A 72,089-nucleotide genomic window follows, 5' to 3' on the forward strand; every position below is an offset into this window, starting at 1 on the left:
TCTTACCAGTAGCGTACCTAGTGGGGGGGGGGGGGGGGGGGGCGGTCTGCACCGGGTGCCGCTCATCAGGGGGGTGCCAACTTGCCGGCACCTGGCACCCCTCCAGAGACGGACAGTAATGTCCGCCGCTGGAGGAGCAGGCTCGCAAGAGAGCGATATCGGAGGTCTTTAACAGACCTCCGGCTCCCTTGAGTGATTTTAAGCCGGTTCCACAGTGCCCTCTGACCCGGAAGAAGACAGAAGAAGAGGAGCGTAGAGGAAGACTGCTGTAAGAAGAAAAGAGGTAGAAAAGAAGGTAGGAAATCATTCAGTAAGACTGAGTGACAGTGAGAGTGGATTGGTATGTGTGGAATCTGTGGATTGGTATATGTGTGGATTGGTATGTGTGGATTGTTATGTGTGGAATCTGTGCATTGTTATTTGTGGAATCTGTGGATTGGTATATGTGTGGATTGGTATGTGTGGATTGATATGTGTGGAATCTGTGGATTGGTATATGTGTGGATTGGTATATGTGTGGAATCTGTGGACTGGTATGTGTGGAATCTGTGGATTGGTATGTGTGGAATCTGTGGATTGGTATGTGTGGAATCTGTGGATTGGTATATGTGTGGAATCTGTGGATTGGTATATGTGTGGATTGGTATGTGTGGATTGATATGTGTGGAATCTGTGGATTGGTATATGTGTGGATTGGTATATGTGTGGAATCTGTGGACTGGTATGTGTGGAATCTGTGGATTGGTATGTGTGGAATCTGTGGATTGGTATATGTGTGGAATCTGTGGATTGGTATATGTGTGGATTAGTATATGTGTGGATTGGTATGTGTGGATTGTTATGTGTGGAATCTGTGCATTGTTATGTGTGGAATCTGTGGATTGGTATATGTGTGGATTGGTATGTGTGGATTGATATGTGTGGAATCTGTGGATTGGTATATGTGTGGATTGGTATATGTGTGGAATCTGTGGACTGGTATGTGTGGAATCTGTGGATTGGTATGTGTGGAATCTGTGGATTGGTATGTGTGGAATCTGTGGATTGGTATATGTGTGGAATCTGTGGATTGGTATATGTGTGGATTAGTATATGTGTGGATTGGTAAATGTGTGAGAGTGATGGGTGTTATGCTGTACTATTTCCAATGTCTTTTTCATTATAATTATGCTCTAAAGTACATCATAACTCCCATCACTCTATACTGTTCCATACAGTTGCAGAGCTGGGAGACAGAGGCCTTGCACCCCCACCGCAGGACTCCTGAAAGGTAAGTGAACTTCAAAGGGGGCAGAGGGTAGATAGTTAGGAGGGGGTAGATAGGGAGAAGGGAGTGAGACGGGGGGATAGGGGGTAGATAGGGAGAAGGGAGTGAGACGGGGTAGATAGGGCAGAAAGGGGGTGATAATGGGTAGGTAGGGAGAAAGGAGGGTAGCAAGAATATTGAAATAAAGAGTCAGAATGAGAGAGCGAAAATCAATGGATTAATGTGTGGATGAATTGTGTGAATGAGTGAGAGAATTAATGAATTTGTGAGAATGCATCAATAAATATGTGTAAATAATTTGTGTGAAAGAATAAATGATTGTGTGAATGAAAGTGAATTAGTGAGTGACTGTAAAAGTGTTTGTGTTAATCATAGGTGTATAGCTGATTTGTCAAAAAGGCAAAGATGGTATAAGCAGGGTGTTTATGGGACAAAAATGGCACAGGCAGGGTGTTTATGGGACAAAGATGGCACAGGTAGCGTGTTTATGGGACAAAGATGGCGTACACTCGGCTGTTTGGGAACAATGCTGACTCATGCTGGGCTGTTTGGGGCCAAGACGGCACATCCTATGTGTGTGTAATTTGGGTGCTGGTCAGGTTCTATGTGGGCAATGTGGACGCTGGGTTTTTTGGAGGGTTATTAAAGAAAGCACTATTAATTTATTTTATTTATTAAATTTATTTTTTTCAGATTTCTTGTTGTTTACAGTTGACATACAGTTTACTAATTGGTGCAATAAAAAAAAGCCACGGGTAAAAAAAGCCACGGGTAAAAACACGGGTAAAAACACGGGTAAAAAAACCACAGGTAAAAAAAGCCACGGGTAAAAAAAGCCACGGGTAAAAAAAAGCCACAGGTAAAAAATCACGGGCAAAAAAAAGCCACGGGTAAAAAAAGCCACGGGTAAAAAAAGCCACGGGTAAAAAAAGCCACGGGTAAAAAAAGCGGGTAAAAATACCACGGGTAAAAAAGAAATCGGTTAAAAAAACAACGGGTAAAAAAAACCACGGGTAAAAAACAACGGGTAAAAATACCACGGGTAAAAAAACCACGGGTAAAAAAAACCACGGGTAAAAAAAAGCCACGGGTTCAAATACCACGGGTAAAAAAACCACGGGTAAAAAAAACCGGGTAAAAAACCGGGGGGGGAAAACGGGTAAAAAAACACGGGGGAAAAAAACACGGGGAAAAAAGCCACGGGTAAAAAAAAGCCACGGGTAAAAAAAGCAGGTAAAAAACACGGGTAAAAAACGGGTTAAAAAAAACACGGGTAAAAAAACGGGGGGGAAAAACACGGGTAAAAAAACGGGTAAAAAAAGCCACAGGTAAAAAAAAAAGCCACGGGTAAAAATACCACGGGTAAAAAAAACACGGGTAAAAAAAGCCACGGGTAAAAAAGCGGGTAAAAAAAACGGGTAAAAAAACGGGGGGGGGAAACACGGGTAAAAAAACACGGGTAAAAAAACCACGGGAAAAATACCACGGGGGAAAAAGCCACGGGTAAAAAAGCCACGGGTAAAAAAGCCACGGGTAAAACAAAAGCCACGGGTAAAAATACCACGGGTAAAAAAAGCGGGTAAAAAAAAGCGGGTAAAAAAACACGGGTAAAAAAACCATGGGTAAAAAAAAACACGGGTAAAAATACCACGGGGGAAAAAAACACGGGGGAAAAAACACGGATAAAAATACCACGGGTAAAAAAAACACGGGTAAAACAAAACCAGGAGAATGTTTTTTCAATATGTTCTTAGGGTGACTTTAAACATCTTAAGGAATCCATGTAGTTAAAACTGCGGACTCCTTGCTGACTATATACATATATACCATCTGTGGAAGTCTGATATTTCTGATTTATGGTCGAATGGGACAGAACTCTTACATAAGGACCAGTGGGTCTCTAAATAGACAGCATCCGATAAAGCGAGCAGCGGGTCGATTTGGTTTTAAAGGCATGGTGTCTGTTAACAATAATTTGCTCTCATCAGTGTTTCCCAAAGGCAACAGAAATAGCACCGAATCGCCACTTAAAGCATGAGAGAGAAATGCTTTACGCCAGAAGCTGATAAGGTATCCGTAATAATGGTTCTTACATAGTCTGTTCGCAACTTTCACTTCCAACCACCTGAGTTTACCACGGGTAAAAAAAAACAGGTAAAAAAAGCCACAGGTAAAAAAAAAGCCACGGGTAAAAATACCACGGGTAAAAAAAACACGGGTAAAAAAAGCCACGGGTAAAAAAAGCCACGGGTAAAAAAAGCCACGGGTAAAAAAAACCACAGGTAAAAAAATGCCACGGGTAAAAAAAACCACGGGTAAAAAAAAGCCACGGGTAAAAAAAGCCACAGGTAAAAAAAAGCCACGGGTAAAAATACCACGGGTAAAAATACCACGGGTAAAAAAACACGGGTAAAAAAACACGGGTAAAAAAAGCCACAGGTAAAAAAAAAGCCACGGGTAAAAATACCACGGGTAAAAAAAACACGGGTAAAAAAAACACGGGTAAAAAAAACAGGTAAAAAAACACGGGTAAAAAACGGGTTAAAAAAAACACGGGTAAAAAAACGGGGGGGAAAAACACGGGTAAAAAAACGGGTAAAAAAGCCACAGGTAAAAAAAAAAGCCACGGGTAAAAATACCACGGGTAAAAAAAACACGGGTAAAAAATGCCACGGGTAAAAAAGCGGGAAAAAAAAACGGGTAAAAAAACGGGGGGGGGGAAACACGGGTAAAAAAACACGGGTAAAAAAACCACGGGAAAAATACCACGGGGAAAAAAGCCACGGGTAAAAAAGCCACGGGTAAAAAAGCCACGGGTAAAACAAAAGCCACGGGTAAAAATACCACGGGTAAAAAAAGCGGGTAAAAAAAAGCGGGTAAAAAAACACGGGTAAAAAAACCATGGGTAAAAAAAAACACGGGTAAAAATACCACGGGGGAAAAAAACACGGGGGAAAAAACACGGATAAAAATACCACGGGTAAAAAAAACACGGGTAAAACAAAACCAGGAGAATGTTTTTTCAATATGTTCTTAGGGTGACTTTAAACATCTTAAGGAATCCATGTAGTTAAAACTGCGGACTCCTTGCTGACTATATACATATATACCATCTGTGGAAGTCTGATATTTCTGATTTATGGTCGAATGGGACAGAACTCTTACATAAGGACCAGTGGGTCTCTAAATAGACAGCATCCGATAAAGCGAGCAGCGGGTCGATTTGGTTTTAAAGGCATGGTGTCTGTTAACAATAATTTGCTCTCATCAGTGTTTCCCAAAGGCAACAGAAATAGCACCGAATCGCCACTTAAAGCATGAGAGAGAAATGCTTTACGCCAGAAGCTGATAAGGTATCCGTAATAATGGTTCTTACATAGTCTGTTCGCAACTTTCACTTCCAACCACCTGAGTGTCCGACACGAGTGTTAATAACAGACGGGGCATTCCTAATACAAAACAAATATTTCGTTTTGCCTTTGCGGATCTTCCAAAAATAAAACGTTTAGTACAAAATAAAAATTCATGGTACTTGTTTTCCTACAATTAAAATACAGACCATTGTATCAATTGGATAAAAACCATCCAGCCCGCTTAGTCTGACGAGGTGTCTACCTGCTGTAACGCTTCGACCTTTACTTAGTCCTTCACCTTATGTTATACTTTAACTACACGTTAACATTTCTAAAACACTGAACGCAGCCGTTCCTATACCTTGGATGTTGGAAAAAATGGTAAAAAAAGTTTTGATTACACAAAATATACATATAGAGCGTGACTGATATTGGCTGCTCTACTGTTTAGTACAGAGCAGTAAAGCAATAAAGTCTAGATATTCACATTATTCGGTAACAATAATCGGTAATAATAATAATTATTCGGTAACAATAATATAAGGTTTTGGGACGGAGAACTTTGTTGAAGTCGAGGCATCCGCCGTGGTCCTGCTCTCGTAACCGATCACCGACAAGCGATGGAAAAGCCTTTCAGTCCCAACCACAATGATCCGAGAAGCGGCCCTCCCTGCATATTATATCGGGGAATGTATGAATAAGTAAAGAACACAGAGTGTACGAGGGGGTCTGACAAGGTCTGTGATGTTTTATTACTCGCTCTCCGGCACAATTTCTACTGAAAGGCTTTGCCTCTAAGGTGAAATGTTCTCCTTCCTGAGTGTTTAACTCCATGTGTGCCAGAGACGCTATAACATAACACGCCGAGTACAAGGGGGTAAACCATGATTTATGCCCCTCTCCAGTTCTCAAGCGGTTAACAGCATTCAGTATTAAAGGCAACAAGTGCCTCAAATCCTTTGTGGATTCTGAACGGTACCCACACGCAGTTCTCTCTCTGGCGTGGAGAGCATGCAATCCCTTTAGCAGGACGCTCCATTATTCCACAATAACCATTTTCAACCAAAGTGTTCACATTTTCACTTACGCCGGACACTTCAGGCTCAGAATTTCATATTGTGCTACGGAACTTTACTCTCTTTCATATCTGAACATCCCTACCAGACTAAGCGCATGGCGTATCACACAAGGGACTCGAAGCACAAGCGGTAGAGCGACCTTAAAACGTGCCGATCAGTAAAGCACTCCCAAAAATAGAATTCTGAAGACGCGGCCTGATAGCATTACCTGTAAAGATATTTTCCAATCAGAAAACGCAGAATTCTACCTATTGCTCAACTGAGAATAGTCACGCTGGCCTTCTAGACACGTGGGGAAAAGTCAACGGTAACCAATGCATTATTTCAAATCTTAACATTTAGTTGGGGAAATAGATAGTTAATGTTCTCAAGACAGGGTGCCAATGGATGAGGGCGCAGTGCAATACCACAAATAAACCCTTCAAGATATCTGCCATGATGTGAGGAGAATCCCTCCCCTGTTCAGGAGGTCCTGATGACCTCTCCAATGGCTCAAATTTGCCCAGTAAGTACTATGGATTATTGCCTTAACTGGGAACTTGTGGGTTCTGGCTAACTGGAGCCTACCCTTGCGGGACACTGCCAGGATTGCCCACTGACGTCAGCGGGCGTTCTCCACTGCTAAAACAGACACAGTCCAATTACAGCCTGTATGTGTTAAAATAAAAAGTAATATAAAAAGCTAAATCGTTGAAGGAATCCCCTACTTGGCACCAATAATTCATTAAGCAAGCATCGATGATGTTGGTTACCGAACGTTAAAACCATTTTGCCCTTGTAAACCCAACCAAAAATACTGAACGATTACTCCTATAGTTCACTGCAATAAACAGATTTTAAAACACCTACCACTGACATTCATTCCAGTTAAATGGCACCGCTTCAATCTGGCAAGAAAGCGAAAGGCATGAAATATCCTGCTAAGGGCAAAGTTCATTGGCTGTTGGGTTCTATTGCCCTGGTGCATAGCTACTTATGTTCACAGTAATTGAACCATTTAACAAAATTCCAACTCCGTGCCATGTTAATTAAGGAAGAGAAATCGGAACGCTATGTATCGCATTCTACTGTGGATTTGCAGCAACAAAATAACGGACATCTACTTAAATTCAAGCTGTAAGAAGGACTTAATGCATGTTCCCGGGCCCCATCTCCTACCATGCCTGCCTTATGGCAAAAAATACTGTATTTGCTTGATTATTGTAATCAACGTCATCTTTTATTCAGACCTCAGATCCGCAGCACTGTAGCTCAGCCGACTAAAGCCAGGGGCTTGTCACTCACCCTCACTCATGCTCTCAAGACTCCTTCATCCCTCACATCCAGTCCCTCACCAAATCCTGTCGCCTTCACCCGAAAAATCTCTCCTGAATTCGCCCGTTTCTCACTCAAGAAACAACCAAAATACCAATCCCCTTCCTAGTGATATCCCTTCTGGATTATTGCAACTTCCTACTAAGCAGTCCCCTCCTCGGCCGCCTTTCACCGCTCCAATCCATCCTCCGCACCGCAGCACTTATATTATATAATAATAATAATAATAATTATATATATATATATACTGCACTAATGACACCCTATGCATCCGCACGCCCATATATTCTATTTACAGTTTAATAACGTTATATATATATATATATATATATATATACTTATACTTTATATAAATATATATCTATAATACAAATACAACATTATTCAACCGACTAGAAAGAAAAGAAAGAAGTGCTGTTTAGCGTTCATTAGCGGAGCCCCCTGAGGGTGGTGCTGAAAGGGGGGTTGTTACTGAATTAAGTATTTAAACGGAGGGCTTGTAAACAGATTGCAGAGTTTTACCAAAAGGTGCGTTTACATTGGGAGTGAGAGCGTTCTTGGCCTTTTGAACGTTGTCATCAAAGAGGCTACGGGTGGGGGGTGAGGGGAGATCACAAAGACCTCCTCTGTTTAGCTGTTTTCAGGGCTGTGGCGGGATTTCTAATTTCTGCTCGGAGTCCTCGCTGCTTCGGCTCCCGCGTATAAAAGATGCTCTGTGCTGTGCAGCGGCGGGCTGAATAAACAGCGTTCACACAGAGCCTCTGTACGTCTCGTTCCTCGCTCGCCTGCTGCAAGACGTTTACCTCATAGCAGGAACACATTGAGCGGCGCTTCTCTAGCACCCGTACGCTTTAATGCATCAAAAATACATGCACATTTAACCCCTTCCGCCAGCCACATACAGTGTACTAGCATGGAAAAGATGGCTCCCAGAAATCACTTATTAAGGGCCGATCCCTGTGATCTTCTTCTGCAGAAGGGCTGAGTTGGGCCAGCACTATGTGTGGTTAACGTGGACACCAAAAGGACACTCCGGTCATGTGACGCATTCATCACCAATCAAGCAGCCACTTACTGGAGAGAAATGGACCACGGAGTAGGCTCTCTGTTCTGGAGCCGCAGGGGGGGGGTTAAAGATTGCATTTGAAAGTACATACAAAGTAATTATTTAATTCAAGGCTGCCAACAAAAGTTGGTTTTGCCGATCTAAGAAAAAACCCCTGTTTGAGGGCTGAGGAATCACCAGTCAGTCCCTCATACGGATCGCACTCAGCTATCCACGGATCATCCAGACCACCATTCGTAGCAAACCAAGAAGAACTCTCTTTATTACAAACACACAGAATTTATATACAATCTCAATAAAATGTGTAACGAACCCAACCCCCAATCTCATCAGCCACATCCCATCACAAATCCCATCAGTATACAGGGGATGTATCAGGTGAGGGGATTACAGAATACAATGGGTTCCCCCACCTGTGTTATCCCCCCTGTAGTGCGGGTGCCGTCTGGGCAGACAGGGCTGTGTTGGCTGATTAAGAGCCCCAGCCAGATTATAGGATCGTCTCTTTGAAGGCTGGGGCTGAATCCACATCGGTCTCTGGGCCGGTTTCACAATAAACACAATATAATATATTACCGGGTCACGGTATACAGAACCGGACACAAAAGTGCTCCGTGACCCGGCTAAGCTTCATATGACACATGAGCCAGCTAGCCTGGCCCTGTCACAGCAACTCATGGAGAAGAGGAGAAGAACATGAAAGCTACCAGGTTTCTTAGACTTCAAGTCATCCTGATCGACTCACTGAGGCATGCCGAAGTAGGAAACACACCTCTGCTAACATATGTCTAAGGAACATAAACGTCTGAAAAGGAGAACGCATACTTTATAGGGTTTTCATTTAGGAACAGAACACTCCTTTTACCCCATATGTCAGTCTGATGGAACTCAGGAGATGGAAAGCTGCATTTTCTGAAACTTTGCTTATGGAAATAGAGAACAAGGAGAACAAACAGCCCTGAATCTTCAGATCCCGGGTTGTCCCCCATAGTGCGCCGGCAGCGTTCTGTTCAAATATTAAAAGTGATTAAAAAAAAAAAAAAGAGCATCAAGGCTCCTGTGGGGACCATTAGCACCCACTAGAGTGTGTTTTACGTTTAACTCTTCCATAAGTAAGACGGGAAACGTGACTTGGAGGAAAACAGTATTAAGAGGATAAATATACTCAAACAATTGCTGAAAACGATGAGATACGTCAGCTTGGCCGAGTTTAGCCAGGACCTCACATCAAGAGACATATTTTTCCATTATTATTATTTAAAGCATAAATTTAGCATGAACTGTTTTCGTTGAAAAGTAATATTGATACAATTTATACGATATATATATTTACATAAATAACGCAACATATTAACTATGTGAATGTGATAAACGGAATCTGGTTACGTGCTTACAATTACAATAACATAATCTTATCATTGCTTGACCGTGCTTTTTCCCCTTAACATCTCTTTGGTCACAGGGGGACCATCAAGAAACTCATGGGGGGGGGACAAGAAAAAAAGAAAAGAAAAATCTCCATGCATCCTTGAAACGTCAGCCCTGAGATGTGATCAGACATTTGTCATTAAGAATGTGTGCTGGCATATGAACAAATAACCAGTTTTCAGCTCAACCAGTAATGTAAATATGTATTTGTACGTACTGGTATGGTACTATTATATATAGATATAGATATATAGATATAGATATATATAATACTTTCCTTGTCTTGCAGCAAGCTGTCCCAAATTATGTGCATCAGACAAGCTGCAGACAGATAATGAGAAATCTGCTTGACAGGAGTTGTTGAGATCTGCAAGTTAGTAAAACCATCATGCTGCCATGATTCAATGTGAAATTTAACCTAATATAACCCTCTTCATTCAATTATTTGCATTACTGATTCAAGACCCTGATCCCACCAGAAAAAAAAAAGGATGAATCACAGCAAGCCTGGTGATAATTACAACAGTCGCATGAACTCCAAGGGTAGATTATATTTTACTTTTTAAACGGATAGAGGGTTTTAAGTATCTTTGTGGGAACCTCTACATGAGTTGTGCTGTTTCATAGGCTGTGCGTTGCAGTGCATGTTTACAGCTCATATATCATAGAAACAGAAAGTGACGGCAGATAAGAACCATTCGGCCCATCCAGTCTGCCCAACCTCTGAATCCTTTCCTTAGTTTTAGCCTTATATTTTATCCAGCTTAGCCTTATACCTATCTCATGCTTGCTGAAACTCTTTCACTGTGTTAACTTCTACCACTTCAACTGGAATGCTATCCCATCTATCTGGTTCTTCTGCACCCTCTCTATCTTTTAGTGTTTTTAGTGTTGCAAAAGACATTTATACACGATGAATACACTCTCTCTCTCATGACCGGACAAACAATGTATCCCCTATGAAGCGAGATCTCTAACAGACTAATTTCCGTCTTGATCTCCAATCTCGACTATTCAATATTTGGCTGGCACACCCATGCATGTAAAATCAAAATACCTGCCCCTACCCTTTACGCGATACGATCCACGTCCACCCAGCACACCTGCAGCGGAGGAAATCGCCTCTGAAAAAAACACAATGGTTTCGGTTTACAAAAAAAGCTGAGAAAGTTGTGGATTAAACACAGGCCCACGAGTCCTCAAAATGCAGATTGTATTCAATTTAACTGGAGAGGTGAATCTCATCATTGGAGTACTAAAAATTGGAAACTAAACAGAAACATGTTAACTTGGGCAATTCAGTCTAAAATAAACTGCTGCCTTCTACTAATATTGAAATGTCTTATGGTTTCTTGGAAGAAGACCTCCAGTTGCTTGATGTAACCAAGACCACAAGAAAACAAACACCTTGAGGACCATGAGATCCCCAGAACCACGGGAAGCAAAACAAGCAGCTTTTATGACTTTCCAAAAAAAAAAACCAACCAACCTTAAGCACATTCATGAGCATTTGTAACAACCATAAAACAGAATACACCCCAGAATACACCCCAGAATACTCTGTAGCAACTGCTTGGTTGGATTTTGTCCTTTAGAGTACATTTGAGGGTTAACTCTTTCACCTCATGGAGAGAAGGCTGAACATTTTAGTGAAGGAAGCTTTGAAGATATTAGACTTGATGATTTAAGATTTAAATAGAAGAGCATTCAAAAGGTAAAATTTGAAGCAAGGCATTATGGGACAGAGATGAGACACAAATTTCCAAGTCATCTTCTGGAATTGTTTTTGTTGATTTTATTTTCTACCATTTGATTATTGGATATTAAATGGGTTTACATTCGACTCTATCAGAGGTCACTGTTGCTCACAAGGCTGTCTTTCTTGCTAATATTTACCTGCTTTAGAGCAGATGTTTACATGCCCCAAGGCGGCTTACATACAAGCATTCGTTTAAAAAAAAAAAAAAAAAGTCTCCCTCTTCTTCCGTAACCAAACAGAAATGTTTTGCCTCAGTAAACTGTCCAAGAGTTGCTAAAGCATCCTGTATATAGTGGACCTTCTGTGTAAAGAGCTTCCATCAGATCCCACGAAGGAAAAGCGGTCAAAGACTTGGCGCAAAATGAAACGGGATCTCTTGACTACCGAGTTGTACTTCAAAATGCGTGTGGTTTGCGGCATTCATTGGGTTGTCTTTTAATTCTTTTGATTGCTAAACACATCATAAGACCGGGTTTTAGATGGAGATATCCCGGAGGAACGGGAATTCATCACTGTACGAGTCAATATTTGGATCCAGCACTTTTGTAATTGAATTACAGGAACAGTAAATTCTGTACCTTTTACCAGTCCTTGGCCAGCATAGCTGTGTTATTAAACTTACACAACTTACTTTACGTAGCCTTAAACGCCATAAAGTACCTTAAACTTCCATAAGTGGTTTAAATAAATTAAACGCGTTCATTTTCACCATTTTCGATTGATGTTGCGTAAGACTCATTTTAACAGCTCATTTTTGTTCTTCAAGACCAACGGACTTTAAATCACCCACAGAGTCTAAATCCAAAAACAAAATGTACGTAAAAACAAAAAAGAACAACAATTCCATTAAAATTGCTCAAATGGAACAAAACAAAAACAAAACGTGAGTGCAGACCCCAAATTCCCAAATCTACCACGTCCATGATACAATAATACAACGTCAGACCCAGGCGACTGCTGCTACCCATCATCCCAACACTGGAGTACCAAGGTCCTGCTATAAAGTACGACACGATGGTAGTGTGATGATTAATGCTGCTTTTAATAAGCGTCTGATGAGGTTACATATCTGTGAGGCGAAACAGGAGAGAAACCAATAGCAAATATGGCTGCTTAACCTCTTCATCACCGCATCAATGCCAAGGAACAGGTCATAGAGATGATGCATTTCACCCACACAACAGCTACATAACACTTAATAACACTCAATAAGCGCGTAATAATGGTGGGGCAGGGATATTATAATGTGGACCCGCACAACACCCGCACACGAGGTCCTGGATCCTTCTACCCTTTGCCTGAAAACAAGCAGGTTAATGGATTTTTAATGGAGATGCCTGCGCTCACACTCGGCCTCGGGGTCTGTTATAATATCTGTATACCTGCTCTCCTACACAGAAATGTCAAACGAGTACACTCGTTAAATAAAAATATGTATATGATGAAATAGAAAATGGAACCCTTTCACTGCCAGCCAAGAGTATGCAACCCTGACTTGTTTGGCTACAGTGGATAACAACTGCAATACGATCATTCAGTAATTTCATTGATGATGCAGTAAAGATGAAGAGATGACATTTGCTATAATCCCAATATAACCTAGATTCCGATACGTGTCCTTTCTTGATGTCATAATTAATTCTATAACATGGCTCAGACAGGAAAACAAAAAGAAAATTCCTACATGGAAATGTTCCATGGTGATATATTTGACAGTTCTGCTGCAAACACATAGAACAACTCCTACCGAGATGATAATATACGACTCGAGTCCAATAAAAAATAGCGAATCGCTTCTTTGCTTGTTTTATTGATAACAAAGTGCATCATTTGAGAAACCTTCAGAGTGAATAATAAGCCGTCTATAAATGAGGGACTTATTTGACAGGCTGGAAATGAGATGATGAACGGCACAAACAAAATAAGAATAAAAAAACCTCATTGATAGGTAAAAAGCATAGTCCCGGGAACCAAAAGCATTGCAATTTTTCAGTTCTAGTCAAAAACCCGAGAGTCCCTAATCATTCTCGTCACAATTGCAGCCGGAGCAATTACAAGCGGGCATTGAGAAACGGATGCCCGTTTTCTTTTCATATTCCGACTTTCTCTTAGAAATCTCACAACTGCATCCATTACGCTCTGTACTGCGATCTTTCACATAAATGAGCCCAATGTGGTTTGCTTCATCGATGCCAAAATAAGCATGGCTGCCTCTTTAATTAAACCTAACAACTAAAGCAGTCATTAAAAGCGATTGGAGTGCTTTCTCGGGAAATGTTTGGCCGTGGGTACCTGTGTGAGGCATCGGCATCTCCTGAAAGGCTCCCCAACCTTTTTTAGGTCTTCTTCAAACTCGGCACAGTGATAAGTTACAATCATGTGCGTTTTAGATACTATAATAGTATAATAGTACATTTGATGGAGTGTTCAACATGACTTACACAACGGAATACATTTATATTAGGAAATAACCAAAAGGCTGAGCTACCTCCTATCTCTCTGCCAAGCCACCCTTAAACATAGCTCTATGGAATTGTGAAATGTTGGGTGAAATGGATGAACTCAAGCAATTCATCCCATATTACCGAAAGCGAATCGGATTAAGAAACCACTTTTTCACCTCCAAAGAATAACCTCAAACGTTTGGCTGGGACGCAACACCCCGAACCTGCGTAGGAAGATCCACGCATCCAGGTATGGAGAGTCTTACAAATATTCCCTTCAAGGATGTGGCCAACAACTGCCTTCTTTGATGATATGCTCAAGGTTCAAGATACCAGATTCCCTTTTCAGTCTGGCCTGCCCAGTAATCTTTATCCATATAGTTTTCATAGCTGAAAAACTTTGCGTTCCTTGAGGGGAATGAGGCCGGGCTGTCCATGTCACAGCGGTACCTTTAATCGTTACCACAATCTGCTTCTTTCATTAACCCTGCCGCTGGCAGATGTTTCAGGACCCTGTTTACTAATCTCTAGGACTAAGAAATAAGATTGGGATTAGAATTTCAAAAGCTGTGCATTCTACAAATAATCAGCACATTAATAAATAAATATATATTCATCTAACATTACGTCTTTCCGCACAGGTAAAAAATAATAATACTATAGATCACTTTTTTCTAACAGGTACAGAAGTTAAAGTCGATATTTCTGTGTCAGCGGTTCTTCTTATTTGAAACATAATTGACAAACTCTGCCAATCCCAGAGTAACCGAGGGTGAAAAAAAGTAACACAAAGCTAGAACTATTCTCTTCTAGAAGTTCTCACTGTTATTGCTGGGATGCTGTATGCGAGAGATATGAAATCATATTGTCATGACCCTGGTAAGCAGGTCGGGTAGGAGCCCAGTCGCAGGGGATACAAGGGGTTCTGTCTGTACCCCACGATGCATGACGGCTATTGGGACGGTACAGACAGGCGCAATGAAACACAGCACAGGCAGAATGCTTTGAAAGGTACTGTATTAACGAAGGTAACAGGAACAGCAAGTACAGGCAGTAAGTCTCTAGGGAGGATGAACACTGGCAGGGCGGACGGCAGGAAGCCCAATAGCAGGGCAGACGGCAGGACGCCCACCGGCAGGGCAGACGGCAGGATCAACACAGGGTCAGGTACAGGGCCAAAGCAGAGCGGTCCAAACACTTTAATGCAAAGGCCCTGCCTGAAGGGCAGGGCGGGTCTTTTAAAGGCAGGGCTTCAATCAGGTAATGAGGTGCAGCTGTACCTGGTTATCCGATTCTGAGCACTCCAGAGGGAGGAGGGTGGCCACTAGTGGTAGCAGATGGACATGACAGCGAAATAATTATGCATGGTCTGGGCTAGCAGGGTGGAATCATGACACATATTAACGAAACAAATTGTATTCCAAACTGTTTTAAATGGAATATTTTCTAATATCACAATTAGAATTAGGATTGTTTTGCCTTCTTTTGGATCAAGAGTAGGAAGGTTAGGTAGAAAGGTTGAACTTGATGGACTTAGGTCGTCTTTCAACCTTATGTACTATGTAACTATGATGTCATATTATTATTATTATTATTATCCTTTATTTATATAGCGCCAGCAGTTTACACAGCGCTTAATACAATACATAAATTCAAGGCATATGACAAGACAAGAATTGACAGACTAAGACAAACCGATACATTTGGTGGAGAGAGCCCTGCTCGCAAGCTTACAATCTAGAGATTGGTGACTAGATTGAAGGCTGGGGCTTTCTATGAGCATGTTTCTTGCACTTTGGTACTTTCCTTGATATTTTTTTTTTTCTTGATTTTTTTGCCCATCTCATTATATCGTAAGACCAAGGACTGATTAAGGTCAAAGTCCTTACCGCCGGAAAAAATCTAAAGACTCGATGGGCCAAAGGGTTCTTATCTGCCATCTGTTTCAATGCTGCTATAAGAAAAGAAAGAGACTGACGCTGCCGTATGTAGTAATATTACATCATCTCAAAGTGCAATATAATGTCGCTACGGACCTCAGTTATATCACACATGCAGTATGTCTTTGCTGTTGGCAGGTAATGCTTATTGCTTTTATATTTAACTTGTTAGGAGACATTTCTGCAGATCTAGGTTTCTCTGCATTAGGTTCTTTTCTGTTGAAAGTCAGGATTTTTTTTCCCATTAAAGATGTCAATTTTATTTGTTTACTAGAAAAACATCAATCTAGGACTCGATATACTGGAACTTGGACTTACATATCATTTATTTCCAGAAATAATACTACTCCTATGTGTGTTTTTCCCCAATTCTGGTCCAACATGTTCACCAAGCTTTACCTAGAACAGCAAATAATAATTTTCCAGCTCACATTGTAAAATCTACCATGGCTTCCAGCTGGAAATTACGTTCATTAACTGAAGAGGTAAAACGCAGAGCTAAAATTGTAATTATCTGAATGACTGTGGTTTCCTTATTCTGATAATAGCAATCAGCTTTTTGGAAGATCCCCAGGTTCCAATGAAGTAACAAAAAATCAATAAACAAATCACTATCAAAATCAGTTGGAGTGGAGATACAGCGTCATCCATCACTTGGAAACCACTTAATAGCATATTAAATAGATACCCAGCAACATTAACTTCCATAAAGAGAAAAAAGAGGACAAATATCCACATTTTCTCAACTTTTTAATATTCTGAATACAATGAACTACTGCATGAAAAAGATTACTTGCAATCTCACACAGAAAATGTTATATATATGGAGCTTTTGTTACTGATTTCCATTTTATTAGGAAGAACATTAAAAATGTAAAAACATGAATAAAACATGGAGTGATTGTTCAGTCTGATTGCCATTTCCTTAGAAACTAAAGCAAAAAAAGTTTTAAGGAGAAACCGTCTAGAGATATAACTTATAGTTTAACCTTTAACCATTTTTTATGAGAGGAGGTCTGCGACGTAGGCTTTTTGGAGGCTAAAAAATACTGTAAAAAAACCCACAAACTTCTTGTGTAGAAACTTAAATGGTAAATAATTTCGATGCAAAGCCCCAACTTGCCTGCCTGCGCAATCTCTGCCGCTAACACCTCTAAACAGCCTTCCTGTGCTACCTCTGCCCCTAAACAGCCTGCCTGTGCAATATATACAGACTGCATGTGCCATATCTGCCCTTAAACGGTCTGGCCATGCCACCTCTGCCCCTAAACAGCCTGCATGTGCCATCTCTGCCCCTAACCAGGCTGCCTGTGCCACTTCTCCCCCTTAAAAAACCTTGGCTGGCCTCCGGACCACAGAAATCTGCTGGTTAGGTAAGGGGTGCAAGAGGGTGAAAGAATGAGTGAAAGAGTGAGTAAATGAGTGAAAGAATGTATAAGTGTTTGGGGCAAAAATGAAACAGTCAGGGTATTTAGGAGGCAGAGATCTCCAGGATTCCCTGTAGGCCAGTCCAGCCCTGCTGTTAGATACCTGGAAGAGACTTTCAGTGAGAATAGTACATGGAAAAAATATAAGGAAGATTCAAAAAGGACAGACAAATGCTGCTCCCTTGGCTAGGGAAACAAAAAACATGCAAAAACACGGGGAAGCTGGGCTTCACCTAGAGCTTCAAGGTCAAACCCAGAGAGTTCCCCGTGATGTTGATTCTACTGCTCTGAGTAGTCTGTAAAAAAACATTGCCCTGACTTCCCAAACCCACAGAAATGGTTGAGGTGAGTGTGCATTTGTATCACATCCAATGTGCTTGTGTTTTTCTGCATAATAGATCATACCGACAAATAAAAAGAACTCCACCGGCTGCACGGCTGTCAACGCGCCAGCTTCATTTTGCGTGAGCTTGGCAACTCAAAGTGAAATTTTAATTAAAAGCAAACTTTATTTTATGTGATTAAACATATATGAAAAGCTGTCAATATATGTATTTTCTTTTTTCACATTTAACACATATTCACCTAGTTTACCCTCTTCCTTGCCTCTTGCAGGGAGAGATTTTACCTAATAGATCTATTTCAGGCCTGTCTAACCCCCCCCCCAATATACGTTTATTTTATGGAACTTTTATTGTAATTGATATTTTCATGGTAGTTTTTTTGTGTGCTTCTCTTTCCAGTATTTCATAATAAATCTTCTAACAAAGATCTAAAAATGATTATAAAATACAATATATATAATATCCTTGTCACTGTGGGAATTGTATGTCATGCTGAGTGAACTTCCAAACAGAGTCTACATGCTGCACTCTAATTGGTCAATTTCCATCTCAGGATGTCCAATGGTTACACATTATTTCTTGCACTTTTCTTTAGGCTATGGAGACCCTCTAGTGGACTGAACCGTAGACACAGACAGGCACCAAACCGCGGTTTCCCCCACATCTCCCTCTGCTGCTCTCTATCAGTCCGCACAGAGCCCCATGAACAATGGGGAGCCAATGGCAGCCCTCATAATAAAGTGACGAGGCCACCCATTCCCAGTATGGTAGCCTGATGGAATTAACATCATGTAAGAGTAGGTGGGTGGGAAATGGTGACCGGGCAAAAGGAGGGGAGGTAGAGTAGGAAGAGAATGAATCAAGGGAGGGAGAGAAGAAAGAGGGGCCAAGAAAGAAGAGAAAGGGAAGGAGAGATAGAGAGAAAAGAGGGGGAGGGGGAGAAAGAAATTGAAGAGGGAGGAAGAAAGATTTCCCCCCATGTCATTCCAATGGCGGGCACATATGATATTATAATGCCAGAAAATGACTATTAGTTCATTCGTAGAAAGAGGCCTCTGTTATTAAAACCCATGTATATTAATCAGGTCTTCTAATTCATTTTTGGTTCCTGATGGTTTCCTGATCGTTTCCATGCATTATGCTCCGAGAATGACATCGGCCCCAGATATTACGATCCACATTACATGATGGGGAAAAAAATCACACAGAAGATGAGAACCACAAATAGGGTTATTACATTTCAAGAAGAAATGTTTTCTTAAAATTTATTTTCATATAATATAATAATATTATCTTTCATAAAATATATTTTTTTCTCAATTCTAAACAAAATCGTTAATAAGCGCAAAGGTTTTTTTGCTTGATTTGGTACAGAAATGCGTGAACTTGATACGGTTCTGCTTAGAATCAGTACTTGTGCCTTCATTTAAGCAGAATTTTCATGATTTTGCATTTATGCATGAAACACGCAGGTTCTGTATTTGACATTCATGGAAAACGCATCCGTGACCTACTTCTGACATACATTTTGGAATCATTGGAAGCTTTGCTAGGAGACATTGCACCAATTTAAAAGGAGCAACTAATTTCTGATTCTATCCTGTGTATCTTAAACTCAACATACAAGTGATGATTGCATCTACGTTAACATATTTATATGCATGACAGATAAATCTGCGCTGTCAAATGTTTGAATTCAATTGATGATGTCATGCAGTATAACTTCTCCAGCGATGGGATGCATCATAAGCATTTCTTAAATGCTAAATATGGCTCAAATGTAAATCTGACTATTGATTCACAAAAGCATTTATCAGATTTTAAATGTTTGAATTATTAAATGTAATCTATAGTTTGAAACATTTTTCCCTTTTTTCTTCCACGTCCACGCAGGGGAAATTCTTATTAAGGCTACTTGACCAAAGGCATACAGTTGTTTTCTCTCCTGATGGCCAATATTTAACAATAATGTTACGGAAGAAATAATTAGGGGAATACATATCATCTTAGGGTGGACTGCCTGTGTGCAGACAAAGTGTGTTGACTTCATGTCAATATCCCTCTGCAAACCAAGTTGCATTTCAACAGAAAAGCCACTCATTCACTCGCCTGGCAGCTGCTCCCCGACATATTCTGGGGTGGAAGCACCAACAAAGAACGAGAAGAGCTGTAGGAGCGCGTAAAGGGGCTTCAATATCTTATTTTACAAAAATAGGCATGGCCGTCCTGTGAACTAATAGGAAAGGAAGATTAGGACCCCCTGCAAGCCTCCCCTGGTGGGCAAACACAGCCTCGTTTCACCTGCTGCCGGCCGCCAGCTTAGATCTTAGCTGTGACCGGCAGAAACACCTCCTTCATGAGACCTTCTGACAATTTTCACGCTCGCAAGAATGGAGGACCCAAGGGACAGGTGCTGTGGACTCCTAAAGGTATGGTTGGGTTCCTAGCAGCTGCCCCATTTTCCCCATTGTAAAGGTGGCCCTGGTTGTAACCGATATCTTCCCTGCCTGCTTTACATCGTGAATGATTGCAGTCACTCAGAGGGCGGATGTTTTTAGGCTGTAAAATTGCTAACCTAAACTGAGAGTAATTTATCCTATCAGGGAGGTAAGGACTGTAATTTGTTCATGGCCATAATGGACTGCTTACATTAACACAATCTGTTCTGTGTGAGCGTCAAATATGCTTTAAAATCTGCTGCAGCCGGGGTTTAACTAATGCAAGTTCTGAGTGCTCGGGGGAAATATTAGAAAGTGCTAGTTTACAAAGTGGTGGAACGGCATCCCTACAGACTGACTTCTGCACTAAAGAAATTATAAAAGGCTTTTATTGAATGGGGTTTATCCCGGTGACTGGGGGGGGGGGTGGCAATAACAAGCAAACGCATTAATTATAACCTGTAGTATTTAAAGGGACGTTCCAGCCAGTATACCCACTTTAATGCACACAGCGGCTGAGTGATCCATTTACACTTCCATGCCTGCAGTTAGTTGTCTTGCAGGAGAGATGTTTTGCCAACGTGGTTTTACTCACCACCAGTCAGTTGGCTCAGCGAGTGTTGCCAGGTATCTAACAAGACCCTCCGTGGGATCATATATATATATATATATACACATATATTATAGGGTATAATGCACCTGTAATTATCTTGTGGAATTGTTATAATTTCCCAGTTTTAAAAAGATGTCTCAGTTTCAGAACTGTTCCGGGGTCATTTACACAAATAAAATAATAGCTGCGACAGAGATGTCTAAAAGGGGTCTGCAAGAGGAAAACAACTGCATTTATCACCTTACTGGATTTACAAACAGAGCAAGGCACACAAACCATTATCAACCAGTTTAGTCTCTGTATTCCGGACAGTCCCTACATTCTGCTTATCTTTTAAGGCAACCATCGTTATATATATATTATATATATATATATATATATATATACACACACACATTTGCCACTTCCACTTAAATACCACTTGATGTTATGTTCCAGACGTAAGATTATGTCTCACACTCCAAGGATGTTCTCTAACCTGCTACAGACTATCCGGCAAAGTGTTCTTGGACGTCGTTTACAAAAATTGGCAGCTGTTTTTTAATCTGACCTAAAACTTCAAACGTAGTCGGAGCAATTATCACAGAAACGGGCAGAAAAACCATTTACACGGTGCAGAAAATCTGGGACGGTTGCAAATTCACCAACATTCATTTAATAGTTCATGTAATTATCGTTAAATGTGTTAAAACATAAGACCAAGAATATACATTCAAAAATATTTATCTATCTATATATTTGCTTGCATGAAGCCTATATGATCTATATATCTATATATGTGATGTAAATCAGGAAACCCAAGTTTGGCAACATAACCAAAGAATGCGTTAATAAAATAAATAATGTTATATATATTGTATACATATATTGTTATGATAATAATAATGGTTTAATTATATATATATATATTGTTATGATAATAATGGTTTATTTATATATATATATATTGTTATGATAATAATAATGGTTTATTTATATATATATTGTTATGATAATAATAATGGTTTATTTATTTATATATATATTGTTATGATAATAATAATAATGGTTTATTTATATATAGAGTGTTATAATAATAATGCTGTAAAATACACATAATAAATAAACTATGATATATAAACAGAATGTGTAAAATATTAAGACTTCTCCTCACTCACCTTCTCCAAACCACCTCCTCGCCTGCTTCTCTTTACTGAGCACATAAGGACCCGTGCAGTGTTCAGCCCACCTCAGCCCAGTGCCCACTCCCCGGAGGCTACAACTTCCCACACGCCCGATACACAGAATGCTGGCGTGCGCTCGGCAGTGTGCGCTGCACTGTGCACACACACACATAGACACACACACATAGAGACACACACACACACACACACACACACACACACACACACATAGACACACACACACACGCACACACACACACACACACATAGACACACACACACACATAGACACACACACACACACGCACACACACACACCGCTCGCCTGTCACTCAGCAGGACAGGGGGCAGGTGGGCGGAGCCTGGGAGGGTCTCGCCCGTTACCGGAGGCAGCCGCGGATCTGTGAGATGTTTGATTTATGATGGGGGGGGGGCACACGGGCGCGGATCCATGAGATAAAGCAGACCCCGCTCACAAACTATTAATTTTTTTAAGGATTGATACATTCAGTTATTTATCACTAAAATGTAAATCCCTGGACAAAAACAAACTTCTGTGCACTTCTGCTTAGGATTCCTTCCACAGTTAGGGGAACAAAACTCTCCCCCAATTTATGTTCAGCGACATCCCAGATTATAATATCCCACATAGAAAAATCTAAGTGTATTTTTTACAATTTTATAGGTGAGGAGATAAATTGTTTGGTACTTTATTTTTTTTTAAACTTTTTTTTTTAGGTGACCCTAAAGGGATCTCAGAGATCTTTCTTTTAACCGCTGATAATCATCACTATTTTCAAATATTTTACCAGTTTCACCTTCTCCTTATTCTAATCGATATTCAGGTAAGGGGGCAGGTAGTCACACCTCTGGAAGAATTGGGTAAATATAACCTCAGATGAACAAAAACACACTGTGGCATGGCTTTTGCAACAAAAATAAAGTCAAATTGAAGAAGCTATGTGTGAAAAACGTACACCCTTACTTCTTCCATAGAAATTAAGTTTCTAACAAGAGTTAGATCTGAGTTACACTCATGACGGTACAATTAGAAAAAGCCGGAACAGGTATGCTCTGCTTGGAAGGGTTGCCAGGAGAAAGCCTCTTCTCTCTAAAACATGGCAGCACGGCTTAGGTTTGCAAAATTGCAAATGAACAAACAACAGGACTTCTGGAACAATGTCCTTTGACAGACGAGACCAAAGTGAAGATGTTTGGCCATAATGCACAGCGCCACGTTTGGCAAACACAGCGCAAACACCTCGTATCAACTGCCAAGCTCAATGATCATCACCCCTCCACCACGTGCTTGCACTGTAATATGTCACGTTCTTCATCTGAGGTTGTTATTTACCTAATTTTAGACCCGATAAAGGAACAGATGATTGTGATTATGTCCCGATACATAAAACCATAGAACTCAAAGTGAGTGTACTTTCTCTTTGAGTTTTGAGTTGTCAATCTCCGCACAGGGGGCTCATGCACACTCCCTGCCCAGGTACCATCAGCTCTCTGCTCTCCACCAATTTTAGGTGCAGCTCAGCTAGCCCTGCCACTATATGTGACTAGCCCTGCCGCTATATGTGACTAGCTCTGCCTCTATATGTGACTAGCCCTGCCTCTATATGTGACTAGCCCTGCCTCTATATGTGACTAGCCCTGCCGCTATATGTGACTAGCCCTGCCGCTATATGTGACTAGCTCTGCCGCTATATGTGACTAGCCCTGCCGCTGATCTTGGCCTTCCACCAACAGAGATTGTCTCAATTAGTTGACCGCAAGGAATATGCATGTGCAAGAAGCAGACTATGGTATTCAACCTGTTCAATGAGACAGAATACTTCACTAAATGCAATTAACATGAAAATAAGGCTGAGTGCTACTTCAAAAGCTGTGTTATGTACATAAATAACGGGAAAAAGGATAAGGTTCTAATGCTTAGGCCAGCCTCGGGAATTAAGGTAAGTATGGTCTCCATTTCAGGAGAATAGTGGTGTTGGCTGTTAAGTTCATTGAGCATCAGCATGGTATAGATGAGAATTATTATATAAAGCATTATATTAACAGACTGCGGAGCTTAAGAACGAACAACTTTCATCTCACTTTTACTAATGGGGGATCCCTGATTCTTGTACGTGAATGAAGACGAATGAATGACTTGCTTTATCGCACCCTGCATACTTTTACACAATACTCCTTAATGTAATTGTGTGCTTCTTTTGTACCCAAGCTACATACATTTCTGTTCTTTAACCTTGGCTATTGTGTTGATTGGTAAACTGGTCTTAACCTCGCATCTACTCAATTTTGATTACAATTAAACAAATGCTAGCTCTTCCTTCCCAACACATTGCTTTCTTACGAGGAACAACTGCAAATGATCCCTGCAGCTACTTGCCCAGGCTCACAGATTTTCTCCCTATTAGTCCAAGATACCACTGGCTACTTTTAAAGCGATGTAGAAAATAGTAGTGAGGATTTATGAACTTACGTCAAAAATCTGCTTGTCAACTTAGTGGAGACAAAGTGCCTGGGTGCATGGAACGGCTTTTCTAGGTTTGGGTGGTACTGATAACCTAGAAGTGTGTCCTTAGTTATTTAAAAGCTACAAGCTTGCGGATTCCTTTTCCTTATAGAGGAAAGATAAGCGATGCTCAGCACTCCGCCGGTTCCTGATAATGAATACATTACACGTTTCCAGCCTGATAAAACTCTCTATACATCAACTCTCGTGTTGAAAATGTGGTTGCGCCATGTAAACATACAATCTGTTCATAACGTTATAACACCTCATTGCAAATGTATTTTCTTCTCTCGCTCTCTGTATTATAGTATATTTACTATGTGACGCTTGGCTCATAAAGGGTTAAATATCCACTAACATACAGCATAGTGCTTGGAAATATATTTTCATATATATATATATATATATATATATAAAACCTATTATGAATGATATTTTAATCATCTGCGGATGTATTTAGGGGCTCGGCTGCTTTAATAATGTACGTGGCTCATAGTATAAGAAAAGTTCATTCCCAGGTCAGGGATTTGGAATTTCTCTGGCAAATAATTATGAAGAAAAAAGGGCTCAGATGTGCACGGCTCTTAAACATACCCTGTCGTCACCCACTGAGAGCCCTAATCATGCAGACTCCATGCACGGCTTTTTATGATGTAAGGTGTCAGATAATCTATTTCAATAATATCTGTAAAGTAAATATTTTCCAAAATAGAACCCAGTCCCAGGATCTTAGATTTGCCACACCGGCTATGTGATACCCACCGCAGAAACATTATTTCTAGCGTTAGGTAAATGAAAGCATGACCTTGGAGTAAATTGGTTTCTTTTATACATTTGGAATAATGGGGCAAAAGTACAGACCGCAGATAATGCCACGATTTGCTGGGCTGGTGAGGAGAGATCAGAGTCTCCACAACTTCCATGTGATCCTCATTGTCCCCTAAAAGTAGGACAGCGGGCAGTGCCCAAGAATTGTGTGGTTATTGTGAACTCATTGTGTCTGCTTCTCACCATGAACCATGTTCAGAAGCTAGATGATCTTTTCCATATACTGTATATATATGGCTGGCATGTAGAAGCTGTACCGGATATACCGTATATAAGTGGACTATTAAGATGAGCATTTCTTTGAAACCCATCCCTGGCAATTCAAGACGATCGCTATACTATTAGAGGCATTAATCATGAGAAGTCTTTATCTTGCGATAATTACACGATCCGCGCACTTGTATTTCACCCCTATAAAACAAACATTCCCTGGTTTTGTGCCAAAACCTGGTCTGCCATTACTCTTGCATGTGTTTAATCACAACAGATGGTTTATGTCAACCGGTGCTATTCGGTAGGTTGACCAGATCAGTACTTGATATATTGTAACCCGTGCACCCCTACAGCATACATTATTCAAAACGGGTTCCTTTTAAATAACTGCGGTGCCATTCCCAATAGAACAGCTTTCTCATATTGTCATTATTTTTAAAAACAATCATTTAGATTTAAAACTTCATTCCGCTCAGGGAATGCTATTAATGTAGTTATTTCCTGTGACATTTTGTTAGGCCTCAAGGCAAGAGTAACCTTCACGTCTACAATCATGCTCCACCTGCTACAGAAATGTACAGACTTACATATGGAGCGCTGGTTATTACAAAACATGTTTCTGAACTGGCTGTAGTACTTATTTTGTTGCTCTTAAAGGTGTGGTTTCGCACAAAAACATTACAATAAAGGTGTCATCTCTCCCTCCCTTCTCTAGATTGTGAGAAGGGAGGGAGAGGGGTAGATAGTGAGAAGGGGGATACGGGGTAGATAGTGAGAAGGGTGAGAGGGGGTAGATAGTAAGAAAGAGAGAGAGAGAGAATGAATTAATGTGTGGATGAATTGTGTGAATGAATGAGAGTATCAATTAATGTGTGGATTCTTCTTTTTACAAAAATTCTTAGTAAGGGGCTCATCAAATGCAGTCTTACATTAGGATAATCTGTGATCAACCAACAGTTTCTGTTTTTATATGTTTTATGTGGATTGGGAACTATTTCTAAAGACCAATTGTAAGGCAAAGTTATGCTTGTGGAGGACACACTGTGGAAGCCGCTGTTTTTTAGCACCGTGATTGCTCTTTTTTCAATATTTTGGTGGGCAGTTAGGGGTTCTGGAGAGCGACTGTATAACACGGAATAGAAGGAAACGGTGGTGTTAACAGGTGCCAGGAAAGTGCTGGCCAGACTTGTTGGATGCTCTTAAAAACTTGTGGGGCTTTATCTATAGTCTGTCATAGCTGTCTATTTGTACTCCAGGAATAGATCTGTGCAGTCAATCCCTCCGCCAAGGCCATGTTTGGGTTCTGTTCTGTGCAGTAAAAAGATGAAACAAGAAAATAGAAGCATTCTCTTACTGACAGGTATTAGGTTTTAATGAACACCTTCACAATATGGGTGTACCTGGTTTAACCCTTCCAGTGCAAGCCCCATTACTTAAACATAAAAAAACGTGAGATCATCAAAGTATATGTCTAATTGAGTTGTATCAGGTGCTTAGTGTAGCTAGACCTCCCTTTTAACACAGGATGCTTATAAAAAATGCATACTTTGGGGCTAGATAGGCCCTGTTTAACTTTTTATGTGTCCTGTTGTGAAAAACGTGGTTTGGCAAACCTAGCAATGCTGCAGGCCAAATTCACAGAGTGAGTTCAGGGATCAATGGTCAACCTACTAACACAAGAATTCGATGCTTGTTTGATGCTTGTTTGCAACTAAAAGCTACTCCACGCGCTCATCAGTGTTTATTTACTACATTGAAACAAGGTACAATTTTAATTTACCCCACTTTATCAGCTTTAATTAATAATTATATAGAGTAATTCTTGTTTTACCTTCAGAAGTAAGGGTAACCGGTTGACTCCAAAAGGCCCTGATTTATGATGGCACCTTGTCAGGTCACCTTGGATTTCAGACGTCCTCTAGGAGAGATCAGGTATCTCATTCATTCCTCAATCAGCTCGTGATTGTCACTTTTTTTCCTGTTTAAAGAAATAACTCCCCTCTTCCGCCTCTGTCTCGTCCCCTTCTAACACCATTCCGCTTCCCACATAAATCGATATATTTTTCCACAGCGATTCCTTTAAACATTTCTTCTGAAAGGGACTTTCTGGAAGTGAGCGCTATACATTTTTTGATGCAAGAAGAAATCTCTCTCAGGTTTTCCGATAAATTGTTGAAAATGTAAAGGTTTATTGCTTCCCTATTGGCTGAGTTTTCTCTTGCACCCTGCCCTCAGTGGTTGGTTATTGCATTTGGAGGACATTGTATTGTGCAGAGCCGGTGGGTTTCAATTGCTTTTAATTTAATCTACCCCTTGAGGAGGCAAGGGTAAATCTTGTGCCCATTCAGCTTTGTCTATGGAGCTGCGTATGCGCTTAATTTATACACCTGAGTGTGGCTGTTACACTTAATCCAAGTATTAGGAGCTGTGTCATTGGTCATATTGTGCTCTTCGTAGAACCGGAATGTTGCGCGTTTTCACAATGGAGGACAAATTGATGCCTATGAATTATTAGTTCTTTTGGGGGGGGGGTATACATCTATGGGTTAAATGTTGCCTATAGGCAGCTGCTGAACATGGCTCTGTTTGCGGAAAAGACGAGGGGTTTAAGTGCATATATTAATGGGTCATTGTGTGAAGTAGAAGGTACTTGTCAACTAGGATTGAGTGAAGTAAGGAAATGGGAGGGGGCCGCTTTAAAGCTCTGTAATAATCCCATAGGGACAGAGACACTCGCATATAGACAGAGGGCTTGTCTTGAATGAAGTGGGGGTGTGCAAATATGAGACCTCAGCGTAAGTAATTTAGCACAGAATATAAATGGTTCAGTTTTACTCCAAAAAAATGTTTATTTTATATAAAACAATTTTACTTTGTCTCATTCATCAGTCTATTTCACCATTCATTCGTCTAGTGGAAAATGTGGTTGCAGAGTACTTGGTAATACTGAAAAGCAGGCAGAAAGGGAACAGTAACTCAAATAACAACTCGTTACAACCAGGGTATGAAGAATACCATCTCTGAACGCACAACACGCAACACACAGCAGAAGACCCCACCGGGTGCCGCTCCTGTCAGCTAAGAGCAGGAAACTGAGGCTACAATTCCCACAGAATCACCAAAAATGGACAACGGAAGACCGGAAGAACGACGAAGTCTCGATTTCAGCAGAGAAATTAAGATGGCAGGGTCAGGCGTAATCAACATGAAAGAATGGATCCATCCTGCCTTTTATCATTCAGGCTGCTGGGGGTGTAATGTTGTGGGGGACATTTTCTTGGCACACTTTGAGCCCCTTAGTACCAATTGAGCATGGTTTACCTTTGGACAGCTTACCTGAGTATTGTTGCTGACCATGTCCATCAAGAAACACACAGACGAACAGCGATACTAAGCTGTATTAACATAATATGGGGATATACATTATTATCTATTGTTTTATGTAGCGCCGTCATATTCCGCATCGCTGTACAATAGAATAAAAGGCGATTCTGGTGCAACATTTGAAAAGTCGCCTCATCAGCCAGGGCTGCCGCCAGGACGTTCAGGGCTTGGTGCAGATGAATCTCATTCTCTTACATGTTTGAAATCATTTCACAATTAAACCGTTTGTGAGTCGCACCTCCTCGGCTTTGTAAATTATTTCCTCTTATATTTCTTTTAACAGAACTGTTCTATGCCCTCGTAATATCTAAGACCACATGTGAACTCATCAACATCCTAATACAGGAATTGTAAGTGTTTATATACAAGAGGGTGACTAATTAGGTCACTCTGCTGCTCGTTAAGTGGCACCGGAGCACCTGCAAGATGCTGGCTTTACCTCAACACAAGACTCGTTAGACAGTGATTGCAATCAGTACGGTCTCCACACTCTGATTGACCCTTTCAGATGCTAATGGGATCTCTTTCCCCGCCAGCGCAGCCCCACAGCAATGACTCTAAGCTTGGTTTTCAGAAGATGGAAGCAGCGGGAGGCTCAGTTTTGAAGAGGAATCTTTCTCAAAGACATGCGGCCCTGGCGCATGCAAAATATCACATGAAATTATTTTGTCACCACTAGGCAAGCAGATGGGTTGAGTGCGCGGCGCTATCAGCCAGCAGCCCATCGATGGCCACTCCAGGCCTGACCTGCGCATATTCTTCTTACGCCTATGTGTGGTATCTCGTCTTCTTAGAGCCAACACAATGGAGAAAGCTTGGGATGCGATGTGCTGCAGGATCTGATGCTGTCAGACTTGATGATTTCCAAGTTTCCAATCTTCCAACGCAAGTTTTGTTGTTTTCACTCGAATGCAGACTTACCGTCATAACAGTTTAGCACAAATCTGTCCGAATCGTGCATGGACTGTATTGGGTGGGAATGTTGTCTGCGTCTACAGAAATAAATAAGGCTGGAAGTACTTCCATAATTGGAACTATTATATGTTCCATCACATATGCAATAACTGCTCATGTTTTAATGTATGTGATCAATAGGTTCCATTACCGCTAATGGAGATCCACTAATGTAGTTGGGATTTTACATTGACAATAGGATTTTTTTTTCCATTGTCCTAAGACCCTTTTTCATGGTTCCTACCGTTTTCAGGGACTTTTTAAACATTTTTCTTATTGCTCAATTCAAGGTTGAGTTTGTTTAGTTTCAATTCAAGAGATATTTGATAATAATACTTTCTAATGTACCCGATAATTTGCAGAACTTTCCATTGGTTCAGCTGAACAGTGAAGTAAAGCACTTTTTTAGAATGCAATATAAAATGCCCCAGATTGTAATCTTACTTAATCGCGCTGCAGTATATGACCCAGGCCGTGCTTTCTCTGTTAGTACAAAACTGGCACTGAGGGCTTTAGCGCTTGTATAAAATACCCCTGTGTGACCGGGGAAGCACAAAGTGGTCAGGATCCCTCGATCGTCTGAATTCCAGCATTTAACGTCCTAGGAGATGACTTTCTGAACCGTCTCATCTCAGGAGGATTACCAGAGCGCTGAATATTTCTGTTCACAGGGACCTGAAACCAGGAAGCGTCCCAAAAATAGCTGATTTTTAGACCCAGAACACATGTATCAACAAAATACACTAAGTACGTCGGCACAGTGGGATACATTGTACCAGAAGTGAGAGATTCATTCATAAAGTATGTTCTGAAGTGTGATGTCGGCTTCCGCTTCATTACTGACCTCTTCACACCACCCAAGGATGGATTTCTGTGACCTGTTCCTACATTAAGTCAAATATTATTTACCCAGCATGAACCTACTTTGAAGTATATGATAATGTCATAGAATATCACGCGACCGCAGGGTTTTACATCATTACATAAAAACGGTATATAGAAAATATAGAAACTTTAAGACCGTTTTGGGGGGAATGTGATTGATTCCCGTGGAGTTTATGAGTAGCCTGATGAATAAATACATTTGATTATGATTGATTACCGTTATTCTCAATGATTGTCTAAATTACTACAGAACGGCGTATATCTCTTTCTTGCCTCGTATTTTCATCGTGGGGGGGGTAAATCCGCGCGAGTTTCTAAGCGTTCGTCCTGATTTGTAAAGGTGACCCGGGATTTGCCGTCAGCTCCGTTTTGCTGTTCTTGGCAGAGACGCCCCATAAGCGTCTGAAAATAGACTTCGGTAATCTGTAATCGAATCGCACAAAATCAGTGGCAAAGCCGTGAATTTTTGACTGGGTTGCAGACAGTTCCTTGATTGCTTTCTCAGCTAAACTGTCAACAGGAAAGCCTGGGGGGGCAGGGTTTTTTTTTAGCAGACATAGGAAAAATAACCCTCTCTTTACTGCTTTCTTTATTTCAGCTACATTCATTTGCACAAAATGCGACGGAATGAAAATTGAAAAGATGCAAAACAAAATCCTTGGGGAAAACCCGGAACACGATGTGTGCAGAAGGTGGAGTCAGGAAAATAATTAATACGTGAGCCGCGTATCGGGGGGTTTGGTGTCCAATGGCTAACTTATGGTGGAAAAATGAAGTTTGGGAACATCAATGCCGCAGATCTCTCTGCTTCCCTGCTAATTACAAATACCATTGAGAGAGCCGATGAAATCGGGATCTCTATCACGCGATTACCTGCTTGTGTATTGTAGTTAAACTTGAGTTAATAACAACATTTACTGGCTTTAGTTAACCAATTCTTAAATAACCGGAGCAGACAGCACAGTGCAGTTGTGATGTCTCAGTTGTGATGTCTCAGTTGTGATGTCTCAGCTGTGAATCGATCCTGACATACAACAAAAAGGCAAAACGCAGAAACGTATCTGTAAGTTATTAACTTTATTTGAAAATAAATTGGTGAGTACAGGGGCTTCGTTGGTCCTGAATTCAATGAGCTATACTTATTATTTTATATATTATTATAATAGTAAAATGATGCAAATCACACGTACATTTCTCTAGGAATTAAGTGAATTGAAAGATTAAAATCAGCTATGCCATTTTTTGTGTATATTAATATATTTAAATATAATACAATATATAAAATGCAAACTAAAACTAGATTGTAAGCAATGATGTATGAATAGTGGGGACCTGCAGCAAGACAAAGAACGCCGAGAGTTGCAGGCGTAAAGCCCACAGAGTCCTCCCTCACCTTCTGTCTCTGAGCGGTTCCTGAGCGGTTCCTGAGCGGTTCCTGAGCGGTTGGGGAGATCTCTAGCACTCTCTGCGCTGTCGCAGCACAATGTAGGCCGTTGGACTCACATAGAGGAGAGATGTTGGCCACAACAGAATAAAAAAGGACAAGGAGTGCACAAAACTTGGGTATGAGTGGAGTCATCCAAAGACGTCTCACTGGCCAGATTCAAGCCTCCAGGTGAAATCCAGATGGTTCCCAGTTATGGACCAAGGAGGGGCATATATTCTCTGCTTTGCAGGGGTATTCGGCAGACGGCCTGGTGCTGCCCTCAGGGGGCTGGCAAAAATAGGCTGCTGAATGTCACTAAACTTAAAAAACACACATTTTATGATAACTGCTAACCTTTGTACTTAAGTTACAAAAATAAAAAATATATGAACAAAAAACCCCAAAACAATTATATCCTCATAAACATACAGATTAAACAAAATGATTGGTATACTCTGGTTTCATTCATTTACACAACAATGGAATATGGACGAAGTTAAATATGCTCAAAAGTGTTTTGAGAAAACGTCTTTGTTTTGTTAATGAAAACATATCATCTCATATGATGCAAATCATATGACTGCATACACGACTCTCCCATACGCAACATTTCCATAGAATCCTCACATATAGGCCGGGCTTCTCGCTAATTATGTGACCTTGGGAATCTGCCTCATTCACCCTAATATGAGAGACTTCGGGTAAAATCCTGGCAGTTTCTGGGTTATTAAGTATTCATTATTAGTAGAGAACAATCTCAGTCGCTGTCGTCATTAAAGAGATGTGGAAACTTCTCCAGACAGTGCAGCTCGTAATCAAACTCCTCCACGGGGAACGGGACGTCCTTCCAATTGTCAACCGGCCTTCTCCCTTTGGGAGTTTGCAACACAAAACTCCTGATGGGTACGATGGGAAGAGTCACCGCTTTGTAAATCATTTCCATACCCCACGGCTAAATAGAGAGAGAAAATAAAAAAACATTTTTTTGTAAATGTGCACGGAGTTGGTCCTACGGAGTCGGTCCTGGAAAGAACGGCCACAGGCATAACCTTTAAGTTTTTCTTCCTCGATATTTGAACTTATGTTTTGTATCATATTTTAAGTACACACACCTGGGCGTGGGGGTGGAGCCTAAAATGGGAGGAGCCATGCAACACTACATGCATTTCATTTAATTATACATTTTATATACATTTATGTTACAAAATACATGATGGGAATTCAATACACAGGTAAGAATTTTATTATATTATCCTCCCAATAGCAGCAAAGAAAATCACTACACAGCAACTGAAGGGTTATTTTGCTTTTGGCAGTTTTAGAATCTCCATTTGAACCAATAATATTATAACAGAGTACATAGAAAGCCCCTCAAACGTCCATAAACCCTCTCTGCTGCTCCAAGAAAGATAAGTAATATGGTGACATTTTTCTTTAGTTGTTATATTTTAAGTTTATAAAATGTATATGGTTGTTATTTATTGATATATTTATGATCATTTAGCTCGCTGTGCACGTTTGGTGATTCTGTTCCTTTATAGTTAATATTTCAGGGAGTCCCGGCTGCTAGCAGTGATCATTGTCAATAAGTGTATGAGAGCATAAATGTCTATGTGTAAGTGTCTGTGTGTGAGCATGGATGTATACGTGTAAGTGTCTGTGTGTGAGCATGGATGTATACGTGTAAGTGTCTGTGTGTGAGCATGGATGTATACGTGTAAGTGTCTGTGTGTGAGCATGGATGTCTATGTGTAAGTGTCTGTGTGTGAGCATGGATGTCTATGTGTAAGTGTCTGTGTGTGAGCATGGATGTATACGTGTAAGTGTCTGTGTGTGAGCATGGATGTCTATGTGTAAGTGTCTGTGTGTGAGCATGGATGTATACGTGTAAGTGTCTGTGTGTGAGCATGGATGTCTATGTGAGCATGTATGTGTAAGTGGCGTGTGAGAGGGAGTGTGTGTTAGAATGAGTGTGTTTGTGAGTAGGAGTAAGCGTGTGTTAGCATGTGTAAATGTGTGTAAGTGTGTTTACGTATGTAATCGAATTCCTCTATTTGTAAAAGAGAGAAAAGAACTCCTTCGTTGGCTAAAACATGTATAAGTGTGAAACGGCAGAGCAATATTTGACCTTTGGCTTTTTATATATATATATATATATATATATACTCTGTTATAATATTATTGGTTCAAATGGAGATCCTCTAGCTGTCATTTTTGTAACTATTCAGTTGTTGTAGAGTTTGTTCTTTGCTGCTATTGGGAAGTAAATGAAGTTATGGCATAATATTAAGGATTATATTATTCCTCTCAATGATTTATCTTATAAAGGTAGCTGGCTGCCAGACATCTGCATTTTACTTCAATAACTTGTGATTAGTAAAGAAATCTCACCTGGCCACAGTGGCATCGGACCCTTCGTCCTGGACGCCAGTCCGCCATTTGTTTATCAAGAACCACGGACCCCTCGGAGACTTGGTAATAGATTCTAAGCACAGAAAAAGAAGATTTATGTGTTAATGGACTCGCGTTGTTTCTCCTGTGATTTGTCTACATGATTGTGTTTTTCCGGCAGTAGATTCATGGGATCTGCACACAAGGATCGTGCAGAATCCAGAGGAACGGCCTGCTTTAGGTGGACCTCTCACTTACACAGAGTTCCATAACGAATGATTTGCCTATCCTGAGCTCACCTACCTTGCCTTAATCCGCTTACCATCCAAGTACCAGTAAAGGGGGGGGTTCTGTCTACAGAGGCAGCACTGGGGGTCTCACGATAAAGCGTTGGCAGGTCGCTTTGCAACGCTCCTAAAGCACTTAATGTTCACATCACATTACTACCAAACCGCTAAATACAACCCAACGCTGCCACCAAAGAGGAGCCGAAACATAACGAACAGGGAAGCAGACTTCTAGAATCATGAAAATGATAGCTGCTACTAGGAAATACACGCGAGGCGGCATTCTAATGCATTGACACCGATCAGGTTATTTAGAATACAATTATTTTGCATACTGAAGATTTGGTAAACTGCCAGCAGGACCAGACTATTGAAAAAAAAGTGTCCCTAGCACTTTAAGGCCAGTGGCCACGAAATGGCGTACGTCTCGCAGCATGCAGAGGCGCGGCCCCATCCAGTGGCCACGTACTGAAGCACCCGATCTGCAGCACTAAGGGTAAGTGTGAGCGCTGTACGTAAAGCATAAGGTGCACTCTGCCTGACGTGTATCTTTATAGGGGCTCCTACTACCGCACTCACTCAAAGTTCGAGTTGACGTTGACGTGATGCGTCTTTTCTACGGTACGAAAGTCACTTCCGCAGGCCACGGCCGCATCACAACCCTTGCAATAAAAGAGGACGTCTTCAGGTTTGAATAAATTCTTCAACTCCGTCTTCTTTTTGTTCTTTAGCTTGCGACTAATGATGGACTCCGTTTGCAGTTTATTAATCTGTTTGACAAACTCTACATTACAAAATAGAAATACAGAATACAGAAATATGCGAGCGTTCTGGACACTTCTATTTACCTCTTTTCTGTAGTGCTGTGTATGGGAGCTGGCATCTCGCTGCTGCGTTACCCCACGAATGGAATCCCCTATGGTATTTGTGATATTACTTTTACAAACATACTGCACAAGTGACAAGAAAACCTAACATTAATCGTGCATGCGCATCTGCCAAAAGCGTGGCACAGAGTTGGGGTCTTGTTAGAGCCCCTGGCACTCTTGGGTAAGCCAGTGCTGGAGTTGGCTGGTGGGGACTATGTGGCCATGCGCATTACTGCGAAGGAGATGGTTTCACACCAAGACATGTTGGACAACGTCTATCAACTTGTGTGGGAACGGTTTGGGGGGAGGCCCTTTTCTATCCCGAAAAGCAAGGTCCATAAAGACGGTTGGATGAGTCTGGTGTGAAAGACCTTGACTGACCTCGCACTGAGCCCCGACCTCAACCCCATCGAACACCTTTGGGCGTCTCATCCAACATCAGCGCCTGACCCCACAAATCTCTACTCTACTGGATGAATGAGCAAACATTTCCAAAGAACCGCTCCAAAATCCCGTGGTGAGCATTCAGGTGTCCAAATACTTTTGTCCATATAGTCATTTACCTTCCGTGCATACTCTGCAGCTGGCATGTTCTGCACATGTTTTATCGCCTCTCCCATCAGCGTCTCTAAATATTCATTGGTTTTCTCCCTCCGCGTTTCTCTGCTCCCCGTTTTGGCCAAAAAAGAATAACAGCTATTTTCGGCACGAGCTCTGCCTCTGGCCTGCGAGAAGACATGGAGTATATCGTGGCTATTAGATGGCAAATCATACAAGAAATGCGTTGTGGATGTTTTTTTCATGTGAAACGCCTCTCGGGCTCGTTAGCGGATTGACGAAGAGTCAGGTAGCATTAATGCCTTCGTTTTGAGTGTTAATGGTCATCGTAAGACAATAACGTCCGGTGTGCGCCTTGGGCAATGGCCTGGTCTTGACGAAAAAACCTACCTGTATCATTGCAGTTTCATTCGTCATCAGGCCGTAGCGCACAACGATGTTGCACTGTGGGATATCTAAGCCTTCCTCTGCAACGCTTGTGGAGATCAGAAGGTTTAGGTGCCCCTGGCGAAATCTTTCAATGACCTCTTTCTGCTGTTTCTATGGAAAGTTGAAAAGAAAAAGAGAGATTCGTAAGATTCCTTTTCTATTTACAATAATACAAAGCAGGTATATAAAATAAAAAGTCATTTGTGGGTAGCGTATTACTTGTGTCATGTGCTTGGTCTGATTGCTAGCGCCTGCTCCTGTCAATGCCGCTGTTTTTATTCCGATTTCCCGCAGGGACGCGTTGGCGATGATCCAGTCATGCAGGTTATGAGTGCTTTGCCGTGTTTTCGTAAAGATGATGCCTCTGGAACCGGAGCTGGACTGGAATTGTTCCTGAAGGATCGCCTCCAATTTCTTCAACTTGGGGTTTTCAAATTTGAGATCTTTGGCCAACGCCAACAACGTGGCACGATTATCTAAATAAAATGGGATAGAAGGGGAGCACGTTGAAAGGGTTAAAGGCAAACTCCCACCAAAAGGTTTTTTTATTACTGGAAGCAAAATACAAAATAGTTTTTTAGTTTTCAAAAATATTGTGCTGATTTGTATATGATATTGTGCTGATTTGTATATGGTATTGTGCTGATTTGTATATGATATTGTGCTGATTTGTATATGATATTGTGCTGATTTGTATATGATATTGTGCTGATTTGTATATGGTATTGTGCTGATTTGTATATGGTATTGTGCTGATGTTATTTTTAACAACATACAAAAAACCCATTAAATCCGTTTCTTTCATTCCTTCCAGGTCTGCAGATAGAACCCAAATAAATAAAATTCATTACTGTATACGGCGCTGTAATAAAACATAGATTTTAACGATCAGTATGGTTGCTTACCACAAAATAAGTGAATGAGAAAGCGGTCGGAGGAGTCCTTTAAGGTTCTGATGCTTTTCTCCTCCTGGTAGAAGTTGTCCAGAAGCTCAAAGGCGTCGATCATTCTTACGGTATCATGCGCGAAAAGAGAATCATTGTACTTGCGCAAGTGCAAAGCGCATGTTCTCTTCTTCCTGTTTCCCTCCACACAACCTAAAACATCAAACATTAATATAAACATTATTATTATTTTATACGTAAATATTTTTTAATTTATTAAAGGCAGCTATTCCTAATTATTATGTTTAGAATTATAAATGATTATTATTATTAGGAGTTACTAAATGCTATATTCTTATTTTTTAAGTACCCTTATGGAATGAGAGTATACTTTGCATCGTACAACGACATGATTCACTAAGAGAGGTAAGAAAGACCTCATATATTTACTTTGGGGGTCCGCATTTTCTGCTTACCTTCTTTTTCCAGCTCCACAATTTTTTGTTCGTATATCTGTGTACCGAAGTCTGTGTAGCAGAAATCAAGGTCTTGTAGATAATTTTGAATCTCTCTCATAAGATCCCTCAACTTATCTCCAAAAGGATCCTGGGGCAGACAATATTATTACACCAAGCACATAGCAGAGAGTAACGGAGCTACAAATACCCCATTTTCCTGTTACCTGCCCCCGTTCTGTGACTAGGTCGTACTGCTTTTTTGGCTGCTTGTTTTTGGTTTCCGCGTCGATACTTTGGGTCTCTGCCGACATTATCTTCCAAGTGTCCAGGTTGGCACAGATCTGGGGAATTTATAGACATTTAAAGCAGCTGACCCGGCACGAGCCCACGGTTTATCCCCCTTACAGTTGGCTTCACCACTGAATTAAACGGCACCACGGGCACTCGAGCTTTCCATTAAGGTAAATATTCCTAGAAATACCATTACTGTGGCGTTTATTCTTTATACAGTAATATGTATTATCACAACCATAACAATCTTACGTCATATTAATCAGCATCATTAATGCAATCTCGATTATGATTGTCTGCGTCCAAAAATGTGTAATAATTTCTGCCCAAATATCTACATGAAATATTTCCATCGGCAGGTGAAACTTTCCGCCCAATAACAGCTTGACTTCCTCATCCTTCTATTTAAAACAATAGTTTTCAACAATAGTAAAGAAAAGATTACGCAGCTCTTTTTTCTCTTATTATTGTTTTTTCATGTAGTTTATAACAGCTGCATAGATTAAAGAGTTACACAAATAAATAAATCGTTTTTTTTGAACTGATGTTTTTCTTGCTTTTTTCTGTGCAGGTGTCATTTAAATCCCTTTTTAATACAATTCATTTAAAAATCATTCTAATCTTAAATGCAGAATCTCACCTGCAGAATATGATCTACGGCCTTCTCGAAGCCGGTGGCTCTGCCGGTGCCGGGAGACGCTGTAAGTCCTAGAATCTGAGGCAGGTTCCTCTCTTGTCTTAACTTTCTCTCGATGTAACCTTCCATTAGTTTGTTATAAACGCCGTCTTTGTGCGTATGGTGACACTCATCGATGATTAACAATGTGAAATCTTTAGGAGAGAAGCTCATTAGCTGAAGAAGTAGCGTTTGCATTAAATAGTAAATTAGACATTTTCTTGTTATGGTTAAAATATGGATACTTCTGAGCTAGAGGACGTTTTGCCGAATTGCACATTTTTGGTGCTTCAGCACACGTATCTTTAGCGTTTATATTTAGAATGTGTTTTCTGTAGGAGAGAAGACTACACAGCACCTTGGAGGTTCCCAGGGCAGGCTACCCAGAGCTCTCCTCTCTCTGGGGAGATGACTTTATGAATTTATGAAGGTTGAGGGCCAGCCATATGTGGAAGCCGGACTAGTCATGCGTGTGGTGGAACTAGGCTGACATATGGGAGAGCTGGACCCACTTTAGTGTGTGTGTGGGGGTAAGGATTGAATGTATGTGGGCAGGGATCAGGCACGGCAAACATTGCCTGTAGAAATTAAAATTGACCCCGGGAAGAAGGGCTTCACCTGGAGGCTCTGGGTCGCACCAGGAGGGTTCCTGGGTATGGAAATAACAAACATCAGAAGTGGCACATTTGGTGAAATGACTACAAGTTTACCAAAGTTCCCAATTTCTTGTATTGTCCAAATTCACAGTTCTTACCTGTCAGTTCCACGTGCTTCTCTTTACAATCATCTGTCAGTGCATTTTGCAAGATCTGAGCTGTACAGATGACGACATCATTCTCCTTCACAACTTGAGAAAAGAAGAACTTTTCCTCCCCTGTGTCCCCACTAACAGAGATGACCCTGAATTTGTCCTTGAGAAGAGGCTGGAATTCATTGCTGTAATGCTGATGTACTAGATGTACCTGGTATGAGTAGAAAAGAGACCGTTTTGGAGACTTAGTACCACGTTGCATGAAAAGGTGTGTCATTGACAAGGGATGGATTGACCATTATTGCTGCAGGTGACTGTGGCTTAGTGGACCTATAATTATAAATAGAACAGAATGGAAGGCGGAGACCTTATCAGGAGGTCACACAAGAACCCAGACTAACAAGAACAAGAACCCACAAGAACCCAGACTAACAAGAACAAGAACCCAGACTAACAAGAACAAGAACCCAGACTAACAAGAACAAGAACCCAGACTAACAAGAACAAGAACCCAGACTAACAAGAACAAGAACCCAGACTAACAAGAACAAGAACCCAGACTAACAAGAACAAGAACCCAGACTAACATGTAAAGGTCTGCAGGCCTCACTGATAAGGCGTGTAGCAAGATCTGAAGTGGCCTCAGTGTTGCATCTCATATATTCTAATGTTAGTCTTCCATCTTTCACCATCCAGGCCCTGTTTTGTACACAACAGAATTTTGAGCTACAACCTTTGGTTGAGAACAACCTGGTTTTTTGGTTGGATGAAGGAAGAATTATTTGCCAAATATTGCTCCATAATTTCCCTCAAAACACATGCTGGCTCTTCATTGTCTGCTACAATGTGACGGGCATCCATAATATCTCTTTACAACTGCATTTAACACTGAAATAGCCAGCTTACTGTATTTATACAAACTTTATTCTTTCTCTTAATATTCAGTTATAAGTAATGCAAAGTAATAATTGTATACAGTATAATGAAACACCTTTATTCATTTTGAAATGAAAATGTTACTCCACCTTGTTCACAATCATGGCCACCTTGGCGTTCCTCTTGATCTCAAGATGTCTCATTGCTACGTACAGCGCCGCTCTGGTCTTGCCACTGCCTGTCGGAAGCCAGATTATAATATTCTTGCCCTCAAGAGCAGGGGCAATAACCTTCCACTGGTAATCATGCAGCTCCATCTGTAAAGTGGGAGAACGGAGCCGGTGGAAAGTTGTCGACAGGGATTTTGCAACATAAAGAGATAGTCTTTGATATCGTTGAATTTGGGGGTGGATAAGACCTCATAAGACCTCATGGTTCTTTGGGTCACCTGGAATAATGGAATCTCATGGTGTCCAACCTCTGAGTGAATGCTTTCCTATTGTATGCAGTCTTTTTAAGCCATGATGCGTGTGTCAGCGTGAGTGAAAGCACGACTCGCTGCGCTGCGATGAATCGTCCTGCCATCTGGTGGCCGGAGAAGCCCTTTTCTCTATCCTACAGCCCTGCATCCATTACCCGACTTCCACAACGCTTAGTATTCGGGTTCGTAAAGTTTATGCTACAAATAAGAGTTCTTTTATACTTTTGTTAAACTGAAAAGGGAAATCCACTAAATAGCTTAGTCCGGCAAATACCCTGTAGGTCACCGGTCAACTGTGTTCCATACTTACCCAATCTCCTGCTCCCGCCACATACAGTCCTGCAGCTGGATGCACACCGTGTGACTATTAAAACGTAACTTATGGCCGCTCAGACCCAGCTGCCGGCCGTACGTACATCATTCGCCGGCCGCTGGCCTTAAAGTGCCAGGGCGGTTTAATTATCCTGGGTCTGGCCATACTTAACGGCTGTTGTTCAACCGTAAAGACGCCGTAAAGCTTATTGATGTATTCATGCGCGGCCGTCAGATGAAACATTCCCTCTCGCTCTATTAATGAGGTATTATGAGAGTCCGAGCACGGACATTCTACTTCCGGATTTCTTCATTTGTCTGCATTTCATCATCTAATTTTATTGAATTCTAGGGGCAAAAAGAAGATCAGCTCCAGAACTGGAGGTAAACTACAAATTATCATCTATATGGTTGGAAAAAGGGTGTTTCGAGCGATTAAAGAGGACTTTTGGAACACAGGATATCCCCACAAACACAATTCAGCTGAAATATGTAGCAGCCTTTTATGTGGCCATAAACCTGATAACCACCTCCGTGGGTCTGAAGAGAAATACAGAGCCTGAAGTCAAACACTTTCTGTTCCCGACGCCGGGTGAACAGGCGATCTCTAACGCGAGGTGACGGGGACTCGGAGGGCCGTGGGGGGGGGGTGCAGGGAACGTTCTGCACTCACAGCGGATTATCGGAGGATCGCTGATATCTCGCATTCGACGTGACGTTCGCTGGAGGAAAAACGGGGGCTATAAATCCGGGATGATTCAGGAGTGTGATTCACGCAATATCAATAATAATTATGCCTCTTAGTTAAAATAAGCAATACGTTAAAAACCCATTTTATGCGTAATATTTTAACGCCCAGCATTAGTATCTGCATGCTTATTTTTACAATCTCGGCTTTCATGAGGTTAACGTCGAAACATTTACACCAGCTGAGAAAATAGTTAACTGATGATTTTAGTTCACCTTTAACGGGAAAAACAACTTAATGCAACAGAACATTTCTATTCTACACATTGCCGAAATCGATTTACCTTCTATCAGGGATGGGCTGGCAAAGGATGAAGGGGCAATTGCCCCCGGGCTGCTCGGATTCCAAGACTTTGGGCCGCTGCCAGAAGCATATTTGCACGCTTAGTGTGTAATTCCATATATAACCACTGGGGTTTCTAGCATAAACAGGACTTTACACTCTGACTGGATCCTTACTGGTTCATTTATAAGTATTTCATGGCTTCTTGGGGACTGCGTGTAGGACAGGTCTGTATAGTCCGGTAAGAATATTATTTCTTAAACATGTTGGGCTTCTTACTGCGACTGAATGTCTATTCATATCAGATGACACATCTAATCTCTCTCTCTCTGTCATAAAATGTTATGCTCCGATCGAAGAAAATTAGGGAAATTGACATATTTACAGCACCATCTGTAATCTAGAGCGGTTCATAGTATTGGAAGATAATCTGCAGATGTTGGATATATATATATATAGATATACCGGTATATATATAGATATAGATATAATATATATATATATATATATATATATATAATAAACAGACATACAGGTGAGCTTCATGCTTGGAGGCAGAGCTGACCTTCCAGTCCCACATCTGGCCGTGACGAGTATAAAGACGAATAACGATGATATCTGTGGAAATCTTAAATCGCCTCACATCTAGCTCTGAAAATCAGTTTTGCCGTCGATGGATGACCCATAAAGCTTGTTTTCAAAATCACAGCAAGTGATCCAGACCGGTATGAGTTATATCCACGAAGCCTGACTCTGACACGTGAATCCCACGTACTATTTAACATGATCACACACAATACTGCATTGAACTTATATATATACATATAGACATTGCATATATATAATTATTATGTATTATGTTATATAGCTGGATCATGGGCAAGCCTCCACTCGTGGCCACTCCAGTGGAATCTTTGCTTGTAGCAGCTCATGGCGCCACGATCCACGGAGAGCTTTCATCTTTGACGTAGCTCACAATAAACTGGCTTAGCCTGCATGCTTTTCTGGTCGCTCAGAACGTTTGGTGGCTTGTGGTCTCCCAAAGTGGTCCGCAGCCCTTAAAGTCACTACAATTTACTCGATCGCTGGACAAAGATCATAGTTATCGCTGCTTTAAAGACATAACCCCTTTGGGTGCCGCTTTAATCACAGAACCTTAAATCCGTTGGAAAAGTCCTGGGTTTGGGCGCACGCGCCGCCGGCGGTAATCATACAGTCTGCACCCGCGATCTGTAATAGCCGCGCCGAGAAGAGAAACAATCACAAAAAGCACAAAAAGCACAAAAATCAGCGAGTGACTGAGCGCGGCTGCTCCATGCTGTCGTCTGCCCTTTTAATGCTGCTACTTCTCTTTGTCACGTTCTAGACGGGACCAAATCATTGTACATACATGCATTCTATCTGTTGTATCGAGAATAATAATCATTGAATGCAAACACACCCAGGTATATATATTTATATTAATTTAAATAATGTGTATTTTTTAATTATATATATAAACATATACACATTGCATATATATATATATAATTATTATTTATTATTTGATATAGATCCATCATATTCTGCAGCACTGTACAATAGATATATATATATATATATATATATATATATATATATATATGTATATATCACACTAAATAGGCAATATAATTGGATTTATTTAAGGACCCGCGTCACTTCATTATTTCTAAAAGGTTAAACAATGAAATGACTGTAAATGAACGCGTCTGAAAACATGGAAATATTTGGCCTGAGGCTGCACAGAAATGCTGATATATCTGAAATATCCAATACTATTTAGAAGGGGGTTTCTTGGGATTTGGGGCTCCTGGGACCCCATGTTGGTTTTTGTAATTTTCTGGGCAGATGAGGAGTTAACTACTTTGCTGCTGGAGAGGAGAGGAACACATCGCAAGAGGCTCTGGCAGATTAAGGATGGAAGGATGGACAATTCCTTATGGCACGAGCACGGACAGACATTATTTCCATTGATGGCTGCTTCTTATACTGAGGTTTCTGCTCCAGGACGGACGCCCGACACAAACGGCTAATCTTTTGCATTCGGTAGAGCAAAGGGCTTGAATGATACTTTGTGTCGGTTCTGTGATAATCAGTTTTCCTTAATATGTATCTCAAAACAACATGTTTTCTACAATAAAGAAAGGTATTACTGTATATTACTAGGTGACAATGAAACAAAATTGTGAAAATAAACATTTTCATTTCATTGACTGATCTGTAAACAGACATAAAAAACATCCCAAGCAGACACAAATCCCCCCATGTGATAATATCATTACACGGCGCGTCCGAACATATTCAGTAACTGAAGGTCACGTTCTTCTCTTCTACTACATGAACTGAAGTTTAGTCCAACTAACTGAAAATTAACCCTCTAAGCGATGATAACAGGAGAGCAGACCGGCATTTATGCTGTTAAATTCTGGAAAATGCTTATGACTGTATATACACAAAAACACACATATATATATATTATATAGACACAAAAACGCATATATATATATATTATATAGACACAAAAACACATATATATATATATTATATAGACACAAAAACACATATATATATATTATATAGACACAAAAACACACACATATATATTATATATATTATATAGACACAAAAACACATATATATATATTATATAGACACAAAAACGCATATATATATATATTATATAGACACAAAAACACATATATATATATATTATATAGACACAAAAACACATATATATATATATTATATAGACACAAAAACACACACATATATATTATATATATTATATAGACACAAAAACACATATATATATATATTATATAGACACAAAAACGCATATATATATATAGTATATAGACACAAAAACACATATATATATATAGTATATAGACACAAAAACGCATATATATATATAGTATATAGACACAAAAACACATATATATATATAGTATATAGACACAAAAACACGCTTTTTATTTTCTCAAAGAATTCTATTTTTTCATCCAGCTTTTTTTTTGTGAGAAGCCATGACGGTGAAACCTCTTGAAGTGAGTGCGGATTTGAAAGTAACGCGCCTGCGCTGGACAGCGCGCCTCCCATTACAAGGAAATTATGATGCGGCGTACGCTAATACTGTCAACGCTGCTTAGAAGTGAAAATCCACGGCCCTTCACATTACAAAGATTAACCCTTCACGCACCGGCTAAGAGTGCAGAGTATTACTACCCGTTTGTGTGCGAAACCACCCAATCCGCAGAGGGTTAAAGAGGTAATGAAGCATCGTGAATACGTTCTACGTACAAAATCTTTAACAAAGATAAGGTCATCATTTCCACAAACCATATGGAGATAAAAGATAAGAAATTACAGAAATAACAGTAATTGGAAGAACCGTGTTTTCTGTGTCCCTTCGTGCCGCTTTATCTTTATAACGGTTACTCCAAGGGGGGGAATTTATCAAAATTGCAAAGCATTCAGAAACGCCTTTCCAAAAGCTTGGGATTTGATGAGGTTTTCGTATCTCTATATAGACGACGTACGGAATGATTTGGAGCTTTGTGCACGATTTTTCTGCCCTGGGGACATTCGAGGGACTCCGATCGGCATTTCACCTCCTGTATCGGGGGATCAGTGACCTCAGGACACCATAGGAGAGACGAACCAGCTCTATAAACTAAAACGTGGCTCCAGATTTCTCTGCTTTTGCCCTTGAATGTTATTGTCGGGAAGACACGGTTCATACTCCCCGTTTATGAAGACAAATATATATATATATATGAAGTTGTTTTCGTTTGTTTCTTCTACAGCACAACCTTGGGCATTTACAACCCCTAAACAGGTGCCATGATAACATATAACACCTATAACACCTTCTACGTGACCCCATCTCCACCACAGAACCCATTCTTCACCTCCTTCCAAGCAGACCCATCGAGTATATAAACGTCCAAGGCGGTATCAGACGTGCATTAATACAGCACTCCGGAGAAACATGAATGATCTCAACCATTCTTTCTAAAAGACTAGGTGTTTCAGAGACATCTCTATCATTAGCGACCTGCTGCGGATGATCGAATAAACCGTTTCCAAAACCCATACCTATTACCTCATTCCAAACGGAGACATTGAGGGGCACACGCCGCTCATCCCCGTGTTTCCCGTAGCGTTCCCAACACACAGAGAATGGGAATTTATCTCTCCTACTCCTTCATATTTCTTCAAAGACGTAAAGGACAAGGACCTCGCGACCCATCCGCTCCTGACCAAGACATTACAACAACTACCTTCATTTTCACAAAGACATCACGCAGATTGTCCAAAAATGCACCAAGGTCACCCATGCCTCAACATCACCGCCTACCAGGCATTGCAAATACCCCTTCTGGAAATGGACTATAGCCTTTGGAATTTGGGCCAATCATTAGCTAAAAACATTTTGTTATCGTATGCGTCCGAGATGTTATTTTATGACATCATACTCTTCTTTGCCTATCGTTTCCTTCTAGGCATCCAAATTTCCAGACCGTACAAAGCCGGTGACGCCACCTTCCTTCCAGACAGGGGAGATGAAGCATTTGTGTACCCCAACACCGGCAACATAGCAAAAACAGCAAAGTTGGGTTCACTTACCCAAAAGCATTCTTGATTGCGTCTCGACGGTTTGTCTCCCGAAATCGCTATGTGATTTAGCAGACCGGTTGCATTCGCACAGAACGTTCTAGCTGCCTCCGATGGAGAGGCGACTGGCCTCCAATTCATTCACCTTCCCAAATGATACACTTATACCCCAATTAAAAGCTTAACGCTCCACTGATCTCTGCCCGGAGGAGGTAAACAAGCTGCACTCTCTCCGCAGCCACTGGCCCTTCTTTTAACCCAATCACCAAGCGCAGATGGAGAAATTACCCGGCGTAGCCTCTCCCAGCCGAGAGCTCCGCAAACCAAAAGATACTGAATTACCATACAAATCGGATGGGAGGTCTGAACGGGGGTGCAGAGAGAGCGATAGAAGTCAGAATGTACTCCTTGTCTCCGTTCACACGGAGGGCATCGCAGCTCTCCTCCTCCACGCGTGCAGAAAGCTTGGCACACTTTAACATAACGAGGTTATCTCTGAGTGCCGCGACACCATGCGCCTTTACTAACCCCATCAACAAAAAGTACCTATAGGCGCTAAAACTTTCATCCGCTGGGTATTGCTACATTTATTATTCCGATCTACCTTCTATCATCTGTGAAATTGTAAATTCTTTAGCTTATATCGTCTATATTTATATATTTTTTTTATATATATATATATATATATATATATATATATATATATTGTGGGGGGTTTTTTGTTTTTTTTATGACACTACCATGTCTGTTAGGAGGTTGTTTTACATCACACTTTTCTGGAAAAGTAAATTAATTTAATCCTTTACCTTTTTATTTCACGAAGTTATATTAAACTATAAAATATGTTCCTAAAAAAAATATACAGCCCCCACTGCAAAGGGTATAATATAATTTTAGGGCAATTCCCCTAAACAAACAAAACATGATTTTCAATTGATTTATCCCAATATGAGGACAGAATTTATACACGTAGCTGAAGCACAAAGCAAAATATCACAGCAGAAGAACATTTGGCTGTGGTCACGTCGGATCTGCTGGGATGCCCTTCCACTAACCCACCACCCTCACCCTAAAATAATTGTTCCATCAATCATAGCAGAGCTGCGGATTTCACCGCAAGTGATTTTCATTCTCAGTTGAGTATAAAGGGTAGGAGTTAAATCAAAGACAGCGTTGATGCTTTAGCCTAACTATATCTGGAACGGTTAAAGGTATTTAATTTATTGATGATGGAAAATACCTTGCCGGACGCCAATAAATTGATTAGTATTACGCGAGAACCCAAACGCCTGTCAATCTACCGAGGAAGCTTTCACTCCAAACTTCAAGTTTCAGGATGAATGATAAAATTCTCGGAATGAGCAATCATCAGCGTTATGTTTCTTACGATGATTTAATATTAATTACTAATTACTAATACCTGATTATGTCTGGGATCCTCACGGCTCTTATCAATTTCCCAGAAAGCCTGTCCAAGAATATTAAAGCTGCCGTTCCACCAACTCTGCCGAAAGTAACAGCTTAGTAACCAAACGCAGCATTAGTAGAATCTTCTCAACGTCCAAACCCAGACGTTTTTTTGTTTTGTTTTTAATTGTAAGTTTTTGCCCCATTCATATTACCTATCTTGCCGGGGACAGTGATACAAAAGCAGGCACTGATAGGGCGTTGCCATAGGAAGCGAAAAAGCTTCTTAAATGTTTCTGTGTTGTTTTTATTTTACGTTATTTGGATGGGTCGTTGGCACGCTGCCCGCTAGTCAGTCTGACATGTCAGTCAGTTAAGGGACAAGAAAGCGCCAAACAACTCTAAAACGCGTTTCAATACTTAGGAAAAAGAAACCGTCAAGGAAAAAATGACCCAACTGTTCCTTTACTACCGACCCGCCGTCTATATCCAGCGCCATGGGGAGGAAATCTTAGAACTCATCGCCTATACAATATTTGGTTCATATAAGATGTGCTACTAGCCTTCTGTCCACGCTATTATGCTGTAAAAACGCTACCCATGTTATATTTCACAATTTTCTTTTGTATCCTTAAGGGGAATTTGTAGATAAAACCCCGGCTAAATTTATCGCAGGTCACAAACTCCGGTTCTGTGTGAAAGACTGTGATTAAAACCGGACTGCCCCTGTCGCACAACACCGGCTCACGCCTTTCGGAGCGTTGGCTGCCGATATCAGATGATGGAAAGCACCGTTGTTGGGTTTCAGCTGCGCATCCCCGGCGCTGCCAAATAAACAGACATTCGCCGTTCCCGTTCATCCGCGCCTCCGGAGTAAAACATCTATTTATTGTCTACTAAACAACGCTCTTGTTAGAGGTAATGCGATGACGCCAGTTTGAAAATTAAAAACACATAATCGTCTTTGTCTTTTATGATATAGAAACGACTCGTTCAGCATTTGTTCTTTTACCCGATATGCTAACAGCTGGAAGATTATTGCAAAGCAGAGAGTTGGAGAGCCCCCGGCAATGAAAGGGTAGAAAACAGTTTTACAAACGTCAGATTTTTTTAAAAAAGCAATAAAACCCTTCGTTTTTGCGGGACAGCGACTAGAAGGCATAAGCCCAGGTGGCAGCCCTATCTGTCGCGTGCGGAACTCTTTAAACGGTCTTGCGTCTGTGGGTATAACCCTCATTTAAATGACAATGGCCCCTTCTCACGCTGCCGTCCCTACGGACTTCAGTGGGGTCACCTTGCAAAATGCCACGATCATCCCATTATATGCATCAGTTACTCTCACAGGGTCCCCATTCACTAAACAACAATGGACATAAGAGATCATTAAACGCCATTAAAGTAAATGAATGGTCTGTAATGGATTTCACACTCTGCTGCGGAAGCCTATAGGCGTAAGGTGTAAGCCCCCGCCATGATCGGAGTATTTTAATGAAAGCGACCCATTTAACGGGAACCTGAAAACAAAAACAGCTTTAAACTGGATCCTTCACTCAATGTTACCGTGAAATATCACATCGCTATTTAGTACAGAAGAAAATAAACACCCGGATCTCGTGAAGTCTTCCTGCCTGCATTTTATCTCTGCCGCTATTTTATTTCACATCTTTAACAGCATTTACAGCAGCTCCGCGTCGCCAAACTCATCCCGGGCACAAGACACCCGAGTAGAACGCGGCGCCGCGGCACTCGCCAAGCAGCTTCAGCTACGCGGCCAAAACAGTGAGCCAAACGGAAAGGTCAACGGCGATATTCAATGTCAATCACTAGGATAAAATATCAGAATGCGTCTTCAAGAGTCACGACCCATCCTGCTATATCCCTGGAGTTATTTGTGCAGTCATGTTAATAATTCCCTCATTTATGACATCATTTGTAAACTCAGAAACATAGAGTACCTGGGAATTCTTCGGATTTATTGGTCTGGAGGTCCCCATCTACATAAAAGTAAGAGTTTCAAAACTCTTCGCTTTGCTACAAAAAAAAAATTCAATTCCTGAAGATAATCTCGACATCTCAGCGTAAATTTATCAGACATTTGTTTCTTTTACCCTCAACTACAACACGCAGACGCATCATCATACGTGCGACGCCGGTAATTACACCAGGCTGCCTATCTGTGAAGATTTTATCCTGAAAATGAATATTTCAAATGATTTATTTTATATTTTTTGCTTTACTTTTGGTTTTAGCAGTAAGTATCAGACAGGTATACATTCTGTATATATGTAGAAAGTGCGAGTTAGGATTATATTGAGATCTCATACTTTGCATATTCTTATGAATTGCACCTTAGAAATTATTTGATTTCTTGTAATTTTACTGTTTGCAAAATAATATATTTATAATAAATAAATAAATAAATATAATACTCTAATAATATTTATTTTGGGTATTTTGGGTATTCTGAGTGATTTTGATGAATTTACGGGACTGCGGAGACTGCTTGTGATCCGCACACAAAATATGGGTAATTATAGCAGATCCGGTGCAAGATGCGTTTTATCTGCTATTAAAAAACCCCGGGTAAGGGGCCAAAAGATTCAAAGGCCCTTATATGTAAATATTACTTAAAGAAAGTAAAGAAATAGCTTTGTCTTAGAAAACAAGGTTCCTTCCTAGGTAGAAACCGTCACGGAGGGAAGGAGCAGGTTGGATCATTTAAAGAGACCGTGACTGATTTGGGAATCGAACCGCTTCATTACGACGCGTTTTACAAATCATGGAATAATCTACATTATTTACATTACGTTTAAAACAAAGAACGTCCCCTCAGCCTGCCTGCGCCCCGTATAGTTCCGGTATTTATTCAGCATTTCTAATACATTTCTAATAATCTCACGGGCAGGAGAACGCTGGATTCACGTTGGGAACGCATTGTAAGCCAGCGTTAGCTTCTTCCCTGATATCCCTGAAGAATGAACCACAACGGTCTCTTTAATAAAAGGCCTATTTCTTCTGAAATTTTACCGTCCCTGTAAAAGAAAATAGCTAAAACTGATAGCGTGAACTTGTGATTCTATTGCCAGGATTTGGCCGCAGAACGCTGAGAACGATCACGATGATGGAGCTGTCCCCGGTTATTGTCCACAGGGGGGCTATCTGCACGCGTTTACCCCAGAGAGGTCTATTGACTTCTCCCCGTGCCTTCTCGGATTTCATTTTCAATTAGCCACCAGGCAAGCTCACGCTGAAACAATGCTAATGTCGTTTAAGCCACTTCGGCTGAAAATCAATGCGGCTGTCAGAGAGGCTACGGCGGGAGTACGGTGAAATATCATCGTTATTTATCCCTCGTCACAAAACTTTCTCCACTACTTCATATAATTATATATATATATATGAGAATGCCGGAACGGGTGATACTGTGGGTGCCGTATTTGTATAATATACGGCCAAAATGGCAGGTTCCTTTAACAGGGTAAGTACCGGTAGTGCCACGCAACCCAAAAACCTCCTAAAAATGAGCTAAAATATAATAATAAAAAAAGAAAAGAAAAAACGAAAATGGAATAGAACCTCTGGCGTTGGCTTTTGAGAAAGTCGTGGTTTATAGAGCTTCTGATGAAATGTCTACCGGCGCAAGAGAACTTTAGCTATCCGAGAATAAATCACGATGACGGATCTCTATCAGACCCTCTCCCAACCCGCACCAGGCAATCATTACCCCGATACAATGTGTTACTTGGCCCAAGGGCAACGGCAGCGCATTACTGTTTGTATAGAAGCTGTGGTTGTTGTGAAGTTAATACTAGAAGTAACCGATTACAATACGTTGTGATTGATATCGGAATTGAGTGATCATTTTTGGTAGCGTGTGGGATCTAACATTAGAATTCCACCGCCAGTCCACTTTCCCATTAAAAAATAGCGCGTGTCCCGCGTCGTCGGTGGGATCACCCGCCGACATCAGCTGCACCCCCCCCAGACATGAGCCGGACCTTCCACCCGCACCCCAATACACAGAAATTCCCTCTGAGCTTAAAACTGGGACTCAAGGGTTAACAAATAAACCTCACAAACAGGTAATTTTATAAAACTGCCCCATTTTTTCTGTCGACTTAGCTAACTACAGGTGGCAAAAGGCGACTATTAAGATACTTAGCCCTAAATACATTATAACTCGTAAAAAACGGGGCAGGTAAAGTCATTTTATGAAATTAATTTGCAATTCACATTAAATTTATATCCGTATCAGCGATTATTATTTTTTGGACACTTCTAGAATATGTTTACTCGCTAAATATTTCTAACCCGGTCATGAATCGGGTAATCGGTTGGGCATCGCAATGATTCTGAAAAGTACTCATAACAAGCAACTGATTTTATTTCATCATCGAGGCGAGATAAAGCGATTTATTTAAACCGCAGAGGTTCTTTATAAAGCCACTCGATAAGACATTTTGCAATTTGAAATGTCGCCTTATCTTTTTTGGGCGATGGAATAAAAGAGTTTGCACGGAACGCGCAGAGAGCTTCGGTGAATTATTGCTGTATGGATCAAGTCCAGTGCGCTGGAGACAACGTGCGCATAACTCATCTCACAAAGAGAGATTGTGTGTCGGCCGTGCTCTTCATTACCTATGACTGAGCGCTGATAATGGAAATGGATTTGGGAGATGAATGTCATCAATAATATTGGTTCTTGTAATTCAGACGCAGGCAGCGATGGGCAGACGTGAGCTTAATGTCTCTGCTCTACACAGATGGGACAATCACTAAATACATCGAGCTGTCTTCATTTTATATTCCGCCTTCTTAGTGGAACTTCAGTTAAAAAGATGGGACAAACACAACTAAAAATATATATTTTTGTAGACTACACATTAGAATGAAACAACCCGGTTCCGTGATCTACCTGATTCTCTGCGCCCGGTGAACCGGGAGGAACTCGTTATCGATGTATAGTATTAGGATATTTTTAGTAACAATGTCACCCATTTCCTTGGGTCAGTAGGGTATAAAGTTTAAGCAGAAGTGCTATACTATTCAAATAAATCATTTATAATATATCACAAAGGTTAATAAGCCATTTTATTTTTGACGTATGCATCAAACGTCTTCCAAGTCGCTGGCGTTATAATGGATGCCATACATCTAACATCTCCATCCACCTAAACCCATACTGCAGAGCGTCGCGTCCTCTGGCTCATTAAACCATCCCATTACCGCACGCTAACCTCGTCTACATGTATGGCAGATGCAGGATCCCGTGTTTTGTACACAGCGGGCTCTGCAAGCGAAATCTTCCCCAATTCTCCATCTCTGCGAAGAGCTTTGTTTGTGCCGGCAGTGTACTTGCCAGTTGCGTTTGTGGACAATGAAAAGAGACGCTGAGAAGGAAAATGGGGAAAAAAACTGCTTAGGAGCGATGATCTGAAATCAATATCTTTTATTTAAAAAGAGAAAAAGCCACCAGCCATTAATTTCAGATGAGAACAAGCGGTTGAAATGGGTATCGGTGTCATTCATTCACCCAGGAATGAGAATGAGAAAAATGCAGTATATGATGTCACAGAACATGGCGGTATGCCTACATGCATGTAACATACCTCTATAATAACTCAAATAGTTAATTGATTATTTTCATACACAGTAATAGCCAAATTCCAATGAAGTAGCCCCAATGACGACATTCTGGTGTAGCAATCGAAATATTTTTTCTTTTCATTTATTATAAATTCAATCTAAGAGGCCTACTCTATAAACAGCTTAAATTATTTTAATTCATGCGTCTGGAATTATATTCCATAGAGCCCCAAATGAAAACCGCAGTGGATAACAGAATCTCTACAAACAATCTACATTAACTACGCGTTTGGACATTTCCCTATTAGGATGTTTTTTCCCGATATCTATTTTTTACGTGTTGCTGAAAAATACTTGATTAAGTCATGGATTACCTACGGGTAGTACATGCATTCCATATACTCAGATGTGAGGACATTATACATGTCCCCGACACGAATGGCTGCGCACAATTATTACAATGGCCCCCGCAATACGTGGGGTCCTGAGGACCAGCAACAAAAAAAATCCCCGCGCTGCACACCGACATCCCTTAATCTATTTATGCTCAGAACTGGAGAGCGGCGTTTAATCTTTCTTATTTTCCCAAAATGGTATAAATTCTTTTTAATAATTCCCCTTAATGTTTAAGTGCTGAAACATACAAATCCCGCGTCCCTAAAAGGATTTTTTCACTGTAAAAAAATTGTAGACTGTAGTAGCTTTTTACATGAAGAGGAATTAAACATATTTTATGCCCGCTTTCTGTCCTCTTTACTTGTCCTCTGACATGGTAAATTAAGGCAGATAATGAGCCTTTTCATGGAATTAGGGAAGCCATAGCGCTCGCCGCTGGAGAGCTGCAAAGCATTCTGGGGAGAATATACATTTGCTTGGCAGATTCAGACTGTGGCAAGATGGCTTCTCGTTGCTATAATGGCTTCTGACGCTGGGTCGGCAATTCTGACCTTGCTGCCTCTGTACCATGAAGACCTCCTAGGTACAAAGAGACGTGAATGTGCTGATCGGTACGGCGCTCCATGCATGCGCAGGCTTAGGCTTGGTAGCTTCTCTTTGCTTTTCTCCGTCTCTCTATCGTTCGGCATGCGCTCCTTTGACGGAGCCATCTCTCCGTAACCCCGTCTGAGTGCATCATTCTCATAAAGCTGCTCAACCATAGCAGGCAAATGAAGCCTACAACTCTAGTGTGGGAGGCCAGCTGCGCCCCGTGGTAGGAGCTGCCGGTGTTTGGCTTTGGGAGGTTGGAGAGTTAAAAAGCCTTTTGGTTAATCCGTTCCCTACACTAGAATGACCGATTGAAACAGAACGAGTCACAGGGATATAGAATCTGACGGCAGATCATTTGGTCCGTCTAGTCGCTCGTTTTCTCCTGTTATAAAAACTCAGAAACGTTAATCAGTCGTTGGTCTGGTCTTGGGTTGGGGATCGCTTCATGCCTCTCATCCCATCACTGCTTTAGTGTCTACTACTTCTGTGATTTCACCTATCAACCAGCCTCTCGGTGGTCACGCTGCTATATATATATATATATATATATATATATATATATATACTATGTATTTATTAACTCCTACTACCAGCGAAGACAGCCGCACATACGTCAGCGGCTTTCTGTAATTGTTACCATCTAGAATTTTTATTTGAGTTGACACGATAGAGCGAAAAAAGAATTCAGTAAACAAGACCACGTTGGTTAACTTCATGATCGTGTGCTTATCGTAAATCACAGACCTCAACTAAAGGGTAGTTCACACAGGTGAGTTTCCCAAATAATACTTGACATGAATTAGGAGCTTGCATGTCCTCACATAAAACAAACTTATGTTAAGTCTGATTACAACATCTCGTTTCTGGCCATCTTGTGGAAGATCTGGGAAATTATCATCAGATCTGCAGCTATAATAATAAAAGCAGCAGCCCAATTTGGCATTCCAGTGATTTTTGGGTTCTAGTAACAAAAATGGCTATTTACGTTGTGTGCATGAAGTTCTGAAGCATCTGTACGGCTGGGAAGCAGAACGTGGGCAGGACATTAATTACAGCAATTAAAAATATATTGTAGCGGATTCCACTTCCAAGTGTCCCAGGGATGAAGGAATATATCCGGCCTCTATATGCTTTCTACTAAAATTCTAGGTTATGGGCAAATCTTGCAGATAAAGATGACACAATTAATTTACATTAACTGACCACTTGCTGGACTGGATTCAATCATTCTTCCTATGAAATCGGTCATTATTTCCATGGTTTTCTTCTGTTCACACGACACATCTGAAGCTACTGAATAATGCATGCGCAAGGAATTATTCAGAATGGGATTTCATTAGTTATGTATCGACTGAATGGACAATGTGATCTAAATAGTCACCATGATTGTTACGAACGTATAAGAGAGTGCATTAAACTCCTTAAAAAGGTTGTCCCTGTAAGAGAAGTTTCACCATAGAGAAATGTTCTAGATGCTTCAACAGTTTCTCTGTGCCTCAAAATTATTATTATTATTACAAAAAGAGAACCGATGTTCAAAAGTAGCGGACAAGCTACAGGAACGGGCGAATATTCACGGAATACAATGGCAAACGTGATGTCAAGGTTGAATTGTCCCCTGTGACGGGAGGGTGGAAAATTGTTCACTGGGTTCCGATCTAAACAGGCCTATCAAATAACCGAGGACATATGGCTTCCTTGGACACTAGGCGACTAAGGGAGGTAGAGGTGGTCGCTGGAGGACGATAGGAGCAGGGCCGTTAAATAGTGGATGGCTGGTGGCTTTGTTGGCAGCTGGTGGTGAGCTAAGGATTTTCTACAGGAGCTCCCCTTCTCTTCTTTAGGCTCATGATTTCCTGGTCTGCATTCTGGGACCCCTTTGAGCTTAACCTATCTGGGTGGCATTGTGCTCTTCTCATGACCTTGGAAATTCATGATCGGTCTTTTGAGCCCTGTGGGCATAAAAATCCAATTCCCTTTTTCAAATGCTCAGTCAGCTTTGCAGATTCATGTTGTGCCTCCTGAAATTGTTGTACTGCTTTGTGAGAGACAGACAGTATATGGCCAATTGCTCGAAAGCTTCTGATCCTGACCCCAAGTTTGTGTCTACATCTCCACCTCTTGTCTCTGAGACCACAGCAGCATCTCCAAGCTCTCCATAGTTTTTAGCTTCTTTTTGAATTTCTCAGTTTCCTCCGTGGCGGCTTTAATCTCCATCTGCTCCAAATTCTGCTTCTTATATTTTGAGAGAAACTCTGCTCCTTTACACATTCTACACGAAGGGTGAGATCCTCTTGTCCTTCAACATCAAAGAACAATCTTCTGATTATATGTCTGCCGCTGCCCTCCTTGGTTAGGCATTGTGGATAAATCGCCTCGGAGCGGAGTGAAACCACTGCGGTATTTGCTCCTGGAGGAAAGCGTGCCCTCAGCAAATTGCTGCCACATTTGCAAGTATTAGCAAAAACGTCCACCCAGATGCTGCAACATGTCTGAATGGCATGGCCGCGTTTGGATAAATCGAGTCAGGCACCGTCACCATGATTCTATCAATAAAAATGAACGCACGCGTTGCTTATGTTTGCAAATTTATAAAGCAACCAGTGTATATCCCATGACATGGGTTTTAAAAACATACCATTAAGGACCAATGACATGCCTGGTATAATGACAAGCTTAGAAAGCTATCAACGACAGAACATTAAAAAGTTTAAAACCCAATCATTCATCGCTTCCTATACGCCCCTTCCAGGGGCAGAGAAGTGCCATATTTCAATACGGCGCTGCCCTTCTCCTTGGCAAGAGCTTTAAACGCGATCAGTGACCCCTTGCTCAGGGGGTGATGTTCCTTGATATATTAATTGGCAAGAAAGCGGTTACAATAAGGTTACAAACATTTTAAAAAACAGTCTGTCCTTTAAGGGGTTAAGGTTTTAGTGCAATTACATTATTAGTGTTTAAGGAATTTTAAGAAATTGTTTTTTATTCTCACTATTGTCCTTTAAATGTAGAAATCAATTTAATCTAAATAATATTTGAAATAAAGGCTTTTAGCAGAACAGACTATTTTCCTCTCCGTCACTGGTCTTAGATGTGGCTGTTAAGATAATAATAATTATATTTTCGATATGTTTCTATGGGAAAAGCTCAGTCTGTTTCCATACATCCCACACATCGTTCCGTTGGGACAATATTAGCATAATTACATTTCCATGAAACTTCATCCAGAGAATCGAACAAACGGGGTAACTATCGGGTAACTATCTTTAAGAGGCCATACGGGAATGTGGAGCAGAGGCAATCGTTCTGCTTCTCTAGATCGTGAAGGGTAGACTCAGTCAGATAAGACGCGATTTTATTAGTTCTGCATAATTCAAGAAATGAATGAAAGAATAATTATATAGAAGAACCCCAAATAAGCAGTTTTTAGGCTCACAACATTTATAAGGCTGAATGCACTGCATGGAACAGTAACGCAAAAAATTGTCTCTGCAAACAAACGGCCCTCCTCGCACCCACTCAATCATCTACCCCGCACTCACTCACCGCCATTTAACCCACACTAACACCGGGAACTCATGGAAATGTTAGTAATACTCCATCCAGTGTGTGCTCATGTGCATTATATTTACACATCGATGTGTATTCGGCTTTAGAGAATAGCGGCAGTTCGTGTATCCGCTTCTCATAATTGCTGCACACAATAACATTTACACATAAATCACGATAATATTTATTCCTACCGTGGACAGCTGGGATCTTCCCGTTATGGATCTGCTTCAGTCGCTTCTGGTGGGATTTGCCGTTGTAATGGATCTGGGCCTGGACAGCGGAGTTCAGCTGAATGTTACAGACCTCACACAAGGTGAACGACGGAAGGCTCTTGTCTCGCTTGGACAGAACATCAACCGCTTGGGCATCAGGCTGTCCATTCTGGCCCACAGGAATGGATACAATGGAGTCTGACGTGTAGGTTGGACTCATTGGACGTTTCATAACTGCAAGAACGGAAAAATACAATTACTGTTAGCCCTTATTTTCACTTTTATGCACTCCCAAGTCTGTGAATCATTTTAGGAAGGGTCCAACTGCATTCAATCCACTAGGAAGAGCTTTTTTACTCTGATGACACTTACTTCTCCGTCAAGTCTAAACTTCAAAATGTGCTACACGAAATTTACCTTCTAAACATTATTTGTCAACAGTTTGTGCGACCACTTGGTGCGCAGTTGTGTTTATCCCGCGGAAAGAATGATTAACAGATATTTATGATCCGCACACAACAGATCAAGAAGGTTGAGAAAAACAGAAGCTAGCGAAGGCCGCCACAGCTTTTAGCAACGAATTCACTGATTAAAGCTCCTTTCATCTCATGCATTCAGTGTAATTGTTTTTGGAGATATAAGTCAGGGACTATTTCACCTCACAGAAGATCTGTGGCAAAGTGTGGCAGAAGAACCAGTATTCATTGACTGCCTGAATGTTATCTCCGCTAACAAAACCAACAGAGCCACTTTAGGATACTTTTAAGGGATGCAATACCCAGTATTGGCCAGTAGATGGCACGCAGATATTTTATCTCAAGGGTCTGACGTTAATCGCACATGAAAGTGTTAATAGTGTGATAGGATCATCAGTTTCATACAGGACACATTAGGCCCTTGATTAAAAGGATGTTAAATTAAGTATTGTCATAATAAAGTCTATGATCATTCCTGATAACTTCAAATTTTCATATAAACACATCAGCAAAACACCACATCCTTCACAAATACACTCCGTATGGAGGAATATTTAAACAATATTAGTGTCGTTTACGAGGAATCCATAGCTATCACTATAAGTAGTAACACGGACGTGATGACAGCCCCATCTCTTAGTCCTCAAAGTCCTCTTCTAAATACTAGCCAGCCCCCGACTCGCAGCCAAACACAGATAAGACCTTTCATTTTCCACGGCCGCCAACTCTTTGATAGGCAGATTAATAAGGTCCGGTTCATAAAGGTCCCCCCCGTAAGAACCGCCACACAACAACGGTCAGACAAAACGCAAGGCGGGTTATAACAGCATTTTCTGTTAATATGTTGCCTACTGTAACACAAGCGGCACGACAAAAAAACAATGATGTCGTTGCTGAAAATTGTACCCTAAAGACAATGACCACATAACGGATTTTGACATTTACACAAGGGATCATCAGACTGAAGTCGCAGGAGCAGAGCGCGTTCAATGTATTTTAAGAGTCCCTCGAGATGAGGGATCAATTATTAAGAAATGTTATATACGTAAATGTATACATTTATCATTTATTATTTGCAAAACTATTACTAAAAGTATTGTGGATTAATTTGTATTTCTGTATTCCCACAACTATAAGAGTGATAAATCCTTGCACTTTTCATTGAACTTTATAGAAGCTCGTAGAAACTATCATTTTTGTCCCAATACCCTTGAAGGTTATGTCCCAATAAAACCAACTTTATTCCGTTTATAATCAAAAAGAAATGACCCTTTTATCCTGAGACGTGTTTACAGTCTGAAGCTACTATGAAAAAAATATCCATTTCTGTTAAATGTTTACATGAAAGTCCTCTAAAGGACTAGAAGAAAAAGCCCACCCTACGTAATGGTTGCCATTTTAAAAGCTGTAATAATGTTACATATTTTGAATATTACGTATTTCATTGGGAAAGCTTATGAAACATGCTGGATGAAACATCATATTTCATGGCATTAACATTTTCACCAACTTAAGCTACAGTAGCTTGTCTGTAGTAGTGTCCCCCCCCCCCCCCCCCCCCGTGCATCAATGAGCCTTGGCTGTCCACATTTGATAGATACTGATCTTAACAGGCCGGGAATACCCCACAAGAGCTGCAGTTTGGGAGATGCTCCGACCCAGTTGTTTAGCCACCACAATTTGGCCCTCGTCAAGGTTGCTAAGATCTAAGAGTGCCCATTCTTCCTGCTTTGAAGACGAAATGTTCACTCGCTGCTTAATGTATCTCACCCACCGACTATCAGCGCTTCTCACTTCACCCATCACTGGTCACAATGTTACGGCTGATCAGTGTATATCTCGTATCAGTAACACACCTCACATGCCTCACTACTTTAATGGCTGGCATTACAAGTCCGTACATCTTACGTTCAGGTTAGGGAGGCCCAAGACGTACGATTCTATGCAGAAGACGTTTCCAACACTTTACATAAACCGTTAATGTCTACTGAACTGAGTCACAATAGATTAATATAAAAGCAAGTGAGGCGAGGGTACCAAGTACTACAGCAAACCAATCGCTTAACTAATGTTTGGGTTAAGAGGACAACCAAATGTCACATGAGAATCTTAGATGGTGATCTAAAGAGTTAGTGTTTTTAACGTAATGTAAAAACAGAACAAAAATTCACTCTATATTTAAAAAGAAATTTCTCACACATAAAAATATAATTGAATCAAATACTGAAGAACCTGTATCACTTCTGTTATTAATATCTCCCTAAATGTTCTGTTCATCTGGATCCGTGGCCATCATTTCCAATATAGCTGCTCATCTAAAAACACTCGTAAGTATGATAAATACAGATAGTAGATTTATGGTTATCCCACGCAGCTTTTCTTTATGAACATTTACATACAAAGAGATGCTAAAACACAAGTACAATCTATCATGAGACGTTACGATGCGAAGTTAATGGCCCCCCTTTGGAAAGAAAGCGTTTGACGATCCCTTTGCACGTTTTGTTACTTTTCAGACATCCTGTAGTTGTAGTTGATTGTTTTCCATCCTTTCTCACACTAACTCTTGGATTCATTTCCAAAATTCTACTATTTACAAACCCTTCTATCTACTGTCGGATTCCGATCTGGACAGCTGGAAGGAGGAAGCCAACACATTATTGCAAAGAAAAGTTCCTACCTTGTGGTCTCCAGACAGTCTCTGTCCGTTCGCTTTTCTTACTCCCAAGCTCCCCCTTTCTCTCCGTGAGATAAGGACTTAGAGAGAGGAATCTGAGCTACGCAACGGCCACCGCAGCTATTGTGTAAATACTGCTATGAATAGGAATTAAATCAGCTGTTCTCACACTAGATGAATATTTTATTAACATTGTTTTGCTGTATTTTTCTGCTTTCAATGTTTTGGGTGAGAGGCGAGACGTAGGTGCGACTGTTACTGTGGACGGGTGACGTGCCAATTGGCAGGGATTATATCATGAATGTCTGCCAAGTCATGCCACTGGTTAAGGACATCAGGCTGCAAAATGGTTTTGGGTTTCCAGCGTACTGTATTGTCCACAACTATCTTAACCCGTTCGTTGCCTGTTAGATTGGCTTAATCCTACTGATATTTTCGGTGTATATGTGTAAGATAATACTGTTAAATATCTGGGGACTTTCCTTATCAGAGCAGCCCAAGAGTCGTTTCCCTTTATGAAAACAGCGAGTTTTGTTTTAAGATGCCTAAGAACGGTTTAATTTAATTATAATAAACACTCACTTGTATTCAAGCAGGGATTTCAATCACTGTGTATGTGTAAGGAAGTTAAGAACAGGGTAGGCTGAGTACCATGCAGAGTGCAGCTAAACTCCAAGTGCCTCATGTTTATCTAGCAATTCTAACAGTCCGTGTTTGATGGATTCCTTTATTTGAAAATAATTTGGTAATATCTAAATCCTGGGTAGCTGGTGGACATCAGGAGGTGCTTTACAAGACCAGCCTTACCATAGAGGCATACTAGAAAGCAGGTAGATACTGGAAGGGCATGATGGAGACATGGTTTGCCTAGGGCACTAGAAACCCTAGGGCCAGCCCTGTTTGAGAATCACTACACTAGGTACCCTGGTACAAGAGGCAACTTGGGCTACCTAAAATGGCCACATCACAACACAATTCTAAATCATTATATGTGATACAGTAGCACTCTGTATCATTGTAGTCATGACTCTATATAGTGTTATTTATGTTGCCTCGCGGTGACTATGGAGAGTAGGCTCACACTTCAGCTACATATTACTTCAATGTGGTTCACTGCAGTGCTCCACAGAAAGAGGACCTCCAATGTTGGCCAAGCACCTAGACACCCCAAGAGTTTAGCCAAAAATCTTAGGATCAAAGTAGAAACCATGAGATCCTGGCATCCTAGCTACATTCATTCAAGTTAAATGTTTTCATTCTGCAATATCTGTCACTGTATGCATTCATCAGACAAAACAATGGCAACTTTGTAATGTCTGTTTACTAATTTAATGATTTTATAATATAGACCCATAGACGAAGATCTAATGAATTATAAATTGGTTAATTCAGTAAGTGCATCAACGTAGGTGATGTCATTCAGAATATGAAGTAAATATAACGCTTTGTATGTCTATCATTATACTGTGATGACTTCTCATGGGTAGTAGTTTGGGTTTTTATGAGATTTAACGCTTTTAGGGGTATATTGAGGATAGCCTAACAATTAAAAATCATCAGAAATTTTGGTAAGCTCTTTTAAGCAAGGCACTGCTAATACATTACCTATTACGTCAGGTTTGCCCATTGTAGGGTGCAGCAGAATATGTTGACACTATATAAATCAATATGTATGTATATTTGTATTTACTAGATTTACTTCAAATGTACAGTCAATAAATAATAATAATAATACTACAAATAATAATAATCAGCAACTTGGTAAAACATTTCCAATGCCCTTCTCCACTACTGAATAGTGTAATGTAGACATCATTGGAGACTCCTTGAGTTGCCTATACATTTATTGCTAGATTTTGTAATGATATTTCTCTATAAATTAATCTAATCATTGCCTGTCAAGGAATTATACATCGTCAATGAATCAAGTCCATGCCAGCGGTACATGTGTTACAATCCTATTTTTATCAGCCTTTGGTGCGCCCGATGCCCCCAGACTATTTACAAGCTTCCCCATGTATTTATATCTCTGATCATATTTATAAAGCATTTATTCCTCGGTAAGATCGCCTAATAAGCTGTAAATAATGAATGAGCTACTACTTAACAAATGAGATTAGGTTCAAATTATGTACCGATGCCATAAATAGCTCCAGGTACCTAAAATAATAGGGAGTCGGGGCTAATAATATCTCAAACAAAACACAATGGATGCAGCAAGCAATTATGAATTCATTCACATTTATACCGTAAACTGTTATTTAACATAAATTATACTTATTTCATTTTGAATCTTGCCATAGTTGACATTGCTGCTTGCTTATTCTCTTTCTCCGTTACTGAGGCACCTGTGTGGTAACGCAGTCCCACTGACTCCTCGGTAAGCAATAAAGTATATTTTTTGAGCTATGTATTTCTGTTCATACAAAAAACTAACTGGGCCTCTAAGCAGCGACTACAAACCACCATCAATGCCATCCCATTGAACAGCTTAATTACAAGCCATACTACCACAAAATGATGGTAAATTTAAGGTATTACTGACCACCACAGGCCGTTTGCTTCCCCACATTACAAATAACCCCCCAGGCTGCCTGCAAGCGATACTCACCGCTTGCTGTCAAGTCCTGTGCGATATAAAATGGGCTGGATGCTTTTTTTTTTTTTTTAAACATGGTATACTATACAAGAATATAAAGATTAACTATTTTATATAACTATATCTTATATATATATATGAATTTTACCCTTTTTGAGTTATAATTGGAAAATGCTTCATTTTGGGTTTTTTTCTCTTTGAATTCGACAGACATTTTAACTTTTTTTTTTAACCTAAATAACTATATTCCTGTGTGGTCATACTCCTTGAAACATTTGTCTATGTCACGTATGTATTTGACATGTTGTTGACTAGCACATGCAACGCTTCACTGTATCAGAATTGTGAATCCCTACCTATGTAAATTGACATTATGCAAGCCAATCTGCGAGCGTAGATGATGGGGTTTAAGGCAAGCATGAAAATAATCATTGTTTATAAGAAAAGAATGTAATTGAAGTCCGTGACCTTGTACAGCACGGCTACAAAGTGACACTAAGTATGCTGACCAACGGGGAACGGAGCGACTGGGCTTTGCTTTTACAAACTACAGACTCAAGCGGGAGGAAGAGTAGAATGAGTCGGCCGGTCGAGGGGTCCGTAACATGATAACCATGTCTTGAGATGCTTAGGGCTTAACTGCGGGTCGCTACAACACAAATTACGCACCCCCCTGAAATGGACCTTGAGGCTAACGGTTAAACATGAACCATGAAGCTATGTCTATCCTCCTCCACTCAGATCAGATTTATGTCTGTCCTTCACACTGACCTTTGCTTTATTAACTCTGTTATATAAACAGTTTTGTCTGTTGAATGTCTCTTGGCCTTTATGTGAATAAGAGACCCAACCTGTACATTTCCAGGAATCCACTGTAGGGTCCTTGTGCGACTTCTCTACAACCCGCTTTAAAAAATCCAGCCGGTGCAGGACAGGAGGTCTCCCCACAAGCTGTGAATTCTCAGACGTTCTTCTGATGGATACAGCCAGCAGGTGTTTGAGGCCTGACGGGAAAAGAAGACTTTACATCAGCAACCTAAACTCCCGCAACGCGATGTCACACCTTCTAAGTAGTTAGACTGGACTGGGATGCCGGGGCAAGACTTTGGTGGCGGAATATGGCTTTGGCTACAGGGGACATGAGGACAGCGCACCTGAGTACTGTAGAAAATGTGTAAACGTATACAATTATATCATTTTGGTCACTATTCGCTTCTGACCCAGAGAAGATGGGTACGACGTACCACTTACCATCCTACTGCCGCTAACACTGACCACCCTACAATCCGTCTACAAAATATAACATCCGCACTCTTGTGACACAGAATAGGAAAGTTTGCATTATTTTATCACGAACGCGTTGTATTCCATATCCAAAGAATTTACCCTTTCCACTTTTACCAGGGATTCCATTTCTGAGCAGGCCGGATCCATAGAATTTTCTAAATAAAGGAAGAATTATTTTGGATAGAGTATATTTATAATCTGGCAAGCCCTTCAATGAAACCGAAGACGTGTCATGAAAGATTTATGCCTTCTAATGAAGTTCGTTACAGAATTCGAGGAGCAAATTGTAAGTCATGTTTTTGGACTTCATTAGGAATAAAAAGCCAGGACTCTTGATGGTCTGCATGCATCAGTTTGCTCACGGATATTTCCTCCCCACTCTGACATTAGGACACTCATCAGACCGAGCATCTCGTTTACGCTGCCACCAAGTTTCTGCCACCTGTGAGTTGGTCTCACGAAGCAGACAGAATAGAGAGGGCGACAACCCTGGTTTCCAAGCCAAGAGACCTCATCTTGCCAAGTAACGAGCAGCTGGCTGACACTTATAACGATATCATCAGTAATTGGCATGTGCCAATCCAGGCCAATCTACAGAGATGATTTGCCATCTGGATCATTAAATACTTCAACAATAATCTTAAAACGCACATCGGTGCCTATGTAGAGATTCGAGTGCAGGATGGACAGATTTCCTGTTTCAGCTGAATCTGTAAATTAATCCAGGTTTTGTTTTTGTCAAAAATATTGATTTTAATATATAAAAAGAACACACAAAAGAAATACTTGGGGACCGATGTTGTTAAAGAGCCTTTCAAGGGACGACACTCCGGCCTCTGTATGCGGGGGTGTATATTGGGGTACATCTTCCAGGGGGTGAGACGTTTAATTGGGTTTTTTTATGAGCATAGCTAAAAAGAACCAATCAGAGAGTGATTAGATTAGGAATTATGTTATTCAAAAGTGGGGCTGTCAGTAAAACAGCTTTTCACATTTAACAGCTTTTCACATTTAGTACAGAAAGCGGGAAGTTCGCGGAAAAGGCCCCGGAGAAGTTCGGTTGAATTATTTTATAAGAAATATTTTCATAAGTCCCATATATCGTGTGAAACACAAAATATATGTCGTTTCTATGCCCGACGTCACGGTATTTTCTAGGTGGTAGGAGAGGCAGGTCTAGGTTTGAGGCCTAAAGGAAAATGGCTAAGGGGACCCCGTCTATGCGGCAAGTGATGGAAACTCTAATTATACAGAAACAAATTTAACATCATCTTTATGACGGGTTACTTAAAAAAGACTCGCTACGGTGTACTATAAACTATAAGCAAAATGAGTCATATATATATAAAACGCACATTTCCTCAGTCCGAGGAGCCAAGTTAATTGTTCTGCCGCCGAAATGGCTTCTCCTTGGGGTCACCAGGCTGTGAATATTACAGCGCGAGGCTTAACCCCGAAGCTTTTATCAGCCACAAGCTGAAAGTGTTCAGTCATTTAAAATGTTAGCGATGGGCACTTACTTCAGCATTCATGAGGGGGAAATGGTTGTCTAAATCCCTAAAACACAGTATGCTTCCAAGCTGTTAATGTATGGCGGGTTCTTTATCTCCATCAGAGTCCCGCACATTGATTACGCCGTTTCTTCTCTGCTTTTTTTTGGCAGATAGGTACAGAAAGGAATTATACTGCTAAACACACACAATATATATATATAAATAGATATATGACCAAAAGTATGTAGACACTGGAACTTGTGTACTCGTATGAATGTCTGATAATGAGGAGCGCCCCGACAAAACAAACAAACGGCAAAATCTCAGAAATGTTGTTAAGATTCGTTTTGGTTACCAGCCGGATAGGCGCTGGATGAGGTATGAAGTACGAGGGTACGAGACTGATAGGGGGAAGCATCCCTCCCTATGTCGCCTCCCTTACTTTGTGGGATCAGTTCTTTTAATTTTTGGACTATTGGGGAAATTCAGTTGTGCACCAAATGGCTGGACGCGTCCTCATAGGCAGATAAAGAAGCTTCTCAGATCCTTTCACAGAATAAAAGGTGCAATTTTTTTTATTGTAATCTTTAATATTGTGCCCCTAATTTATTTATTTTTTTAAATGGGGCCCCAATAAGTCTTTTCGCTTTGCGCCCCCAAAAATAGCTGCCTCTGACCATCTGACCCACAACTCAATTTGCATCGAACGTCATAAAAGATTCATGTTCTTCCCAAATGTTATCAACACAGTACAGAAATATCAGCGTGCGGCTGTAAAACCAGCAGGCAGCGCTTGTAACAATATGTCTTCTGTGCACCGCGCTCCCGAGTAAAAACCCTTCCTTTCATACAGCCAGTGTCGGAGCCAAGATACGTATAAGAGGGTCCAGTCTTACACCAGGCAAGAGACATAAAGATGTATTTATACAGCAAGCTCATTTCAGGGACGGTAAACCTTGCGTCTTATAAGTTTCCTGATAATAAAGTCCTTTTATTTTTTCCTTGCCAACATTTACCTCTATTCTGTGTTTATTTTCCTTCAATTAGACCGTTTTCCTCCCAGGGGAGTTTCCCCTTTCCGTCCTGTTTCCAACAGTCCCATAGTCAGGCCTCCTGTCCCATTACATTAGAAGTGTGTGTGTGTGTGTGTGTGTGTGTGTGTGTGTGTGTGTGTGTGTGTGTGTGTGTGTGTACACACCCAGACGGGCCTAGGGTGAGTGGAGCCTGGGTGCAGTACTTCTTTAGAGACCCCTTGTAACACACACACACACACACACACACACATGCAAACCCCCATCTCTTTTAATGTATGAGAATATAATGCAAGTTGGCAATAATAGTGAATTTGCGACTTTTCTGTTTAATGGAAAGGCCTCCCCTTTCTGCAAGTTGAACAACTATTACTTCTTATCAAGTTGGGCAGAAAGAACTTAAGGTATGGTCAGAATATAGCATTTTAGTAGCCAGCACCAAGTAGCAAGCTGGAAAACCTAAGACCGGGAACGAGACGATATCATTTCAACTTCTCGCAGGAAAATCCCTGCCAGCCTGGGAGCCACAGGGAGGATTCTCCGTTTCACTATAATTAACGCCTAGGAAACTGATAGCAACATCTTCCATCGGAAGACGCCAAAGTCTCAATGTCAAAAGGTTCAATAACTCCACTCAACGACTTCATAGAGTCTACATTTCATGCACATAATTAAATTCCAAGAACTGGATTTTCAGTTACTTATCTCTGTTATGAACAGTTTTGTAAATCCAGGCAATGTAAGGAAACCCAAATGTCACGGGACAATGTGATACATTTTAAATCAACGCCAATGTGCCACTATTTGGTGCCGTGAACGATGTCCTTGGAGGCAACCTCTGTGTGGCGTATAAGAATCAGCACTTTATAAAACTATTTCTTGGCAACTACTGACTTTAGGCTATACATAAGCCTTTATGTATGTATATATATATATATATATGATATATCAGCCATCACATTATGGCCACTGATAGGTGAAGTGAATAACACGGATAATCTCATTATCATGGCACCCATCACTGGGTAAGATATATTAGGCAGCAAGTGAAGATTTCGTCCTCAGAGTTGGTGTGTTAGAAGCAGGAAAAATGGGCAAGCGTAAGGATCTGAGGGACTTCGACAAGAGCCAAATTGTGATGGCTAAACGACTGGGTCAGAGCATCTCCAAAACGGCAGCTCTTGTGGGGTCTTCCCTGTCTGCAGTGAACGGTACCAATCAAAAGCCCAAACATTGCCACAGAAATACTCCAGAACCTCGTGGAAAGGCTTCCCAGAAGAGTGGAAGCTGCTGCAGCTGCAACGGGGGGGACCAACAACATATTAATGTCTATGTCAAGATGGTCAAATTCATAGACTAACTTCAAACACCAAGCATTTTTGGTCACTGTACATACACACATTTTCTCATATTGCCAGGTTACAGCAAGAGTTACCAGCAATGTCCAGAAACGGAGCCATGTTATAGATATACATTTTCCAACACTATACACGACTGCTTTAGTAATTGTTTTATTCACTGAGCAGATCAGACCATCGGCCATTTCTAATGAAACAGGCAGCGTCCTTGCACTGTATCACAAGCTTGTGATTTTATACGTGGGGACAGCCAAAAAAACCATGGTGTACCTTAGTATGTATTCTTCTCACTGAAGCCATTTCTTATGTTTAATGACCCTAATTGATTATTTTTGTTGCTGTTTTATTTTTATACATTATTAAACACAATGCTATATATTGATGTCTTCAATGTCCCTTCCAATGATTACCAGCAGCCACTGATCGGCTGATGTTAAGTAGTCATTACTAATATTTGTGGAATTTAGCCAAGGCCACAGCTGTTATGGGGGGTTCACCTGAACCTCGGAGCTCTACCGAATGACTGTTGGCCTGTAACGAGATCAGCTTGTTGAAGACACGCACAGCGAGAGCGGGAGACGCGCCAAACAGAAACTTGTAACTTTTGGCGATATAACCAGAAACCAATAAGCTTCATTAGAAATTAGATTGTGTTGCTGCCTTGTTACGCAGCAGACCAACAACAGATTTACAGAGTAACTTGAACTTAATCTTCTCTATAAAAAAGGCTTAGAGTGAAATTTGGGACTCAACAGACATTTCTGGATATAAAAACCTCTGAGAGGCAACCCAGCTTTTTTTCTAGTTGTGAAAAATGATACTTTCCAGCATTAAGAGGCTCGCTTGGAGTCCTCAATCACAAAGTGTCTCCTAATTTAAGTAATCTATCAGTAAAGTCCTTCACATAATTGCTTTGCTGGATAAAAAAAACCCAGTGGCACCGCGTTTGGCCAGTAACAATTACACAACGGAGATCCTTCGAAAACAACCTCGGAAAGAGTGGAAAGGAGCTAATAGGAGAACAACCTTCCAGCCAACCAAACACATCAAGGTCACATGTCAAGGAAATCACTTACCTGAAGAGACATACTTATCCTGCATGTTCGGAAAACACGGGTAAAAAAAAACCACGGGTTAAAAAACCACGGGTAAAAAAAAACACGGGTTAATAAAAACCACGGGTCCAAAAAACCACGGGTAAAACACTTAGACTTAGTCTACCTGCTGTAACGCTTTGACCTTTACTTAGTCCATGACCTTATGTCATACTTTAAATACACGTTAACATTTCTAAAACACTGAACGCAGCCGTTCCGATACCTTGGCTGCTCTACTGTTTGGTACAGAGCAGTAAAGCAATAAAGTCTAGATATTCACATTATTCGGTAACAATAGTTTTAGAATATAAGGTTTTGGGACGGAGAACTTTGTTGAAGTCGAGGCATCCGCCGTGGTCCTGCTCTCGTAACCGATCACCGACAAGCGATGGAAAAGCCTTTCAGTCCCAACCACAATGATCCGAGAAGCGGCCCTCCCTGCATATTATATCGGGGAATGTATGAATAAGTAAAAAACACAGAGTGTACGAGGGGGTCTGACACGGGTAAAAAAAAAAACACGGGTAAAAAAAGCCACGGGTAAAAAAAGCCACGGGTAAAAACGGGTAAAAATACCACGGGTAAAAAAAACAGGTAAAAAAACACGGGTAAAAAACGGGTTAAAATACCACGGTTAAAAAAAACACGGGTAAAAAAAAGCCACAGGTAAAAAAAAAAGCCACGGGTAAAAATACCACGTGTAAAAATACCACGGGTAAAAAAAGCCACGGGTAAAAAAAGCCACGGGTAAAAAAGCGGGTAAAAAAAATGGGTAAAAATACCACGGGTAAAAAAACAGGTAAAAAAACACGGGTAAAAAAAGGGTTAAAATACCACGGGTAAAAAAAAGCCACGGGTAAAAATACCACGGGTAAAAAAAAGCGGGTAAAAAAAAGCGGGTAAAAAAAACACGGGTAAAAAACACGGGTTAAAATACCACGGGTAAAAAAACCATGGGTTAAAAAAAACACGGGTAAAAATACCACGGGTAAAAATACCACGGGTAAAAAAAAAAGCCACGGGCAAAAAAAAGCCACGGGCAAAAAAAGCCACGGGCAAAAAAAAAGCCACGGGTAAAAATACAACGGGTAAAAAAGCCACGGGTTAAAAAAAGCCACGAGTAAAAAAAGCCACGGGTAAAAAAAAGCCACGGGTAAAAAAAGCGGGTAAAAATACCACGGGGGGAAAAAACACGGGGAAAAAACATGGGTAAAAATACCATGGGTAAAAAAAAGCCACGGGTAAAAAAAAGCCACGGGTAAAAATACCACGGGTAAAAAAAAGTGGGTAAAAAAACACGGGTAAAAAAACACGGGTAAAAATACCACGGGGGAAAAAAACACGGGGAAAAAACGGGTAAAAATACCACGGGTAAAAAAACCATGGGTGAAAAAAAACACGGGTGAAAATACCACGGGGGGAAAAAACACGGGTAGAAATACCACGGGTAAAAATACCACGGGTAAAAAAAATCCACGGGCAAAAAAAATCCACGGGCAAAAAGCCACGGGTAAAAAAAGCCACGGGTAAAAAAAAGCCACGGGTAA

General features: G+C 40.8%; 1 protein-coding gene across 1 annotated transcript; it reads right to left on the reverse strand.

Annotated features, from left to right (window-relative positions):
* Nucleotides 1-32,606: 32,606 nt before the first annotated feature.
* On the reverse strand, nucleotides 32,607-40,636 carry LOC149274528 (ATP-dependent RNA helicase DHX58-like). Its single transcript, XM_089505396.1, has 12 exons — nucleotides 40,469-40,636; nucleotides 39,447-39,654; nucleotides 38,657-38,847; nucleotides 37,950-38,066; nucleotides 37,744-37,873; nucleotides 37,289-37,480; nucleotides 36,603-36,859; nucleotides 36,345-36,494; nucleotides 35,960-36,121; nucleotides 35,107-35,297; nucleotides 34,241-34,334; nucleotides 32,607-32,801 (listed from the first exon to the last, which is right to left on the reverse strand). The coding sequence occupies exons 1-12, from the start codon at nucleotides 40,634-40,636 to the stop codon at nucleotides 32,607-32,609; spliced, it is 2,055 nt and encodes a 684-aa protein (XP_089361522.1).
* Nucleotides 40,637-72,089: the final 31,453 nt, after the last annotated feature.

The sequence above is a fragment of the Sceloporus occidentalis genome, unplaced genomic scaffold (genome assembly GCF_023333645.1).
Source record: "Sceloporus occidentalis isolate IW3139 unplaced genomic scaffold, rSceOcc1.0.p SCAF_327, whole genome shotgun sequence".
NCBI classification, from domain to species: domain Eukaryota; kingdom Metazoa; phylum Chordata; class Lepidosauria; order Squamata; family Phrynosomatidae; genus Sceloporus; species Sceloporus occidentalis.

What these genes read in the sequence shown, in the direction of transcription:
- LOC149274528 (XM_089505396.1), bottom strand. Translation starts at nt 40,636, where the DNA reads ATGGAGCTGCATGATTACCAGTGGAAGGTTATTGCCCCTGCTCTTGAG. An exon ending in GAAGCACGTGGAACTGACAG is followed by an intron (nt 38,848 to 39,446) that starts GTAAGAACTGTG and finishes TCTCTCCTAAAG; the next exon opens with ATTTCACATTGTTAATCATC. An exon ending in TCCGATGCCACTGTGGCCAG is followed by an intron (nt 32,802 to 34,240) that starts GTGAGATTTCTT and finishes CTCTCTATTTAG; the next exon opens with CCGTGGGGTATGGAAATGAT.